Here is a 72089-nt window from a genome sequence, read left to right on the forward strand (position 1 = left end):
TATGATATTGTAGTTTCGAATTTAATTAATAAAAATTCAAATGTCCGCCTATGGATTTTTTGTCAAAAAAGTTGACGTTTTTTAATTCTCTAGTAGTTTTTACGTCAACGTCAACCTGTTTGACAAGTAATCATAGGCGGAATTTTAAATTTTTATTAATTAAATGCGGAACTACAATTTTATATTTATTTCATTTATTCATCAAAATTTGCTTAAACTCAAACAAAATTAGTATGACTGAATAGGTATTTTAAATATCTTTCATACGAGGTATCACTTGCCATAACGTCCCATTTAAAATTATCGGTCACAGTGGCTCTGTAACGTCATCTGTCACTATGACGTCACCTGTCATAACTAGTTAAGAAGCTTACGTCCGTTTATTTTCTCCCTCCAAATTTCACTATTATAGGTATAACCGTTCAAAAGATACGAGGGGGGGTACGGACTTTTGACTAGCACTGTATACACAATAACACGCATTCAATGACCGAAAATCGGGATTCTGTATTCTTGTGACGTAAAGTCAAAAATTGAAGTCTCCCCACCACCGTCGATCTGGGCAACCGTAGTATGTCTAAGAACCGTGAGGTCGTCCTATCTCGATTCCTCTCCTCTCCTCTGTGTAGGTCTCCATAGTAACCACTTTATTAAATTTATTAAACTCCATTTCTTGTCGACTGGTAATCTAATATATTTATTTATGATATAAGTGTCAAAAGTACACGTTTAAGGCACGCACGTGAAAGTTTGCAGAATGAGCGATAGCGAGTTCTGCAATTCACATAAGTGCCTTAAAAATGTACTTTTTAACACGCATATCATACAATATTTTTTCTACAAACGTAATTACAAGACAATATCTACAAAAACTTTTACTTGAACTTGACTGACATTCCATTTTTGTATTTTTTTTGACATTACATCAAAATTGCCTATACGGTCAATACGAATTGCAGTGCCATAAAAATTTTAAAGCACTAGTGCCTTAAAGTAGCATTTTTAACGCTCGTATGGAGTGCTAAAAATTGCATTTTTAACACGGTTGTAGAAAAAATATTTTATTTGGGGTTTCAATGGTTTTAATTTAGCATAATGGTATTAAACAACCCTTTCGTAACAGTATTTATTTTTATATGCCATAGTAGAAACACACACAATTCAATACTAGCGCTTCAAAAACTGTGTTAGACTTCAAGGTAAACAAAACTGTATGTAATTTGAGACGTTAAAAATGTCATACAAAATATAATATGACGTCACAAGGGTTAGCGTAATACATAGAAGATTCTAAATTTGCAATTCTAAATTATTATGAGGTTTTGAGGAGTGAAATTTTGGAAATCTTATTTTTAAACGAAACTGAAAATTATTATGTAATAAAACAAAAATGTGCAAGTTCCCTATTAGTTCTCAAATGAAATTAATCGTTACCGCTTCACAAGTTACTTTACTGAGGAATTGTTTATATGATCTGTAAATTTCATCGTAAATTTAGTTTTACAGTAATTTTTTTTATTTTGCTATAAAATGGCTTTTTTTCAAAATAACTTCATAATTATTAGTGATACCAAATATCCCAAAGTATAAAGGTTTTGCTTTTCTGAATATTTTGCTTTTCTGTAATACAAAAATTGGTTAAGATACGGCTGTTCCAAATTTACATACACTCGCAATTAGTGACTCATTGAAGCCCTTTCAACTACAGCCTTTCAAAAATAAGCACCATGAAACCGATGAAACTTGCAGATCATATATAAACAATAAATAAGTAGAGTAACTTATGAAGCTCTATGATTAATTTCATTTGAGATGCTAATTAGGAGGTTATTTTTAAGATTATTTTTACAAAAATAAGGGATCAACTTTATTTTGAGCGCAATTTGTTTACCTCTGATACTAGAAACTTTTTTAAAAAATATAGCTCTTTTTAGCCACATAACAGTGATGTTCGCATCAGGTTCAAAGCATATACTACCCACATTCGACAGAGTATATTCTTTTTAGTACATGAGTAGTACAAGCATAGCATGTACCACAAAAAACATTCTAAATTTCATATTCTTTGCATATACTTTAAAGAATATTCTCGTACCGAATATACTGAGCACATTCATGTACGTAGTATCTCAGAATATTCGTAAAAGTACTTTCTTGGAATATACCTTCATGGAATATACTTTAAAAGTATGTGCTTAACACATACTTGTACGTGTGTACTTTTAAAATATCTTAAAAAAATATGTACCTACATATGTATAAATAGGAAAGGTAATGTTAGTCTTATAGATTATCAACTTTTTATTTTTATAATAATTAATAAAATTTATATACGTACATAGGTAATATCCCAGATGAATTCATTTCTCAAAATTGGTTTAATTGTAGGTATTGTGAAAAAGTTTAAAAATTAATTTGTATCGATGCATTTTTGCATCGTTGGAATTTAAAATTTGGAAAGAATACACCATCACCAGATCGTAAAAGATCGGAATATTGCAAACGGAAATGACCCTTCTCATTCTTCCTGAATAGGAATTTATAAAGGTTTTATGAAAATGAAAACACAAACAAACACTAAACAGGCACAGGACATAGTGCATAGGCATTATTTTTATTTGTATCCAATCTATGCTTAATGCTGTGTTAGAAGGAAGACGAACGACACAGTATACTAGAAACTAGGACTAGGAACATACATAATACCACTATTTTGTTTGTGGTGCTTGAAAATATTAAATTCATTTTGGTAACTCAATATTACTTAAATAGTAGGTAAGTACAAAATATATAAATTTTAGTTATAGTTTAGTTTCACTAAATATTTTACAAGGTGTCCCAAAAGTAGTGGAACGGTCGAATATTTGGCGAACTAAACATCGGATCGAAAAACTGAAAAATACGTTTTCAATGATTTTCAAAAATCTATCCAATGACACCAAACACCAACCCCCACTACACTCCCTGGAGGTGGGGTGGGGGTAACTTTAAAATCTTAAATGGAAACCCCCAGTTTTTCTTGCAGATTTTAATTCGTTACGTAAAAGTAAGCAACTTTTATTCAAGGCATTTTTTCGAACTGTGGATAGATGGCGCTATAATTGGGAAAAACCATTTATCCTGATACAATAGGTAAATAATTATAGAAACGATCTAATATTTCACGAAATACACTTCCAAATGAGAAACTAAAAAACAGATTTTTAATCTTTTTCGAAAATCTTTTGAATAACACCAAACGTGACCCGCCAACCCACCCCCTGGGGGGGGGGGGGGTGGTGGATAACTTTAAAATCTTAAACAGCAACCCCCACTTTTTATTACAGATTCGGATCCGTCACGAAAAATTAAGCAACATTTATTCGAAACATTTTTTTATTTGTTAATAGATGGCGCTTTAATTGGAAAAATACGATTTATTAGCGCCATCTATCAGAAATTTTAAAAGATGTTTAGAATAAGTGTTGCTTAATTTTTTATGGCGAAACCGAATCTGCAATAAAATGTGGGGATGGCTATTTAAGATTTTAAAGCTATCCCCCACCCCACCTCCAGTGGGTGGGTTGGAGGGTCATGTTTGGTGTTATTCGATAGGTTTTCGAAAAAGATTAAAAATCTGTCTTTTGGTTTCGCATTTGGAAGTGTATTTCGTGAGATATTAGACCGTTTCTATAATTTATCTATGGTATCAGGATAAATCGTTTTTCCCAATTATAGCGCCATCTATCCACAGTTCGAAAAAATTTCTTGAATAAAAGTTGCCTACTTTTACGTAACAAATCCAAATTTGCAAGAAAAACTGGGGATTTCCATTTGAGATTTTAAAGTTACCCCCCATCCCAGCTCCAGGGGGTGTAGTGGGGATTGGTGTTTGGTGTCATTGGATAGATTTTTAAAAATGATTGAACAAACATTTTTCAGTTTTTTGATCCGATGTTTAGTTCGCGAAATATTCGACCGTTCCGCTACTTTTGGGACACCCTATATAATATTTATATTTAGGTACATATTATATTTATAAATTCAGCATATTTATTTTGATATGCACATAATACCTAAATATAATTTAAGTAAGTATATTATACTTACCTATACAGGGTGTTTCAAAAAGGTATGCCATAAATTAAATCACGCATTCCGGGGACAAAAATAAATTGATTGAATCTAACTTACCTTAGTACAAAAGTGTACACAAAAAAAGTTACAGCCCTTTGAAGTTACAAAATGAAAATAGATTTTTTTTTCATATATCGAAATCTCTTAGAGATTTTTCCTTGAAAATGGACGTGTGGCAATCTTATGGAAACAACATCTTAAAAAAAATTAAAGTGAAATTATGCACCCCACAAAAATTTTATGGGGGTTTTGCTCCCTTAAACCCCCCGAACTTTTGTGTACGTTCCAATTAATTCATTATTGTGGTACCGTTAGTTAAAGACAACGTTTTTAAAACTTTTTTGCGCCTTAGTATTTTTTCGATAAGCCAGTGTTTATCGAGATATTTTGAATATTTTTCGAATCCACCACATATTTGTATATGGTTAAGTACCTATCATGGTAATGGTATGATGGTATGAAGGTAAGTTGGATTTAATCAATTTATTTTTGTCCCCGAAATGCATGATTTAATTTATGACATATCTTTTTGAAACACCCTGTATAATATTTAAATAAATAACTAAAATTGTTATGTACCTAATTACTTTAAGTAATATTGTAAAATATACTAATTACATTCTCGTATGCAATTTGAATATCTAAATAAGATAGTTGGTAGCACCTAGGATGAGATTAGGCGATGCTGAAAACATACTTCTGATCAATATGACATTTGCTTGAAATAATCTTAAAAGTATATTCTTCCCACGTACTAAAAATATGTGCAGTAGTATATTATAAGTATATAAATAGAAGGTTTATAGCACTTCCTTGGAACATTCTAAAAAGTATATACTTGGTATATACTGAAAAGAAGTGCGGTAGTACATTCTAAGTATATAAATAGAACGTTTAAGTACTGTAATGTAGTATATACTCAGCATTTGCTCTGCACATTCGTAATGGTAATTACGCATATTCTCAGCATATAATTTTTCTGAAAAGTATATTCTATGAATCTACTGAGAACATGAAATTGTTATGTGGGTAAACACTTTAAAAAAGTTATGAGTATTCCCCGAAAAGTGCTTAATTTTTTGGTTATTTCACGTTGATAAATTCGATTTGGAATTTGACGAATAAGAACCTACTTTTCATTAGATACAACCTACAACTCTGCTTTTACTGGGTCTACGACTTCATATAATAAATATGTCATATATAGAATATGTTTTTTCACTTTTTTACAAGCTGTATTTTATATTTTTTTTGGTTAAATACTTCCTTTTTGAGTTATTTGTGCAAATCCGTCTAAAAACTTACTTTTATTTTTAAAATAAATATATTCACTCGGAAATAATCGAAAAGTATTTACTTGTGATTTCAAGACTATTCAAAAAATTCTATAGTCAATTTATATTTTCAAAATTTTTGCAGAAAAACAAAACAAAAAAAATTAATACAGACATTCAGATTAATACGATAGCGACTGCTGCGTTAAAATTTTGAATATGAACCACCTAAACTAAGCGCTTGTTCTTGGCTAGTTCCAACAAATTTACGCTAGGCGCGCCTCAATACGGTAAAGGGAAGAACATAATGCATGCATAGGTTTTCGCATCTTCACCTATATTCATCAGTCAACGCTATAAGCACAAGCATTTTTGCATACCTAGAAGCACTGGAGCGGTCAAAATAATGAGTATTAGAATTTTCTGTCGCCAGCCGTTTTTGTGTTCTTTTTTATATGAAAAAAAAACTACATTGAGTTAATACCTACTACCTAATAAAAGACATTTAGATAATTTAAGCAAATTATTTAGCAAACAGTTATTTAAGCACAATTTATGGAGAAGAAAAATTTTAAAATTGCTTGTATAAGACTCACAAACAAATGTTTTACATAAAATCAGTAGTATGAATAAAAACGGAGTATAAATTCACGAGTATGTTCTCATGCGGTAGCATCCAAAATCCCGACAGCCAAAATCCCGACACGACAGAATCTCGACAAGCCAAAATCCCGACATGCGACAATCCTCGCTTAAGTAAAAATCCCGACCACAACAGTTTGAATATTTATTGTTTACTTTTCAAATACAGTACCATATGATATATAGAGTATTGAAATTTAAAATTTAATTACTTACTTACTAATAAGTACCTACGGGTACTAACTAATTATTATGTATTTTAAAAGAGAAAATTATTAAACACTTCCTTTTATAATGTAATATACTTACTGAAATGGACGGTTGTAAGTGATTTGATAAATCTTTTATATGAAAATAAACTTGAATTGAGGATTTGATTATAATATTGAACTATATATTGGCAAAAAAAAAAGAATAATAATTTAATTCATGTAGGCAGTGGCGGCCCGTGAGGTAGTGCCATAGAGCCATGGCACTACCTTGCTAACTATGCAGAAACATATTTTTTATCTTCAAAACTTTTTAATTCCTGTTAATTTTTTGTGTGTATTTCTTTTGATCTTCATAAATTATATAAAATATGGCAACTAGGGGCGTAATACAATCCCTGCCACAGCGGAGATTATTCGACAGGAGAATCTCTCCATCGTGCCAAAGTCAGTACTGACACGACTAAACACAGAAAGATTTTACGAACATTCTATTTAAGTGACAGAGAAAGAGCTATATTGGACTATTAGTATACCTTTAAATGTGAATCTCTGTGCCCGGCACGAGGTTGAGTTTCTTTACGTGCTGGTTTGTCGCTTTTATTATGTATATTTTCTGTTAAAAAGTTTTGTATTTATAATTAAACTTTTAGGGCATCATGATCGTGGGTGTAGTGTGTAGTATAAATAATATTTTGATTATTCTCTTAAGTTTAATTTATTTACAAATAAATAATATATATTTACTAATAAATTTTTACAATTTATTAATTGACAATGAAGATTAGTATCTTAAAAATTTTTTTAAGAAATTTAAATTTTTAAGAATATTTTTTTTTTATATTTAAAAAAACTACAAATGTTATAAGGTTTTGTGTAGCTTTCGAGTTAGCTTTAAGAGGTCACGACAAAAAAAAAATTCAGAAAATAGAGGTATATTTAAGGAGCTGGTCAATTTTAGCACCGAATTAGACAACGACTTAAAGGTTCATATTATTCAAAGTACCAGATCTTTCAAAGGTCTACCTTCTCCGGACATTTGTTGCTTCTAATTTATTTATGTCGGAGAAGTTTTCTGCTTATAAGCATCAGTTCTCCGAATCATTTCTTAATGAAACGTGGAGACAATTTTAATTTTTAAACAAAACTCGATTTAAAACTTAATTAGAAGTAGGTACTGTATTGGCGAGACGAATTAAGTACTACCTCTGGGGCTGTTTCGCTATCGGTTTTATTGTAGAGGGAAGGCTTAAAAAGCACATTTGAAGAAACTATTAAACTTTTAAGTATTTTAGTTACCATTCCTATATCAACATCTGAAGCAGAACGCTGTTTTTCGATGTTAAAACATAGTGCTTTAGGTATGCTATCTGCAGAAAAGCATTTTGTAAATTGTATTGATAATTTTAATAATAAAGGCATTGAAAACTTTGCAACCAAAAAATAGAAGAATGAACTTCATATAACGTAAACTTTAAAAGTGACATTACAAAAATTTGTGCACGTGTGTAAATAATGAAATAGTATTATTTTTATAAATTGGTAAATAAAGACTAAATCTTAATAACAAACATCAAGCACTATCAGCAGTAAATGCTGGTGGTAAGTTAAGAGGTTTTTATTATTAATTAATTTACGGAACTGTTTTGATCAATGTTGGACAATTGCTTGGCACCTCAGATCAATAAACATAAGATACATAAGATAAAAGTATCCGCGCATATATTTTTTCAGTTTTTGTTGTAAGTATACTCTTTTTGACAATACCGTGAATCCGTCACTAAAAACTTTGGCGGCTGCCCGAGTTCTGGCACTACCCTCTTAAAGTGGTACGAGCCGCCACTGCATGTAGGTACCTATGTTAGAAATGAAATTTTATTTAGTAAATCAGTTCATATTGCATAATGGATAAATACTTATGTCTAGTAACAAAAAAATAAAAAACAGATGTCCATAAACAAAAAATCAGAAATAAATATAATTATAATATTAATAATGAAACTAATGAAAACGGACAGTTCCTCATAGATTTTGCAAGAGAAAAAAATATGATCATAATGAGCACATATTTCGAAAGAAAAGAAATACACAAGGAAACATGGATATCGCCAGATAGAAAGACCAAAAACCAAATAGATCACGTGCTGATCGAAAAAGAAGAGCAGCAATGTATAAAGAAGATTAGAACATACAGAGGACCAGATGCCGACTCCGACCATTACATGGTGGGTATCAAAATGAAGCAACTGATACCTGAAAACAAAAACAAAATAAAAGAAAAGAAATGTATAAATAAACCAATTCGGTTTGCAACAAAAAAAGAGCAAGAAACATACAGAGAAACAATGGAAAGGGAACTAAAAAAGATACAAATAGAAGAACAAACGGAGAACAACTGGGAAATCATAAAGCAAGTAATGAACAAAGCAGCAAAAGAATGTAATAAACAAGAGATTAAAAAGAGGAAGGAGTGGTTCGACATAGAGTGCCAAAAAGAAATAGAACTAAGACAATCATTAAGGATGGAAATGATCAAGAAAGAAACAACAGAGACGCATAATAGATATATAGAACAAAGACAAAAAGTAATGAGGTTGTTGAGAGAAAAGAAGAGAAAACACTTAGGTAATAAGCTAAAAGAAATAGAAGAGAACTACAGAAATAAAGAAATAAAAAACCTGTATCAAGGTGCCAGAAACGAGAAAAGAGGATACCAGCAAAAACCCATATTCGTTAAAAACAAAGCTGGAGATAATATAAGCGGCGAAGCAGAAATAGTAGAGAGATGGAAAGAGTATTTTGACGAATTACTAAATGGCAAGAATAAGCCAAACCAAAATGAATCCATAGAAGCAGTGACAGAAAATGAACAGTTAGAAGACATAGAAGATAATCCACCGAGCAAAGAACAAATCGAGGAAATAATTAGAAATCTTAAAAACAACAAATGCCCTGGAAGCGATAACATAACAGCAGAGATGATGAAATATGGTGGAAAATTGCTGAATGATTGGATACACAAAATCATAAAAGATATATGGTTAAAAGAACGAATACCAGAGGACTGGAAGGAAGCAACTATCTGCCCATTACATAAAAAAGGCGACAAAACAGAATGCAGTAATTACAGAGGAATAGCTTTACTAAATACCGTATACAAAATCCTAGGAAAATCAATAAAAGACAAACTTGAAAAAGAAGCTGAAAATATAATAGGCGAATATCAGTGCGGATTTAGAAGAGGGAGAAGCACAACGGACCAAGTATTCGTAATCAGAGAATTACAAGCAGAAAGCTATGAACACAACCTACCAACGATAGCACTATTCATCGACTTTCAACAAGCATACGATAGAATAAAGAGGAAGAAATTAAAAGAGGCGCTTGAGGAATTGGGAGTTAGCAGAAAGCTACGTAACATGATACATCTCACTCTGGAGAATACAGAAAACAGAGTCAAAATAAACAATCAATCATCAGAAAAATTTATAGTAAACGAAGGATTAAGACAGGGCGATCCTCTGTCATCTTTACTCTTCAACTTATGCCTAGAAAAAATAACGCGAGAAGCAAAAATCAATAGAGACGGACTCATATATCAAAGAAGACACCAAGTTTTGGCGTTTGCGGATGATGTGGTGTTACTGGCAAGAGGAAAAAAAGAGCTACAGGAGATGGTACAGAGAATAGTAAAAGCAGCGAAGAAAATGGGACTATATATAAATTCAACTAAAACAAAATGTATGGAGTGGACAGATGGTCAGTTTAGGAATGGTCAAAAGTTTAAAGTAGAAGTAGAAGAAGGAACATCATACGAATTCGAAATGGTAGAAAGATTTACATACCTAGGGGCAATAATATCACGTAAACCTATCATTAAAGAAGAAATACAAGCTAGAATAATGGCAGGCAATAGAAGTGTACATGCGCTTAATGTAATGTTGAAAAGCAAGTTTCTATCAAGAAGGGCAAAAGTACAGCTATACAAAACAACCATACAGCCAATAGTAACATACTGCAGTGAGACATGGACAATGACAAAAAATGAACAACATTTACTGGAGATCTGGGAAAGGAAAATACTAAGGAAGATATATGGAGGAAAAATAAGGGACGGTTTATGGATAAGAAGATCAAATGATGAGTTAAAACAATTATACAGCCAACCTAATATAATAGGAGTGATAAAGGCTCAGAGACTTAGATGGCCAGGTCACATTGAAAGGATGCCAAACACGAGGACTCCAAAGAAGGTACTAAACTACACTATAACTTCAAGAAAGAGAAGAGGAAGGCCGAAAAATAGATGGAAGCAAGACGTCGAAAAAGATTTGGAAAGAATGGGGCTAGAGGGCCAAAAAAGAAAAATGAGTGACAGGAAGGAATGGAGGAAAATCACATATCAAGCCAGAGAAGAGCTCAGCACATAAAGAAACGTGAAAATGAAGAAAGAAAAAAAAAACAAACTTGTCAAGCCATGGGCCTCTAAGGCCTTTAGTGCTATTGTATATATATATATATATATATATATACAGGGTGGGGCATTAGTGTGACAAAGTCCAATTACTCGTTTGTCGTAAGAGATACGAAAAAAAGTTATTTAGGTAAAAGTTGGGCCACACATAGTACCATAATTTAAAAATATTTTCAAATATACAGGGTCGTCCGTATTGACAGGGTGACACAAACTTATGTTTTTTTTAATGGAACACCCTGTATATTTTTACATTTTTGGATTCTCCTCGATGTTTCCTTTCTTAAAATATATGGTTTTGTAATATTATACGAGGTAATTTAAAAGTTAATTACATTGTTTTGTTAATTTCGTAGCAAAATCTACACCCTGTAGAATTTTAGTGATTTGACATCAAATTTTTATTTTATGTTCAAACGATTTTTAATATAGTCTACTATTGTTAAACATTAACAGTATAGCGAAATGTTTAATTGTAGTATACAGGGTGGGTCGAAACTCGGAATAAGTATTTTCTGAGTTTTCTTAAATGGAACACCCTGTATTTAAGTATTGTAATGAAATGATATTTTATGGTACTTTTTTATTTCTTAAGCATTCCCTATACCTAAGTGCTTTAATTTGTAAGTTATTCGTGATTCTTTAAGCCAAACATTAATTGTAAGAAAAATTACGTGAAATTTTATTAGGTGGCTGTGAAAATATTTAATCAGAAATAATTTTTGGAAAAGAAAATACATCATAATCTAGTCTGATCCTTAATTTATTACTATTGAATGAAATATCCAAATAAATTCGTGGTTAAGTGTGTTGGTGCGCAAAATATTAATAAAAACATACAATATCCTACCTCGTCGGCGATGACACAATCAATTTCCTTAAAAATTTGACATTATACTATTTTTATAGATCCAGTTGCTTTGTTACCATTACTAATATGTATTTTTCTTATGAGAAACTGACTAATAAGATTTTGGTGCTAGTGGAATATAACAAAAATGTGCTACTAGCAATAAGAATTTTTCATTAGAAATTCCCTGATAGACGACAACTAAGAAGAGAAACGTTTAAAAATATACTAGAACGGTTTCAACGGACTGATCACTTAGATTATGATAAATCTGCTCGAATAAAAACTATTGTAAGTGAAGAAAACAGCAATTATATGTAATCCTTAGTGTCACTGAGGATCTGCATATTAGTACAATCGTTCTTACAATCTAAGTATCTAGTCTGTTGAAACCGTTTTAGTATACTTTCAAAAGTTTCTCTTTTTGGTTGTCGTCTATCAGGGAACTGCTGATGATAAATTTTTATTGCTAGTAGCTCATTTTTGTTATACTCTCCTAGCACAAAGCCATTTTAATCCGTTCCTCATTAGAAAAATTAATATTAGTAATGGTATCAAATCAACTGAAACTATATAAATAGTATAATGTCAAATGCTTAAGCAAATTTTGTGTCATAGCCAACTAGGCAGAATTTTGTATGTTTGATTCATATTTTAAGCACCAACAACCTTAACTACGAATGTATTTGGATATCTCATCCAATCTTAATAAATTAAGAATCAGGCTAGATTATTATGTATTTTTTTTTCGAAAAATTACTTTTGTTTGGATATTTTCACGGCTACCTAATGAAATTTTACGTAATTTTTGTTGCAATTAATGTTTGCTTACAGAATGACGAATTACTTACAAATTAAAGCTCTTAGGTATAGGGAATGCTTAAGAAATAAAAAAGTATCATAAAATATAATTTCATTACAATACTAAAATACCGGGTGTTCCATTTAAGAATACTCAGAAAATACTCATTCCGAGTTTCGACCCACCCTGTATACTAAAATTAAACATTTCGCTATACTATTAATGATTAACAGTAGTAGACTATATTAAAAATCGTTTGAACATAAAATAAAAATTTGATGTCAAATCACTAAAATTCTACAGGGTGTAGATTTTGCTACGAAATTAACAAAAAAACGTAATTAACTTTTAAACTACCTCGTATAATATTACAAAACCATATATTTTAAGAAAGGAAACATCGAGGAGAATCCAAAAATGTAAAAATATGCAGGGTGTTCCATTAAAAAAAACATAAGTTTGTGTCACCCTGTCAATACGGACGACCCTGTATATTTGAAAATATTTTTAAATTATGGTACTATGTGTGGCCCAACTTTTACCTAAATAACTTTTTTTCGTATCTCTTACGACAAACGAGTAATTGGACTTTGTCACACTAATGCCCCACCCTGTATATATATATATATATATATATATATATATATATATATATTAATAATGAAATTATTAAACCAAAACACAGTATTTTTTATTGGATTAAAACTTTTGCCGGGATTCTGGAATGTCGGGATTTTAGCGTGTCGGGATTCTGGCGTTTCGGGATTTTGGCCGTCCGGATTTTGGCTTTCGAGATTTTGGCTGTCGGTATTTTGGGGTAGACCCGTTCTCATGAGTATGAGCATAAATTATAAGTTTATAATCATTATTTGAATTTCATTATCTTAATTTAATCTTCCCATTTTAAATCTTTTTTACATTTGCGTCATTCTTCATCTAAAAATTTTTAAATATCTAAAATAATGATTAACTAAAGAGTAACCGCTTGTAGCACTGGTATGGCGTTTATTCTTAAAATGGGGGCTTATAGTTTCATCTCTATTGGTTCGGATTTCATAATCTTAATTTAATCCCCTTATTTTCAACCTTATCTACAGTTGCGTCATTCTTGATATGAAAACTTTTCTGTACAAAAAAGTATTTTCAAATATTTAGTATGCCGTTTATTCTTTCAGTGATGGCTTTTATTTTCATCCCTATTGGTCCGAATTTGTTTATCTTAATTTAGTCCCCCCATTTTTAACCCTATTTGCAGTTGCGTCATTATTCATCTGAAACAAGGTCTAAAATGGTGCATATTTCTATAAGGACGCAACTACCTTGTAGTGGCTCAGCACATAGTTACAGTTCTGTTGCTTTTGTACAATCTGTATACAGTATTTTAAAAGTTAATTACGCAATAAACAGGAATTGTCAAAATTTTCAGTTTCCTACGTCATTCTTATTCCGGTCCAGCGAAATGATCTTGTCGCAATTATTCTGCTAACTGAAGTAGCAAATTTTGCCTAAAGATTTGACTGCCAGTAACTTCATTATATAGATTCCAAGCAATTGCCAAATTTCATCTTTAAGTTGTCTTCTACTTTCAGCAACTGTATATTATTTTGCAACCATTATTGCAATTCGCCTTGGAAAAGAGGTATTGAGATTTGAGGTACTTAAAGATGATCCCAAACCCTTTTTTTTGTGCATCATAGTTTGTTGAATTCACCCTAACGCATTAAAGTTGAAAGTGACAGAAAAAATCATACCTCCGTGTTTATTATACCTACATAGGTTGTAGGATATTTCCAAATTAAAGTGACTTATACTTATAGATGTATAATTGGTTGGCCATTAAAATACTCTAAATATATAACCAATCCATGATGCGAATAAAGATAATTTGAAACAAAAGTAATATACCGTGACAGTACTTTAAACACGTTTGTGTTTGCCAACGACGTAAATATGCATATTTTATGTCATTGGTATATTCGGACATTGTATAGTGAAATTGTATTGTATATTTATTTATTGTTTCCTTAAAACATTTAAAATATTATTATTCGGGAAAAGATTTATATAAATATTGATATTTATATAAACATAACTATAAATATTCTTGCAACTGTCAGATTTAAATAAAATATCATGCAGTTATTCGCGACACTCTTAAAATCGTGTATGACGTCAAAATGACGCACTAAAAAAAGGGTTTGGGATAAACTGTAGTTTAATAACTAAATGTGAAATTTTATTTGCCTGACTATTATTATTAGAAGATCAACATAAATTGAAGGCCTTATTGCCCCGTAGTATAATAATATTCTTTGGTTGCAAATGTTGTTTATTTATATAACGAAAAATTCATAACCTATTTTCGTATACAAGAATTACGCTACGGATTTAGTATTTTAGTAATTTTAATATTTCTCGGCTGCTAAAATCACACATTTGAAATTTTCAACAGCACTCTCTTCTGGTGACGTACCGGGAACGCGATCTTTACAATCGTTCATAATTAAGTTTACTATCTTTGGATCACCTAGACCCCTCAAAAGATCTTTTTCCATTTCTTCTTCATCAATATCTCCGTTTGGTTTTATGCTCCCCTCCTTTGTTAACCGACATAAAATATGGCTTCCATATTGATCTGCAGTTGCAAGATCTTCAGTTTTTAACCATTCTTCAGAAGCACGGGTAGCGTTGTTAGCTTGACATTCTTTAATTTTCTCGTCTATTTCTTTCAGGTAAGAGTCGCTGAACTCGATCTAAAAATATAATTTAATTTATTTATCATAGACAAAATTAATAGTAATATAAATTTTAAAGTATCTTTTAAAGCATCCTTGGCATCATAAGGTAACTCCGGGCTTATACACAAACTACTTCTTCTTTTTTAGGTGCCGTGTCTGTATTCAGCCATTGGCCGTCATCATGTTTACACTGGACCGTGATAGTGTGATAGGATCAGAACCAACTTCAAATTGAAAGAACTCTACAATGACAGCGATATTGTCCAAGAAATTAAATCACAGCGACTAAGATGTGCAGGCCACGTGCACAGACTTCATAACGAGATACTTGTAAGACTGGTATGCTGCCGTGCTAAGCCCAAAGGCGGGAACTGATTTTTTATCGTAAATGGGATTTTTGTATTTTTATGTAAAATAGGGTATTTAGTATATATTTATAAAGTTTTTGGAGTTGTAGAAGCATTATATTTTAAATAAAATTGCAATTTTGTTAGCGGTATCTACATTTTTCAGTTAAAATACTAAGCCATTTGGCGGCAAATGTTAAATACTCTGGCGTTTTGACGGTATCTGCTACAGTTGCCGTCCATATACCTTAGCATATTGCACTTACCGCTAATCTACTTTCAAGAATGCTACGCCTACATTTAGAAACCGCCAAATCGCCTTAGTATTACAAAGTAAATTCGGCGTTTAATAATTTACTGTAAACTTTACAATAAATTATTGTGTTAGTTAAAAGAGTTGTGTGTGTGTGTTCACAAAGAGGGGATGGCATTAGATAGTTAGTAAAAGAAATAGTTAGCGAGGATGGTAAGAAATTTTCGAGTTTATTATATCTATTGAAATGTATTTTCATTTTTGTTTATAATATTTCAAGAATTAACCAAATTATGTTGTCCTAAACAATATGAATCTGCCCCAAGTGGACGATTTTTTATATCTTGAATTAGGCAGTAAGAGATTTTCATATTTAAAAAATATGTCTTTTTTTAATTAGGTTTTAAAAACTTAATAATATATCCACACGCTGTCCACAAACATTTTTAGAAAAAGAGACTTAAAATAGGTCATAAAATCAAGTAGAGTCGAGTAAGAGTTGTGAACCACGAGGTGATACCACTGAAGACAATATTGTAGAAAGAGAAAAATTTATTGTAAAGCAATTACAAGAGGTGAAAAAAAAGGTGAAGTCGAGTTCGCTCCGCTTCGTTCAGGTATATTTTAGAAGGGTACGAATTGGCTCCCGCATGAATACGGGTAGGCTCTCATATAATCGCGGAAACATTAGATATTTTTGCCAAATCGTGTAATATTTATACTGCTTAGGAAACTTACATAGTGATATAGATTTTTTATAGGAAAATTATACTTTTAGACAAATACTTTTAGAGTTTGTTTTAGTTTAAGATTGGCATATGCGGCAATTTTAACACAAATTATCGGTGTCGGCCGGTATGCGCTCAACCGTTTTGCGCTCTTACCTGAAATCAGCCGGTTTGCGCTCTACACTCTAATTCCCGAAAGTTAAGTTAGGACCGAAGGGTTAGGTCTTCCTCCTTTCCCATAGATATTTCTAGGAAGGTACCTGTTTCTAACAAAAAGAGGAAATTTGAAAGAAGTGACAACGCTGGGTGATATTTTCGACATGTTTAGGTAAAATAAATTTTGTCTATGGGAGCCAATTCGGACTCTACCTTTTTTAGTTCAGGTAAAATTCTTACCATTGGGAGCGAACTCGACCCCGTCCAAAAAAAACTATGTTCAGCCTATACAGGCGCAAGGACCCGTGTTGAGCTGGCCCCCCCCACTTGCAAAAATTAAAAAACAAATAGCCCTGATTTATGAGCTATTTATGAGCTCTCATATTCCGCAAACTAAAAATTTTGAGCTCGTTCCACTGAGCAGGAATTTAATACCCTAGGGGGGGGGGCTGAGTCAGCCCCCCCCCCACTACTTAAAAATAGGAATATTGAATCGGTTTATGCGGCAGAATTACGAGCTATTTATGATCTCTTGAAATTATATAGTTTCGATTTTTGAGCTCATCCCCTTCACCCCCAAACAACCCTTTAATTGATTTAACTTAAGAGAAATATGCTGAGAAAACTTAAAATATATCGTATTGCGGATATAATTCCTATAGCTTATATACTCTAAAAATAAACTATTAAATCAAGGGCATTTCGATTATTGAGCTACAACCCCTTCGCAAGAAAACCACCCTATCTTCCCGGCTTAAGAGAAAGTTGTACTTAAAATGCGTTAAACTAATTATTTGGCGACTACATATCATTTAATAATTTATAAGCTTCCAAATTACGCGCACTTAGATCAGTAAATTGAAATTTATTTTGTATAGTGCAGTCACTGAAGGTAAAAATCAACGATTACCTTCAATTTCGGTGAACCTTCATCGATTTTCACGAAAATTGGTAAGTGGTTAGAGAATACGTCAAGAAACAAAGGTGACATGGTACCATCTTGCGCCTTTACCCTGAGGGTGGATACCGCCCCTTCTCGGGGGTGAAAATTATTTTATAAAAAATAATTGCACAAATCAATAAAAGAACAAATTAAAAGCAAAATTTATTATATAAAGTTAATAAAATAAGTCAATACTTTTTGAGTTATTAAAGATCAAAGATTTTAATTATTTGTGAAAAAAAATGCATGTTTTGAAGAGGTTTTTTGTAAATCACTGAAAAACTGTAAGTTTTTACAAAAAGGTTAATAGTAGTTTAATTCGTATAGCTTATATTCTAAGAATAAACTCTAAAATCACGCGCCCTTCGATTATTGAACTACAACCCCTTCGCAAGAAAACCATCCCATATTCCCGGCTTAAGAGAGGGTTGTACTTAAAATAATTTAAATTAATTATTTGTCGACTATATATTGTTTAATAATTTATGAGCTCGCAAAATATACGCATCTCAATTATTGAATTGCCATTTTCTTTCTATAGTGCAGTCACTGAAGATAAAAATCAACTATAACCTTCGATTTCGGTAAATCTCCATTCATTTTCACGAAAATTCGTGAGCGGATTTTGATACTATCAACTTTTTCTGGATCTTATTTTTGATGGGTATAGTATTATTGATGGGTATAGATATCTTATATGATGGGTAGTACTTTGACAAGTATTTAGTACCTAAGTGTTATAAAATGCATCTTTTTCCCGTTATTTAAGCTTGAACCCTTAGATTTGAACAGTCGCGGAAAAAAATATACATTTAATTACCAATAACTTACTTTAAATTAACATTAAAGGTTTTTCAAGTAAGCAATTTATTATATTTTTTATTAGCTTCATTTTAGTGATGAAAACTTTTTTGTAAAAACTTACAGTTTTTGAGTCATTTATGAAAAATCGCTCTAAAGCATGCATTTTCTTTCCAAAAATTAAAATAGTTGATCTTTAATAACTCAAAAAGTATTGATTTATTTTAATCACATTATATAACAAATTTTGCTTAAAATTTGTCCCTCTCTCGATTTGTGGGGTTATTTTTAATAAAGTAATTTTCACTCCCGAGAAGGGGTGACATATACCCCAGGCTAAAACCCCAAGTTGTTATTGTCAATTCGTGAAAATAAATGGAGATTTACCGAAATCGAAGGTAATAGTTGATTTTTACCTTCAGTGACTGCACTATAGAAAGAAAATGGCAATTCATTAATTGAGATGCGTATATTTTGCAAGCTAATAAATTATTAAACGATATGTAGTCGCCAAATAATCAATTTAAATTATTTTAAGAACAACTCTCTCTTAAGCCGGGAAAATGGGGTCGTTTTCTTGCGAAGGGGTTGTAGCTATATAATCGAAAGGTGCGTGATTTAAGAGTTTATTCTTAGAATATAAGCTATACGAATTAAACTACTATTAACTTTTTTGTAAAAACTTACAGTTTTTCAGTGATTTACAAAAAAACCTCTTCAAAACATGCATTTTTTTCACAAATAATTAAAATCTTTGATCTTTAATAACTTAAAAAGTATTGACTTATTTTATTAACTTTATATAATAAATTTTGCTTTTAATTTGTTCTTTTATTGATTTGTGCAGTTATTTTTTATAAAATAATTTTCACCCCCGAGAAGGGGCGGTATCCACCCTCAGGGTAAAGGCGCAAGGTGGTACCATGTCACCTTTGTTTCTTGACGTATCCTCTAACCACTGACCAATTTTCGTGAAAATCGATGAAGGTTCACCGAACTTGAAGGTAATCGTTGATTTTTACCTTCAGTGACTGCACTATATAAAATAAATTGCAATTTACTGATCTAAATGCGCGTAATTTGGAAGCTTATAAATTATTAAATGATATGTAGTCGCCAAATAATTAGTTTAACGCATTTTAAGTACAACTTTCTCTTAAGCCGGGAAGATAGGGTGGTTTTCTTGCGAAGGGTTTGTAGCTCAATAATCGAAATGCCCTTGATTTAATAGTTTATTCTTAGAGTATATAAGCTATAGGAATTATATCCGCAATACGATATATTTTAAGTTTTCTCAGCATCTTTCTCTTAAGTTAAATCAATTAAAGGGTTGTTTGGGGGTGAAGGGGATGAGCTCAAAAATCGAAACTATATAATTTCAAGAGCTCATAAATAGCTCGTAATTCTGCCGCAAAAACCGATTCAATATTCCTATTTTTAAGTAGTGGGGGGGGGCTGACTCAGCCCCCCCCCCCACTAGGGTATTAAATTCCTGCTCAGTGGAACGAGCTCAAAATTTTTAGTTTGCGGAATATGAGAGCTCATAAATAGCTCATAAATCAGGGCTATTTGTTTTTTAATTTTTGCAAGTGGGGGGGGGGCAGCTCAACACGGGTGGCGCAAGGTTTGTTTCATACTTTGTTTCAAGGTTTGTTTCAGTTTTCTGTATGTTTAAACCCTTTGTTGGTCGTACATGGGATTAGAATTAGCAGTCCCATTGATTGCTTTTTTTTTGTTTAAATACAAGCTAATATCATTGTTTAACTAGATAATGTCTAGTAGTCTAGTTATACAATGCTATTATAGATACGGGATTGTAGATTTGGGATATCTTTATTTAATCTTTTGAGAATTCTTTACGTAAGTTTTATACAAAAATGCTGGTTTTATTCCTTTATAAATTTTCTAAGAATGCGTCAGGTACCTGAATAATAATCCAAAAATTTGTTTGCATATTTTAAAAATCTTATATATCCCATAATTAGGTATTTTTCGGTCTAAAAGACAATGGTCATCATATTTTAATCATAACATATAACTAGTTTGTACAATACAACTAATAAAATGTTAAAATTTGCCCTAATTACTGTAAATTATGGTATTTTCCCAAATATAATATTGTGAAATACCCAATAATATAACAATACATAATAATATTAGGGCAGGTGTCGGCGATCATAAAAATCTTGAAGCTCTATAATAACTCAGGCCTGTCGTAAAATAGCAAACCTTTGTCGCTAAGAAACAAAATAAAAATAGCCGAGAAAGTCAAAAGTATGGTTTACAATCACATTCACAGTTGAAGAATTCTTTAAAACGCTTCAGCAGATGTTTAACCCGGCACCTGCCACGTAGGGTGCTACCAGCACCCCATAACACATTTTTATCAAATATTTGGTATTTCAAGTTTGGTAACGGAGCTGTGCGTCATAGTAGCTTTCTATAATATTATATAGCATAGATGTGTTAGTGTTTGAAGTGGTTATTTAGTGTCATTCTGAACTTATAGCACTAAAATCGAATTGGGGTGTCGTCATCTGGCACTTTAAGTTTTAATTTTTTTTTGTATTTTTGATAAACAGGTCAAATTTACATTTTTTATTGAAATAACTTATTTAAATTATTAATAATAGACCCTATACTCACTAAATCTTAATTTTTTTAGATATTTTACCTGACTTCATTTATTATGGCTTGGTACTTGCTAATTTGCTTATAACACCTTTTTCATTTTATTTTTTAAATTTTATAACATATTAGTGGCTAATAAGTTAATAAAACATGTTTTTTTTATATTCTTGTGTTACTTAACACATTATTTTGTTTTTTAAACAAGTAGATCAGAGAAAATTTTTAAGGGGTGCTGTGAGCAACCCACGTGGCAGTTGGCGCCTTGCAAAGCCACGTGGCAGGTGCCGGGTTAAACATCTATAACAATCTGAACGAATTCTGTTTAGTATAAGTACAGTTCTGCCCAAATTATTAGACGCACTATAAAAGATTTTACAAAAATGTTAATTATGAGGTAATACCATTGTATTGTAATACTAAATAGGTTTTGTATATGTACCAGACACAAATTATATTGTTTGGTGGTCTATTAAATTGTCTATATTGAATCACAAATAGAACATTAATATTAATGAACCAATATGTATTTATTGACTCTTGAAAGAAACAGATATAACTACAACTAAATATTGTCAATTTGTTGTTGTCATATTGAAGCTCAACAAAATAATAACATTTAATAGTACTTTAATTCGTTCAGTTTAATAAACTGTAATACACAGAAAAGCTTTTTATTTCATATCAATCACAACTGTAAACCACATACCGCTAATAGGCTTAGTTTTATAGTAAGTTTCGATAAAACGTTTTAGCGGTATCTACCTCTTTTTATATAAAACTTTGTTTTAAAATATAATTAATGGTTCCCTTAATAAACTGGGGCATATATCCATGCATAAAAACTATTAGCTAGTCCATAAATCCCTTACGGGCCAAAATTTTAGCACTCAATTTTGAAATCGATTTTGCCACCATTTTGTGAAATGTTAGTTACCGCCTTTGGGCCTAGCACGGCAGTATGGGAGGAGATTCCTACAGGCAAAAGACCACTCGGACGTCCCAGAATACGATGGAGAGATAACATCCAAGCAGATCTCCCAAAAATGAACATCCCATTTGACCCTAGGTTGATGGAAGACCGAACAAATTGGAAGAAAGTTGTACAGTCAGCCAGGACCCACATAGGGTTGTAGCGCTACGTGATGATGTGATAGTGTGACTTCAAAACGTAAAAAAAATTCCAATCAAAACAAAGATGAGTCAATTGATTATACACGTGGTTTGTGTAATCATTTGTAATTTTATTTTGTTTTGAAAATCCTGTGGGTTTGATTAATTGGAATAATGGCAAAAAATAATCAATTCAAATTAATGAAATTTTGAACTGTTTTAAAGATATTTTATATAATATTTTAGTACTTACAATATGGGGTGTAAAGTTGTGTTATAGAGGTAGCACCATTTATCGGAACGACCACATCGAGCGTCATAGACGGGAGATGGTTCTTGATAACTGGTCCACATAAGACAACTAACTCTCACTTATGGCTCCACGTGCCACACCCCGGGCAACTGCATTGGTCTGCAGGCTAAACTAAGTCAGGGTAGCCAGATATGGCGAAAACTCCACCGAGCGATTGACGGTATAAGCAATCCCACACTTACTGACCAACGGCTTCGGGGGGAGATGAGTTGGTAAGTGGAAGGGCACTCTTTTGTCCTGGCGCTAAGAAATTGGCACCAAAGGCGAATGAATCAAGTGAATGATCAAAGGCATAAGGATACAGAAGGCAAGGAGAAACCACTGTATTAAAGATCCAATTGGATATCTCTAGTACAATTACCATGGCAATGAGTACTAAAAGAAAAAAAGAAACCGATCATGGGAATCGGAGCCCAAGATCCGGCAGGGGAGGAACAGACAAGGACTCCCAGGTCGTTAACCGGCGAAACCCTTGTCAATCACCGAAACAAGACAAATTAAAATTAACGAAATCAAAGATAGGTACGTGGAATGTCAAAAGCATATATCAGCCGGGTAAAATGCATAACATCCTTCAAGAAATGAGAAGACTTAATATAAATATACTAGGAATAAGCGAAACATGGTGGCCTAACTCAGGATGCTTTTCGACCAAAACCGGTACCTTATATTACTCGGGAAACACTGATAACCAACATAGACGTGGAGTAGCAATTATTGTCAATACAGAGGTCAAAAAGTCAATAGAGGGTTTTGTCACAATCTCAGAAAGAGTGATACTACAAATAAGGACATCACACACGAAACTAAATTTGATCCAAGTATATGCACCAATGACGGATGCAACAGAAGATGAAGTAGAAACATTCTTCCAACTAGGGACTAGGGGAACGTAACGATAGAGGTGATCGTCTAATACAATACTGCCAAGAACAAAATGTAATAATAACAAACACGTTCTTTAAATTACCTTTGAGACGGTTATATACATGGCGCTCACCAGCAGATAAACCGGAAAAAGTGGTAAGAAACGAAATCGATTATATTTATACTGATTAAATAGAGATATCGTAACACCATCAAATCCGTTAAAACATATCCAGGAGCAGATGTCACATGAGAGCATAACCTAATAAGAGCTAATGTCACGCTTAAGCTTAAACGTATTAGAAATCCCCAAAGAACTCCAAATATAGATGTTAGAAAACTGAAAGAAGTTGATATAAAAAACAAACTTCAACAGAAAATATACGAAAACTTTGATAAATTAGATAGTAACACCTACGAGATAAACCATCAATGGGAAACACTAAAAAATTGCCTACTTGTTCCATGCGAAGAGATATTAAAAGAACCGATACGAAAGAGAGACAACTGGATGACCGACGAGATACACGGCATGATGGACCAACGAAGACAATCACAATTACAAAATAATTAACAATGAAATCAGAAAAAAGATAAGAGAGACAAAACAAACTTACTATGAGGAAAAATGTAAAGAGATAGAAGATCTTCAGAACAAATACGATCTATTCAACCTGCATAAAAAGGTCAAAGAAATGGCAGGGCTGCAAAAAAGAAACCACAACACAAGTCTTTTAGACAAAAATGGAAACACTATTATAACGACTGACGAAAAGCTTAAACGATGGAAATAATATATGGAAGAGCTTTTCGACGACGAAAGAGGAACCTAGAAGACATATCTTTCGAAAACAGAGAAACAAGTGTAGAAATTACAAAGAAAGAAATATTGTATGCACTAAAAAACACCAGTAACGGAAAAAGCCCGGGGCCAGATCAACTGCATATTGATATACTTAAAATAATAGAAAATGAGTACATACATGTCCTCTTAAAGCTCTTTAATGAAATTTATCAGTCGGGTGACATACCCAATGAATGGTTGACCTCAACATTTATTTGTCTCGCAAAAAAGAAAAATGCTAGAGAATGCACCGACCACCGCACCATAAGCCTGATGTCTCACACACTTAAAATGTTTTTAAAGATCATTCATAAACGCATTTACCAAACACTTAATATGGATATTGAAGAAACCCAATTTGGATTCCGTAGAGGCGTAGGTACCCGTGAAGCTCTCTTTACATTCAACATACTAATCCAGAGATGCTTGGACGTGAACCAGGATATGTACGTCTGTTTCATAGATTACAACAAGGCTTTCGATAAAGTCCGCCACAAACAGCTAATGGACGTCCTTAAAGCAAAACAATTACAATACAATGACCTTCGAATTATAACAAATCTATATTATAAACAGCAAGCACACATACGCATTAACGAACACATATCAGAAGAGTTCGAAATTAAAAGAGGAGTACGACAGGGGTGTGTACTATCACCACTACTATTCAATGCATACTCTGAAGAAATTATGAAAAGAGCTCTTGAGGGAGAAACAGTAGGAATAAAGGTAAGTGGAACGCCAATTAACAACATTAGATATGCGGACGATACTATCATAATAGCAGACAACCTTAAAAACCTCCAAAAGCTAATGAACCAGATAGTTGAGTATGGAGAAAAATATGGATTATCAATAAACATCAAGAAAACTAAATTTATGAGGATATCAAAAATCCAAAATAATGATGAAAACCTGACAATTAAAAGTAAAACTTTAGAAGAAGTAGAAAACTACAACTATCTTGGCACAATAATTACTCACACAAACGATTATTCCAAAGAAATCAAAGTTCGAATAGAGAAAGCAAGAACAATCTTCAATAAAATGAGAAAGGTAGTTTGTGCAAGAGAACTGAAATTATACTTGAGAGTTAGGCTGGCAAGGTGTTATATTTTCTCAACTCTGCTTTACGGGATAGAAGCATGAACACTTAACGCATCGACTACTAAAAAGTTGGAAGCATTTGAACTGTGGGTGTATAGAAGAATCCTGAAGATATAGGGCAAGAGAAGTGTAGGAAGGAGACGAATCTTGTGGTTGCGTAACTGGAGGGAATGGTACGGATGCACATCAACCGAACTATTCAGAGGAGCACCATCTAAGATCAGAATAGCCATGATGATTGCCAACCTCCGTCGCTTAGATGGCACGTGAAGAAGAGGAACTTACAATATATCAAATGATAATCATTGTTTTTAAACATCAGTCTCTTTCGGAAACTTAAAAAACTAGCAAGTTCTCCTCTATGAGCAGTGGTTACCCAACATATGAGCAGTGGTTAATCTGGTACCCAACACATTACCATTTTGTAAAAATTAAATAACTACAAGCAATATATTCCATTTATAAAAACGAAAATAAAACTTTGCCACAAAAACCACGTGTGCCAGACAGCTGTTTATTTTGTTTGGAAAACTTTTTCAAGGTAGCCAACATTGATTGGACGTCACGACTATCATGGTCCATTTTCTGAATAGTCCAGGGCGCATCTGTTTTGAGATGGACGTTGAAAGGTGACTCAAATTTTTTTGCAGAAATTGTTTGAAAATAAATCAAATATTAATATTTGAGTTATCCTCCCTCTCAAAAAGGTCCGGAACATTGTTTAAATAATCAAAATATCAAAAAATTAAGGAAAAATTCGATTTTTTTCTTCGTTTTTTGATTATAACTTTAAAAGTGTTCATTTCCGAGAAAAGTTATACTGACATAAAAGTTGCATAATTCAATTTCCTACAATATAGAATTGGTTAAAAATTTAAAAAATAGTCACCCTAGTTGCAAAATAGCAATAATTGCGAAAAAATCATACAAAAACAAATATTGGCATTTTACGTTTTTCAACCATTTATGCTACACTTAGGACCTTTATATTTCATCCAAAAAAACTTTATGATACAGTAAAACAAAACTGTAAATTTCATTAAGATCGGTTCAACAGATTTTGCAAAATAAATTTTGCAATCCAGCTTTCGCAAAAAAAAAATTCATTTTTTCAAAATGTTACAGGACTGAAAATAAAGCAGATAGCAAGTTGAATTTTTTTTTTGCTTATAGAGGTATACTGTACCTTTCATTTGCAATTTGCAAAATGAAAATCGATTAATTCCCACGAGGTCAGAAAATTTTTTAAATAAACAATAATTTTTGGTGCGATAATATATTATTTTCTTACTCTATATTTTGTTGTATTTTAATATTTTAATTCCACAAAAATCAAACAAATTTTATTATTGCTTGTGAAATATTGTTTAAACAATTGCATATGTTTAAAAATAATAAACTTTTATTCTCCAAGATAAAAGATATGAACAAAGAAAGTTTTCGCTAAAAAAGTGTTATTTCAAAGGATATAGTATGTGTTTTTATTTTGCAATAAACAAATTTATTTATTTATATCGAAATTTAATAAAAATTAAAATGTATCAATCATTATCAAAGGTCATTGGAATGCCCAATCAGATCAAACTATCCGCTGTCCTGCGCGTAGCACCAATAATTAATGTTTATTTAAAAAAATTCCTGACGCCGTGGTGTTAATCGATTTTAATTTTGCAGAATTGCAAATGAAAGGTACAGTACACTTCTATCCGCAAAAAAAATTTCAACTTGCTATCTGCTTTATTTTCAGTCCTGTAAGATTTTGAAAAAATGAATTTTTTTTTACGAAAGCTGGATGCAAAATAAATTTTGCAAAATCTATTAAACCGATCTTAATGATCGGTTGAAATGAAATTTACAGTATTGTTTTAATGTATCACAAAGTTTTTCTGGGTGCAATATAAAGGTCCTAAGTGTAGCATAAATGGTTGAAAAACGTAAAATGCGAATACTTGTTTTTGTATGGTTTTTTCGCAATTATTGCTATTTTTCAACAAGGGTGACTATTTTTTAAATTTTTAACCAACTCAATATTGTAGGAAATTTAATCATGCAACTTTTATGTTTGTACAACTTTTCTCGAAAATGAATACTTTTAAAGTTATAATCAAAAAACGATGAAAAAAATCGAATTTTTCCTTAATTTTTTGACATTTTGATTATTTAAACAATGTTCCGGACCTTTTTGAGAGGGAGGATAATTCAAATATTATTATTTGATTTATTTTTAAGCAATTTGTGCAAAAAAATTTGACTCACCTTTCAACGTCCAAATGTACTAATATTTTTACAGATGCGCCCTGGTCTAGAAGCCTTTCTCTATCGGTCTAATATTACGCATCCATGAAAGTTTCTTTCGACCAATCCATCTCTTTACCTCCACTTTTCCTTGTATTATAAGGTGAAGCAGATAGTATTTAGGTCCTCGAATTATATGGCCGAAGTATTCTGATATTCTCCTCTTTATGATGCTTATGAGCAGACGTTCTGAATTCATCATTTGAAGAACATCTTCATTGGAAGTGTGCGAAACCCACGATATCTTTAGGATTCGTCGATAGCACTACAATTCGAGTGCTTCTTCGAATGAATATGATTGTATATATTAATAGGAATGCAACGTCCGCAGATAGTGTGCTACTTTTTTTATAAAAAAAAATGGCGCCCGAAAATCATGTTTTTTTTTAATTTTTGCTCTATGACTCCAACGATTTTAACTTTACACCTAAAACACCCAAATAAAAATTCACCGTAATTAAATTCTGCATAGAGACGTGTTTTCCCGATTTACTTTGATGAAAATTTTCCCAGGAAAATGCGATTTTTCCAACAAAAGCTTTAATTTTCAACTCAAACAAGCCTAAATAACTTGGTAATATAAAATCTCTTTTCATATAGATTATAATTCCATAAGCCGATGGAAATTGAATGAACAGTTTAGTAACAATTGAACTGTTAATTAAAAATTTACGGTCGCTATAATAACCAAATAATTATGATACATAAGAATAACTATGATTTTTTTCTAAAAATACCTATCCAATGCACCTTACAGACTTGAAATTGGACTATTTAAGCGGCCTCAGGAATTTTTTAAAATAATAAACAATTCTTTGGCTTATAAACAAATAGAATATCTCGGGAAATATTAAATTAAATTAAATCATGAAAACGGTATTGGAAAAAAAGCGGCAGGGCGCTTCTTGAAAAAGAAAAAACGTCTAATTATGATGAGTGGTTCCTGAGATACGACCGGTCAAAGTTGACCGGCATTTACGGCAAAGATATAACCAATAGGATCATAATTTTTAAAACATCACCTTTTTATTTTTATCCTGTTGCTCCACTCCAATTTTCAAATCTTTAAAATACTCATAACATATATTATTATAATAAAAATTATCGATATTACGAGTGAAAATTGCCAAAAATAGCAAAATTCCAATCAAAAATGAGGTTGGAGAAAATGTAATCTCAAAGTTCAAAATCGGTACATGTTAAATAAATGCATTTTCTCGGCTTCCCATGGAGTAATTTTCTTCATTCTTTTTTTGTTCCCAAGTGACTCGAGTAGAGCCATCTAACTAACGCATTATTGAATGTCAAAGTTGCTTTTGTTCTGTTATAATAAATTAATTTATATATTATAACAAAATTTTTTAATTTGTTTAAATAAAGATTGTTTAAATAATTATACAGCTTTCAAATTAGAATATTTTTGTTTTTAACGTTATAAGGTACACTTGTAGTAAGTTTAAAAAAAAAAGTCTACAACTTCAAAAAATATGTAGTTTTCTTTCCTTATAAAAAAATTAATGTATTATAACAAAACAAAAGCGAGTTTGACATTTAATAATAAGTTAACTAGATGGCTCTACTCGAGTTACGTAGGAGCAAAAAAAGAATGAGCTCCATGGGAAGCCGAGAAAATGCATTTTTTTAACGTGTACCGATTTTGAACATTGAGATTACATTTTCTCCAACTTAATTTTTGATTAGAATTTTGTTATTTTTGGCAATTTTCACTCGTAATATCGATAGTTTTTATTATAATAATATATGTTATATATGAGTATTTTAAAGATATGAAAATTAATGTGGAGAAAGAGGACAAAAATAAAAAGGTGATGGTTCGAAAATTATGATCCTGCTGTTTATATCTTTGCCGTAAATGCCGGTCAATTTTAACCGGTTGTATCTCAGGAACCACTTATCACAATTAAACGTTTTTTTTTAAGAAGCGTCCTGCAATTTTTTTCCCATACCATTTTCATGATTTAATTTAATTTAATATTTCCCGAGAAATTCTATTTGTTTATAAGACAAAAATTGTTTATAATTTTAAAATAATACGGAGACCGAATAAATAGTCTAATTTCAACTCTGTAAAGTGCATTAGATAAGTACAGTGTCTTTTTATACAAAAATGATAGTTATTCTTAAGTATCATAATTATTGTGGTTATTATAGCGACCGTAATTCTTTCATTAACAATTCAATTGTTGCTAAACTGTTTATTTAATTTCCATCGGCTTCTGGAATTATAATCTATACGAAGAGAGATTTTATATTGCCAAGTGGTTTAATTAGTGATAAACAATTATTTATATAAAATTTTAGCAGAAAATAAAAGATTTTGTTGGAAAAACCCGCATTTTTCGGGAAAAATTTTCGTCAAAGTAAATCGGGAAAAACACGTCTCTATGCAGAATTTAATTATGGTGAATTTTTTTGAGTGTTTTTGTGTAAAGTTCAAATCTTGAAAGTTATAGAGCAAAAATTAAAAAAAAACACGATATTCGGGCGCCATTTTGTTTTTTAAAAAAAGTAGCAAACTATATGCGGACTTTGCATACCTATATTATTAATATCTATATAGGGTCATAAGATTCGATTCCAGCATTAAAATTGCTGGTAAATAACTTTTTCTACGAGCGTGCAAAAATGTCTGCTTTCGCGCACGAAATTTAGTTTAGAAAGTTTCACTTTTCCGCACGCGTGTTACTTTTCCGCACGCGTGTTACTTTTTCGCACGCGGTTTTTACTTTTCCGCACGCGTGTTAATTTAGATATGTTAATATGGCCTTAAAGTAATTATAATACATGCAATAAACTAATATTTAGATATTATTTACTAATTTATTTCAAATATATCTTATTGTGTTCCTGTTTTAATGAAATTAACGCGACAATTCGATGAAATAAAATTATTTTGACATAATATTCGAAAGTCAAATCGGTAGACAATAACAGTCGTTTTGAATCATCGTCATGGAAACCAAGATCGTCATCATGCTATAACTAATTATATTGAAAGTTTGGTTTTGACAATATTGTCAAATAATTAATTTGTGTATGTATTTTCATACTAATTAAATTAATTGATTAAGATTTGGTAATTTTTTAAAGACTCTTAGAAAAATTATTGTTCCTAACTCTTGCAGAAGGTCTCTTTTCCGCACTCGACTGCTTGCCGAACTCCCGCTTCGCGTCGTTCGGCAAACTGCAGTCGCGTCCGGAAAAGAATGACTTTCTGCACTTGTTAGGAAAATAACTATTGCCTTGTATTTTGCTAATTAGCCCAGAGTAACATTAAAGTTTCTTGTTTTTTATGTCTATAAAAACAAAAATAAAATACCGTTAAAAGGGGTAAACATGAGTGGCGCGCACAATATTCCAGCTACAAATCAGCAGATATGAATATTACGTGGCGAAAAAATGTATTTTCATTTTGATAGAAAATAAAGTTATAGTTTTATTTTGAAATATAGTAGTACTTATAGTATGGTATAATTAGATCCAGACATCCAAATTGAAAGTTATCCTTCAACACCAAATTGTTCTATATAGTCCACATATTGTTCAGTAAAAAGTCACACCATTTGAAGCGTCGGGTTTGGGGGGGGGAGGCGGGGGAGAAGTTGGTAAATTAAGAGATTTTTACGTTTTTCGTCAATATTTCCAAAACTATGCGGTTTAGCGTGAACAATGTTTTACAAAAAAATCTTCTACACTGAATTTTAAACAAAAAAGGTTCTATGCATAATCCTTCTCAAATGAACGGTTCCAAAGTTACGGAGGTAGTATGGTATAAATGGTCCAAAAAAGGCCTAACCCGTCATCCAAAATAAAAGTTTTCCTCCAACACCAAATTGTTTTATATCGTCCACATATTGTTCAGTAAAAAGTTACACCATTTTGATTGTTGGGTTTGAGGGATGGTGTGGAGGGGAGAAGTCGGCAAATTAGTGGTTTTTTAGGTTTTTCGTCAATATTTCTAAACCTAAGCGGTTTATCGTGAACAATATTCTATACAAAAATGTTCTACATTTAGGGCCGGTTGTTCGAAAGCTAATCAACAATGATCATTATCAAATATTTAGTTACTGTCACCAACTGGCAATGTCAACTTTGTTTGGGTTGCTGAAAACATAATATGAAATTACTTAATCAATTATGTTAATAATTGTTATGTTAATTGATTAACTAATCTCATAATTTTAATCAATTATGTTTTCAGCAACACAATAAAAGTTGACAATGACAGTTTTGGTGACAGTAATTAAATATTTGATAGTGATCATTGTTGATTAGCGTTCGAACAACCGGCCCTAAATTTGAAACGAAAATTTTACTGATGGAAAGATATTCATGCGATATTGTCCATAGAAAGTTCAGATTAGGTTTCTCCATACCAGAGATTTATATGGCATAGGCCTGTAGACGCCTCTTGGTGAGGTTGGAGTTCCTTTAAGGGCTTATCAGTAACATACCACCGACCAATGAAATAGCAAATTGTATTTATTTACAAAATAAAATCCTGTTAAAAAAATTAGTTTCTTCCGTAATAATGTTATAATTTGTTCAAACAGTGTAAAAAATATGGAAAACCTCTACTTTACATTCTCCGTAACTCCGGAACCGTTGATTTTAGAACAATTATGCATAGGATCTTTTTCGTTTCAAATTTGATGTAGAACATTTTTGTATAGAATATTGTTCACGTTACACCGCTTACGTTTAGAAATATTGACGAAAAATCTAAAAAACTTCTAATTTACCGACTTTTGCCCTCCCCACCGTCCAAACTCGACGCTCAAAATAGTGTAACTTTTTACTGGACAATATGTGGACCATACAGAACAATTTGGTGTTGGAGGAAAACTTTAATTTGAGATAACCGGGTTAGGCCTTTTTTGGACCAATTATAATATAATACCTCCTTAACTTTGGAACCGTTCATTTTAGGATAATTATGCGTAGGACCTTTTTTTGTTTAAAATTGAATGTAGAACATTTTTGTATAGAACATTGTTTACGCTAAACAGCATACTTTTAGAAATATTGACGAAAAACGTAAAAAACTCCAAATTTACCGAATTCTCCCCCACCTACCCCCCAAACCCGACGCTCAAAATGGTGTGACTTTTTACTGAACAATATGTGGACCATATACAACAATTTGGTGTTTAAGGATAACTTTCCCTTTGGATGTCTGCATGGGTTGTGCCCGTTTTTTGGATCAACTGTGTCATACTATTATGTAAATATTTAAAAAGTTTATTTTTACTATTAGTATGATAAGATTGATCCAAAAGATGGCATAACCCAGACATCCAAAGTGAAAGTTCTCCTCCAACACCAAATTATTGTTCTATGTGGTCCACATAATGTTCAGAAAAAAGTCACACCATTTTGGGCGTCGGGTTTTGGGGGGTGCGGGGGACAATTCGGTAAATTCGTAGTGTTTTGCGTTTTTCGTCAATATTTCTAAAACTATGCGGTTTAGTATGAACAACCTTCTGCACAAAAATGTTCTACATTAAATTTGAAATAAAATGCATAATCTTTCTAAAATGAACGGTTCCAAAGTTACAGAGGCAGTATAATATAATTGGTCCAAAAAAAGGCCTAACCCAGACATCAAAAATAAAAGTTTTCCCCCAACACCAAATTGTTCTATATGGTTCAGTTAAAAGTTACACCATTTTGACCGTCCGGTTTGGGGGGGGAGATGGGCAGAAATCGGTAAATTAATAGTTTTATTTTAGGTTTTTCGTCAATATTTCTAAAACTATGCTTTTAGCGTATACAATATTCTAAACAAAAATGTTCTACATAAAATTTAAAACAAAAAAGGTCCTGTACATAATTGTCATAAAATTACCGGTTCCAGACTTACGGAGGGTGAAAAGTGTAGGTTTTAAAAAGTTTTTATATTTTTTGGGCAATTGATGATGATTTTGGGTGGTGAGGTTGACGTTTCTTCAAGGGCTTATCACTAACATACCATCGGCCACTGAAATAGCAAATTTGATATATTATTACTTATTACAATTATTTTTCAAAGTAAGTTAGCAATCAAAGTAGCACAGAAAACGACAATAAATATCGTTCCCATACCACCTGATTGACAATAGTTGGGTTATAAAACCCAATCCTGTTAAAGAAAATCAGTAGGAAATTGCCCAAAAAATATAAAAATTATCGAAAACCCCCACTTTTCACCCTCCGTAACTCTGGAACCGTTGATTTTATAACAATTAAAACCTTAGGAATAGGACCATTTTTGTTTTAAATTTTATGTAGAACATTTTTGTATAAAAAATTGTTTACGCTAAAGCATAGTTTTAGAAATATGGACGAAAAACTTAAAAAACTACTAATTTACCGACTTCTCCCCATCTCCCCCCAAACCGGACGCTCAAAATGGTTGTAACTTTTTACTGAACAATATGTGGACCATATAGAACAATTTGGTGTTGGAGAAAAACTTTTACTTTGGATGTTTAGGTTAGGCCTTTTTTGGGGCCAATTATAGGATACTACCTCCGTAACTTTGAAACCGTTCATTTGAAAAAGATTATGCATACGGCCTTTTTTATTTCAAATTTAATATAGACATTTTTGTATAGAATATTGTTTATGCTAAATCGTATAGTTTTAGAAATATTTACGAAAAACCTAAAAAACTACGAATTTACCGATTTCTCCCCCCTCTCCCCCCTCCCCCCAAACCCGACACTCAAAATGGTGTGACTTTTTTCTGAACATTATGTGGACCATAATATAGAACAATTTGGTGTAGGACAGTGTTTCTCAACCTGTGGGGCGCGCCCCCCTATGGGGGCGCGCTTTTAGCAATGGGGGGGCGTGAAAATATAAAAAAAAACACCTAAAACATTGACTAATTTACTAAAATCAAAGCAAAACATAATTCTGACAAACAAAAAAATAAAATACCCATGAACAAGGAGCTATACATAGTTATGAGCACTGAATACTAAATCAACAAGTTTAATGTAAATTAGTGACTTCCTTGGGCCTGTTTTGCAGAGCAAAGCTTATCGAAACAGGGTGTAATATTAGAAATAGACGCTCTCAGTTCTTTCTCTATATTTAGCTGCGATCTATATTTGGTCTTTAAAGCAGCCATCGCGGAAAATCCTGTTTCGCATAGGTAGGATGGTGAAAACGGTAAGAGTATACGGAACGCTCTGGTTTTCAGTGTAGAAAACTCATCATTTACCCCTGCCCAAAATTCAAAGAGGGATCTAATATTAAACTGTTTCTTGATTTCGGCATTTGCTGTGAAGTCTATAAAGGTTTCTTCTTCTACAGTAGTACTCCTTTTCGGGTGTAATTTGAAACGGATTCCCGACCCACTCATAACTATTACGTACATATTAATTGGTCGTCGACAAAAAAGTATCTTTTAAAAATTTTTGTCAGCATTGCTAAATGATTTTCAATGGTTACAAAAACAACTTTCACGTGTTGTTCTTCAACCTGGTAAGTTTTAAAACATTCACTCACATTTTCAAATATTTCTAGGTTTTTTGCTTTAAATTTCTGCTCCACAATTTCAATTTTCTACTATTTATCATTCGTATCAAATATATGTGTATTGGCCCCTTGAAGTTGTAAGTTCAAAATATTTAGTTTCTCGAATATATCAACCAAGTAACTCAATTTCATCAAAAATAAACCATCGTGAAACATCTTGGCTTGCGGCCTCTTTTCTTCTTTTAGAAAATTGGCGATTTCATGTCATATTTCAAAACACGTTGTAAAAATTTCCCACGTAATAACCATCTTGCCTCACAATAAAATAATAATGCTGAATGTACCGCATCCATGTCTTTGCAAAGTACAGAATAGATTCTAGTTTTCAAAGGTCTCATTTTTATGTAGATAGTTAACTATTGTTACAACCGTAGTTAGCACAATATTCAAGCCAGAGCTTCTCTGTTGATCATACAGTGTCTCTATTTTTGCTTCATTTATATAATCATTTAACATAGCAAATAATGCAAGAGACTTTGCTATCAATTCTATTGGCTTGCAGAAAAGTAGTTCTAATACTGTTCTACCATCACAAAATCGAACGTAGGCAATAAAATGAGCATATTTATTGCTACTGTTGCCTCATCAAGCTGAATCGAAAACAGCTTTTCACGCAACTTCCTGATTACCTGATCCTGTACATATTCAGCTATATCACCAATTCGGCGGGCAACAGTATCATTTGATAGAGGTATAAACTCCAATTTTTTAGCAACAGTGGATCCAAACACAGTTTCTACAATTTTGATTGTAGTTGGTAATATAAGATCTTCACCAATAGTGTTAGGCTTTTTAGATCTGGCTATTTAATATCAGACTTTATAAGAGGCAAGTAAAACTATTTCATTCACAGTAAAAGTTTTTATTAAAAGTAATTTTTGCTTTTCACGCCATTTTAATTTTAACTCGAAGAATTCTCGGGGTTTGTTAATGTATTCACTATGAATCATGAAGCGTTTCCCAATGTCTTTTTAGTTTATTAGGTTTCATGCTGCTCAAAGTATATTATTATTGCATAGATATATTGTTATTGAACGAGGGGGGGCGGCGGTGAAAATAATTATGGAAAATTGGGGCGCAAATGGTAAAACGTTGAGAAACGCTGGTGTAGGAGGATAACTTTCACTTTGGATGTCTGGGTTTGGGTCTAGTTATACCATACTACATTAGTTATATAATTGATTTAATTTCACTTTATTTTAGTGTTTAGCTTGAAATGTAATTCATATGATTCATATGAGAAAGAACACATCGATTGAGAAGTCTATATGATTCTGTTCAGGACTGTATTTTAGACCAGTTAGGTGACGATTTAGCTGATTATAGTGATGCTGATGAAGCAGAAATAATAAATCAAACAGAAATCTATAGCGATTGACACTATATAGATTATTGCAGAAGATATTTCGCAGGTAGGTATGCTTCTTTTCATGAGCATTTTTAAGTGCGTCACAAATGATAGAAAAAAAGGTAAGTCCGTGATAATACACATTTATGACATTCATTCTAACATGACATTTTAGTTAAATCTGACAGTTGTCACATTTTATTTGCAATTTGGCATAAAAGCAAATCAATTTTATTTATTGCATTTATAAAATGGTATTTTCGTTGATTTGTATAGTCTTATAAATTGTACAGATTATATTCGTAGATATATTATAAAATTAGTAAATAATTATTTTGCGATTATAGCGCCATCTATGAACAACTAGAATAAATATTATAAATGTCACCGACGAAATGTAATCACCGACGTGCGTTTTTTTCTGTCACATACAATTTAATGCGTTAAAAAGAAATCGAAAAACTGTGACGCACTGAAAGATCCTCATGAGAAAAAGATACAGAATATCACCAATAAGAATGTCAATTATCATGTGCAGCCACCAATTGAACTTTCCCTTGATGTTTCATTGCAACTAATTACAGTGAACTCTCTCTATAACGAACACGTTGTTTCGCTTATAACGAGGTACGCTAGATGTCCCACGAAATTCCTATTAAACTATAAGACCTCTATAACGAGGCATAATTGGTTATAACAAGGAAAAATGAAATCTAAGAATATGTTTTTTTACCTGCTTTTAGCGAAGTAATGGCTACAAATAAATACCCCAACTGCTTGTATATAGAAATTCCCAACATATGTGTTATTATCGAGGCCAGTGGTGTAATAAACACTACCTGCAATAAACTTCTTTCTGTTTATCAATCGACCGATATTGAATACATATTGCAGGAAAGTTACAATTTACGATGGTACGAATTTTCATTGTTCAGGTCGACCATCGACACCTAATAAACTATGTAAGAGGCATCAAAACATTTCAATATTATTGTTGTCTGATATAGCGAGATCCGCTTATAATGAGGTAATTAGTCCGCCATTTCAATTCCCTTTAGAGAGGGAGGCTATGTATTAATTAACAAAAATCTAATTTTTACAAGGAAATGTCATAGGAAATTTGTGGATATTTCCACAAATTGTAAGTACCTCGTCTACCCTTCCACTATTTCAAAAGACAGGATAAAATAGGTATAATATCCCCCAGTCTATTAAGGATGCCAAGTAAAAAAATATATAATCAACTCACCAGTTGTACGGGTTTGAAATTGACAGCAGTCAATGTAATAATAGTAATATACAAAAATAACGAATTCATTTTTGACAAGAAGAGACTAGAAGCTTCGTTATAATGTGCAGTAATAAGTAATATGCAGCCTTTATAGTTTTAAAATATAATTAGAAGTTAAATAATTATATTTTTCAAAATAAAGACGTTCTTCGTTAGTAAACAATTTATGATGTTTCATATCATAATTGGTCTTTTTAAAAATAAAATATTAGTTATTAGCACTTTAATTATTGAAGCTTAATGACTTTAAAACAAACAAAGATTCCAGTGGAATAAATAGTATGTTATAATAGTAAATAATTACTTTAAAGACTAACGCTAAGGACACATTATTTATACGTGTCAACACGGCACGTCAGAATACGACATATCAGATAGGCCGGACACATATCTGTGTTGCAAAACGTGTGTTATGCTGACATTTTGATTTTCAAACTAGTGAAGTAGTACTTACAATATAATGGAGCACCTAAAATAAGAGATGGATTGGTTAGATGAAGAAAAGGAAATGGTAGATAGCTGTTTCTGCGGCATTGCTTATGCTACGAAATGAATGCAGGGAGTACTGGGTTCATCCAATAAACGAACGTAGACACGAATTTGGTGAATATCATGTTCTGCTAATTATTCCTCCATATTTAACGTATAAAATGTACTTATAAAATATGTAAACAAACTCCCGGCGCTGTCTTGATGTTTTATGTAACTCTCTGACGAAAATTTAACCACGTTAGATATTGAAAACACGCGTTAACACGTGTAGTGTTAACACGCATTAATACGTGTCACAGAAATATCTTTTACGTTATTTTGAATAGATGTACACATATTATTGTGATTTGTCGTCAGAAACCGACAACACGCTTTAAAACATCTTAACGCGTGTTTTCAATATCTAACGCGGTTAGATTTTCGTCAGAGTGTGACAGTGTGTTAAAACATAAAGACAGCGCCGGGAGTTTGTTTGCATATTTTATAAGTACATTTTATACGTTTAAATATGGAGGAACAATTAGCACAAGATGATATTCACCAAATTCGTGTCTACGTTCGTTTATTTTATGAACCCAGTACTCTGTGCATTCATATCGTAGCATAAACAATGCCGCAGAAACAGCTACCATTTCCTCTTCTTCATCTAGCCAATCCATCTCTTCTTGTAGGTGCTCCATTTTATTGTAAGTACTATTTCACTAGTTTAAGAACATCAAAATGTCAGCATAACACACGTTTTGCAACACAGATAATGTGTCCGGCCTATCTGATATGTCGCATTCTGACGTGCCGTGTTGACACGTGTTAACACGGCACGTATTAATAATGTGTGCTTATAGTCTGGGCTGATTATCGGAGAATAGGCCATTTTTGGGAAAAGTTATTTACAGCAATTTTATTGCTGGAATCGAATCTTATGATTTTATATATTAATAATATAGATATGCAAAGTCCGCAGATAGTGTGCTACTTTTTTATAAACAAAATGGCGCCCGAAAATCGTGTTTTTTTCAATTTTTGCTCTATAACTCCAAAGATTTTAACTTTAGACCAAAAACACTCAAATAAAAATTCACCGCAATTAAATTCTGCATAGAGACGTGTTTTTTCCGATTTACTTCGACTAAAACTTTCCCCGGAAAAAGCGGGTTTTTCCAACAAAATCTTTAATTTTCAACTAGACGTTTTGATAAGTAGTTGTTAATCAATAATTAAATAACTTGGTAACGTAAAAGCCCTTTCCGTATGTATTATAATTACAGAAGCCGATGGAAATTGAATGAACAGTTTAGCAACAATTGAAATGTTAATTAAAAATTTACGGTCGCTATAATAACGACAATAATTATGAAACATAAGAATAACTATGATTTTTTCATAAAAATACACTATACCTATCTAATGTACTTTACAGAATTGAAATTGGAGTATCTAAGCGGCCTCAGGAATATTTTAAAATTATAAACAATTTTTTGGCTTATAAACAAATCGAATATCTCGGGAAATATTAAACCAAATTAAATCGTGAAAACGGTATTCGAAAGACAGTGGCAGGACGCTTCTTTTAAAAGAAAAAATGTTTAAATATGATGAGTGGTTCCTAAGATACAACCGGTCAAAGTTGACCAAAATTTACGGCAAAGATATAAAGAATAGGATCATAATTTTCAAACCATCACCTTTTTATTTTTGTCCTCTTTCTCCTCACCAATTCTCGTATGTTTAAAATGCTCATAACATATATTATTATAATAAAAACTATCGATAATACGTGTGAAAATTGCCAAAAATAGCAAAATTCCAGTCAAAAATTAGGTTGGAGAAAATGTAACCCTCAAAGTTCAAAATCGGTATACGTTAAAAAAATGCATTTTCTCGGCTTCCCATGGAGCACTTTCCTTCATTCTTTTTTTGTTCCCAAGTAACTCGAGTAGAGCCATCATACTAATGCATTATTAAATGTCAAACTTGCTTTTGTTTTGTTATAATAAATTAATTTATTTATTATAACACAATATTTTAATTTGTTTACATAAAAATTGTTTAAATAATTATACAGCTTTCAAATGAGAATATCTATGTTTTTAACTTTAAAAGGTACACTTTTAGTGAGTTTATCTAAAAAAAAGCCTACAACTGGAAAAAATATGTAATTTTCTGTTCTTATAAATAAATTAATCTATTATAACAAAACAAAAGCAAGTTTGACATTTAATAATGCGTTAGTTCGATGGCTCTACTCGAGTTATTAGGGAACAAAAAAAGAATGAAGGAAATTGCTCCATGGGAAGCCGAGAAAATGCATTTTGTTAACGTATACCGATTTTGAACTTTGAGGGTTACATTTTCTCCAACCTAATTTTTGATTGGAGTTTTGCTATTTTTGGCAATTTTCACACGTATTATCGATAGTTTTTATTATAATAATATATGTTATTTTAAAGATATGAAAATTGGTGTGAAGAAAGAGAACAAAAATAAAAAGGTGATGGTTTGAAAATTATGATCCTATTCTTTATATCTTTGCCGTAAATTCCGGTCAACTTTGACCGGTTGTATCTCAAGAACCACTCGTCATAATTAAACATTTTTTCTTTTAAAAGAAGCATCCTGCCGCTGTCTTTCGAATACCGTTTTCACAATTTAATTTAGTTTAATATTTCCCGAGATATTCTATTTGTTTATGAGCCAAAAAATTGTTTATAATTTTAAAATATTCCTGAGGCTGCTTAAATAGTCCAATTTCAATTCTGTAAAGTACATTAGATTGGTATAGTGTCTTTTTATAAAAAATCATAGTTATTCTTATGCATCAAAATTGTTGTCGTTATTATAGCGACCGTAAATTTTTAATTAACATTTTAATTGCTGCTAAACTGTTCATTCAATTTCCATAGACTTCTGGAATTATAGTATATACGGAAAGGGCTTTTACGTTACCAAGTTATTTTATTATTGATTAACAACTACTTATCTAAAAGTTTAGTTGAAAATTAAAGATTTTGTTGGAAAAACCCGCTTTTTCCGGGGAAAGTTTTCGTCGCAGTAAATCGGAAAGAACACGTCTCTATGCAGAATTTAATTGCGGCGAATTTTTATTTGGGTGTTTCTTGTCTAAAGTTAAAAACTTTTATAGTTATAGAGCAAAAATTGAAAAAAAAACACGATTTTCGGGCGCCATTTTGTTTATAAAAAAAGTAGCACACTATCTGCGGACTTTGCATATCTATATTATTAATACATACAATAATAAGATTCGATTCCAGCAATAAAATTGCTGGTAAATAACTTTTCCTTGTATTTTGCTAATTAGCCCAGAGTATTAGCTTAGACATCGAACAAGTATACGCTGTGAGCTCGTACGTAGAGGGGATATTTACAAATTCGCGAGCGCCAGTAGTGGCAAGTCTGTAAACGTTTACCGGAAATTTGACATAAATGTCAAAGTGATTAATTTAAAATTAAAATTAAAAACATTAATTATAAAAAATATTAGTTGGTCAAAGCTGTGGTATATATTTTTACCTTAAATATGCTTACGTTTTAAATACTGAATTTAAGTTTTTTTTAATGTTCCGTAATATGTAATTGTAATTTAATCTAAAAATCTTAGCGCCATCTACACGATAATTGTGTAAGTATCCGAAGTAAGAAATTCATATTTTATCAATAGAACGTCAAAATGATTAGCAAAATCTTAAAAAAATCGATTACAATTTAATTACTTTTTTGCGTTATAAATGTTAAGCGATAACAATTAAATAATAAATTTAAAAATTACCGGTGAAAGTTGAATTAGTAATCCGCTAGGAGCGCCACCAGCGAAGCTCAGAGCGTATATGCCAAATATGTAACAAAACAATCAATAATGAGAAACTAATATTTTTTCAAAGGTTATTTTTTAATGATTTTAACTTCCAATTGTATAGTAAGATTTTTCATCGCGTGTTTAATTCGGTCCAATCAGATTGTTATTACATCGGGATTATTCTACCTAGATTAGTATACTGGGAATATTTTTAGGTAGATTTCTTCTGTTTAATTACAACGAATTTCCTAGTTTTGGCAACTGTCACATTTTAAGAAAATGAACCATAATAAACTTTTAGTTCTGCATTTAATGTCAAATTGTCACGATGACAACACAAATCGACAAATTTTAAGCACTCGATTGTACTTCGGTAAGATTATTTCGTGAATATAACTGTATTTATAAATAATATTATCTAATATTTTATTTATACCCTTCTCTGAATATTGTTTATATTGATATATTTCTCTGATAGATGAGAAAGAAGGTCTATTCAGGAGAAGAATAGTAGAAAAAATATGTTGGAATATGAAAGCAAGCCCTAGTACAATTTAGAGAAAAATGGCCAGCAGTATTAGAGATACTGCTATTGAAATACTTGGGAAAACGTCAAAAAAATAGTTTGAGGAGAAAGAAACTTGGTGGTGGTCAAACGAAGTACAAGGAAGAATAAAAGAGAAGAGAAAATTATATAAAAGTGGCAAGAAACCAGATCCGACACAGATCTTCAAAACCATAATATGGTGGCGAAAAAGGAAGCGAAAGTAGCAGTAGCAAAAGCCAAAGCAGAAGCGTATTCAAACCTATACGATCAACTTGATACAGCAAAGAAAGCAAAAGATTTGAATCAGATTAGATGTATCCGAGATGAAAATAATAAAATACTAGTTCACGAAAGGGATGTCAAAAAGAGATGGAGAAAGTACTTTGGCAGCTTATTAAATGAAGAATTTGACAGACAGCCTGTAGAGTCAACGGATACAGTAGCAGCAATGGTCATCAAAATAACAAACGAGGAAGTGGCTCAAGCGCTTCAAAAAATAAAGAAAGGAAAAGCGGTAGGACCAGAAAATATTCCTGGGAAAGTATGGAGAGCATTGGGAGAGACAGGAACAAGGTGGCTAGCAGGTCTATTTAATAGAATTATGGAAGTTGGACAAATGCCAGACGAATGGAGAAGCAGTATACTGGTACCTGTTTACAAAAACATGCTACTGAACAAAACAGTCCAACTTTTTTGCAACCACATTTAGCGCTACATCCCTTTTTACAGTTGCAAAGAATTGTGTTCAGGAGTTTTTCCGGCACAGGTGGGAGTAAAGTTTGAATTGGTTCTAATGAGCTGTCGTCTAAGTTCCATCTCCAGTCTTTTGGATCTCGCTGATAACCAACCCACACTTGAACTTGGTAATATGCACGAAAAATATGTTGATGAGCAGCCACTGAGGTTGGAGGAAGACAAGGTAATTGCACTTGTTTTTATTTCGAGTATTTTTAAAGAAAGATGCATATCGAAACTTATCTTAGCACGTAGTTTTTTAGGCACTCCATACATAGAGAGAAGAAAGCTAATTCCGTTGGAAATAACTTCTTGTGGAGTTGAATTAGTTTTTTAAGACCTTTAGCACATTTAATTAAAATTAGGTTTAACACGTATATTCACTCCGGAGTAACACTTAAGAGTAATTAATACCTCGAGGCTGTCATCTACCTGAAGAATTTTCAGGAAATAACGGTGTAATTTGCATAATGTAATTTTTAGATTTCATTTATGATGATGGTATTTTAAACAATCCTGCCGATTTTCAGCTTGATGGTAATTATTGTAACCTCACTCCTATTTTTGAGTCTAACTAGACCGATCTATTGTGTGTTGTCAAAGTTTGTTGTATGGCTAGGCCTTCGTTATAATTTTCTTCTGCCCATTTCAATATGTGCATGGTTCCCTCCAGTTTTCCTTTTCCAGAATTTTGATATCTCTCATGAGCTGGTCCTCCTATCTCTTTCCGGGTCTTCCCCTCGGTCTTGCAGTCTCTGGTTTCGATCTGGTAATCTTCTTATTCAGTAAGTCGTTTTTCCTTCTCTCTACGTGTCCCAGCCATCTCAGTCGCTGTGTTTTAATAAATCTAACTAGGTCTTCTCCCTTCATTATGTCTATTAGTTCATGGTTTATTCATCTTCTCATTTCTCCGTTGTCCATTTTTATCGGGCCCATAGTCCGTCTGAGGATTTTCCTTTCGAATATTCTCAATTTTTCTTCGTCTTTTTCCGTGAGACACATTGTCAAGGTGCGTACGTAACTACTGGTCTGATTGCAACTCTTTATATTTTCAGCTTTGTATTTCTGGATAAGTCCTTGTCCTTCATTAGCATATGATATTTACGTTTTGTTGCCTGCTAGTATTCGCTCCGTTACTTCTTCACTTCTCTTATTTTAGCCATTCACTATTACTCAAAATATGACCAAACATTTAAATTGTTGAACTCGTTCAAAAATTTAGTTTTCTATTTTTATTTCTCTCGTTCTGTTATCTTCTCTTCTAGAGCAGAGTAGATATTTTGTTTTTCCTTCGTTAATTTGTAGACCTCTTTTCCGTGCTTCCTTTGTTACTGCTTCTTTTAATCTTTCCTAGTCTCTTCCCATAAGTAAGAATAAATAAGATAAGTTAGTAAGAATAAAGAAGAAAATAATGCCCCAATTTTTTTCTTAAACTTGTTTCCATTCGGCAATAGTCACTCGAACCCTCCGAGCGCTCGTGTCTATTGCCAGGCAACAAATTTTCGAAAAAATGCCGCATTATTCTCAATTCATTTTCACTCTCTTGTGATATTAATGTGGGAAATATAAAATAAACGCTTTATTATTAACGACTTCAATTTTAGATGAAAAACTGCAAAAATAGAATTTTAATCCCCAGACAACGATAGTTTTCGCCAGTGACGCACAACCCCTACATACTGTTACGTCAGTTTTGTAGATTGATCCTACATAGAAAAAGACCCTTGACGTGAAAAAAGAAGTAGTCACGTACGAGAATGTTTTAGACGTCATGGACTGAAATATCTGGTGACGTGTGGAATGTCATAAAATATATACAGAGTGGGCAAAAGAAAACAGTCCACCTCGATATTTGGCAGTATTTATTAGATTTTAAGGAAATGAAGAAGCAGGTCGATTTTTGATCTAAGGGGGACGCATTTTTACTGTTAATACATCTGTCACTTGTCAAACTCCTCCCTTCCATTTCTCCCACCACTTATTTTTAAATACGGAATAGGGACCGTGTGCTACTTCTTTTGAAAGGTTATTCAATTCTCTATTCAGTAATATTAACATTGACATAATTATTTATACAGGGTGTCTAAGAAAAATTATTTTGGATTAAATTAATTGACACAAAAAGAAGCATGTATGCAACTTTTTTAACTCAAAACACATTCTACTACTGACAGAAAACAGAGAAAAGTGTTTATTTGACAAATATTGTTTTTCGCTTAAATTTAATATTCAACCTGCCAACAGGCAGATGGGTGGCAGCTTGAACATTAAAATTAAGCGAAAAGCAATGTTTAGTTATCAAAAAACATTTTTTTATGTTTTGTGATAGCAGTAGAATGTATTTTGAATTAAATAAATTACATACATTTTTCTTTTTGTGTCAATTAATTCAATCAAAATATTTTTTTCTTGGACACCCTGTATAAATAATTATGTTAATGTTTATATTACTGAATAGAGAATTAAATAACCTTTTAAATGAGCTAGCACACGACTGCTATTCCGTATTTAAAAATAAGGGGTGGGGAAAGTGGAAAGTTGACAAATGACAAATGTCATTGTCATTCTCTTTGCCTTATCCCTATGCGGGGTCAGCTTCCCTAATTTCATTTCTCCACACAATTCTATCTTGGGTCATATCAATGTTAATCCCCTTTACCAACATGTCCTGCCTTATCTCCTCCCCCAGGTTTTCTTTGGTCTTCCTCTCCTACTCCTTCCAGGAATCTGCACTTCAGCTATTCTTCGTATTGAGTGATTAACGTCTCGACGTTGAACATGACCAAACCATCTTAACCTATGCTCTCTCATTTTGGCATCAATTGGTGCCACACCTAGACTTCCCCTAATATACTCATTTCTAATTTTATCTTTCTTTTTCACTCCACTCATACATCTAAGCATTCTCATTTCCGCCACATGCATTCGTTGTTCCTCTTTCTTTTTCACTGTCCAACATTCAGTTCCGTACATCATAGCCGGTCTTATGGCTGTTTTATAGAATTTTCCCTTCAGCTTCATTGGAAATTTTCTGTCAAACAACACACCACTCGCTTCTTTCCACTTCATCCATCCAGCCCTAATTCTACTGCATGCATCTACATCTATTTCTCCATTACTCTGTAATACCGATTCTAGGTACTTAAAACTATTGCTTTTCACAATCATTTCACCATCCAAAGATACCATTTTATTTGTAGTAGCTCCATCTTTAAATGAACATTCCAAATACTCTGTTTTTGTCCTACTAAGTTTTAAACCTTTTTCCTCCAGAGCTTGTCTCCACTGTTCCAGTTTTTTCTAAGTCTCTTTCACTATTTCCTACTAACACGACATCATCAGCATACATTAAACACCATGGAATGTTACCCTGTAGTTTCGCTGTTATCTGGTCCAAAACAAATGAGAATAAATACGGACTAAGCACAGAGCCTTGGTGCAATCCTACTTTCACATGTAATTTATCAGTCGCTCCCACACCTGTCCTAACACTAGTCGTTACTCCCTCATACATATCCCTCACAATCTTTACATATTCACCAGGGACTCCTTTCTTATTGAGTGCCCACCACAGAATCTCTCGAGGAACTCTATCATATGCTTTCTCAAGATCAATGAATACCATATGAGCGTTTGTTTCTTTACTCCTGTATTTTTCCATCAACTGCCTTATAATGAAAATTGCATCTGTTTTTGATCTACCCTGCATAAATCCAAATTGATTCTCAGATATTTCGGTCTCTTCACGTATCCGTCTATCAATTACTATTTCCCGTATTTTCATGGTGTGGCTAAGCAGTTTTATAGCCCTGTAGTTTGTACATTGTTGTATATCTCCCTTGTTTTTGTAAACAGGTACCAGTATACTGCTTCTCCATTCGTCTGGCATTTGTCCGACTTCCATAATTCTATTAAATAGACCTGCTAGTCACCTTGTTCCTGTCTCTCCCAATGCTCTCCATACTTCCCCAGGAATATCATCTGGTCCTACCGCTTTTCCTTTCTTTATTTTTTGAAGCGCTTGAGCCACCTCCTCGTTGGTTATTTTGGTGACCATTGCTGCTACTGTCTCCGTTGACTCTACAGGCTGTCTGTCAAATTCTTTATTTAATAAGCTCTCAAAGTACTTTCTCCATCTCTTTTTGACATCCCCTTCGTGCACTAGTATTTTATTATTTTCATCTCGGGTACATCTAATCTGATTAAAATGTTTTGCTTTCTTTGCTCTCTGTTTGGCTATTTTATATATCTTCGTTGCGCCTTCCCTATTATCAAGTTGATCGTATAGGTTTGAATACGCTTCTGCTTTGGCTTTTGCTACTGCTACTTTCGCTTCCTTTTTCGTCACCATATAATTTTGAAGATCTTTGTCAGATCTGGTTTCTTGCCACTTTTTATATAATTTTCTCTTCTCTTTTATTTTTCCTTGTACTTCGTTTGACCACCACCAAGTCTCTTTATCCTCAAACTTTTTTCCTGACGTTTTTCCAAGTATTTCAATAGCAGTCTCTCTAATACTACTGGCCATTTTTCTCCAGATTGTATGAGGGCTTCCTTTCATGTTCCAACATATTTTTTCTACCATTTTTCTCCTGAATAGACCTTTCTCATCTTTCAGCAGCCACCACTTGATTTTTTGTGGTCCTCTCCGATATTTTTGTTTAGTTTCGCTTTTTACTTCGATGTCCAGAACAAGCAGCTTATGTTGTTGGCTTACTGTCTCACTAACGATTACCTTGCAGTCCTTTCATTCACGTATGTCATCTTTCCTTGTCATGAAGTAGTCTATTTGGGATTGATGTTGTCCACTTTTGTAGGTAATAAGTTGAGTTTCTCTCTTTTTAAAGAATGTGTTAACAATCGCCATATCCAATGCTGTTGCTAATTCAAGCATGTCATCTCCAGCTTCATTTCTAGTTCCAAAGCCTAATCCCCCATATATTGTTTCATATCCTATCTTGGTTTGGTCCACATATGCATTGAAATCACCTCCTAAACCGGGGCATTCACGTTCCGATTTTTGGTCCAACTAGTGGTCCGACTAGAGAGAGAGAGAGAGAGTGATACGTTGGATCTAAAATCAGACCGTGAGTGGGTGGTGGTACCACTAGTAAGACCACTAGTGGGACCACTAGTGGTCCAACTAAGAAAGTTGGAGCGTGAATGCCGATGTTGGATGTTGGATTAAAAATTTCCACTACACTGCTCATTTTCATAGTAGATTTTTTCGTGAACGGATTAACAGATTTCGCTATTTTTTTTATTATCTTAGATATTTGCTTTTTTGTACTTATACCGGGTGGAGGAAAAGAAATGTTTTTCTTATGTTAAGTGTGAAACACCCTGTAGGGAGGACGAGGTACAATAATGAGTATGCATCGGAATCGTATTATAGTCTTATATTTTGTGAATATTTTGTTTTTTGAATCTCCCTGATATCTTTAGCTTTCTAAAGATAAAGAAACTAACAAAGAAAATAGGTTTTTACGCCTTAACATGTATTTTAACTGAAACAAAACTAAATTAACACTAAAAAATAACAGTTAACAAAACTTTAAAAACAGAAAGGCACATAACGTAAACGATTGTCGATCAGGTAAGCGGTATGCACAGCACAACATAAGAGAGACGAGATTGTTTAATGGAGGCTCTATGATGTTTTGGGGTGGAATTTCCCTGAAAGTAATACGGATTCGGTGTCTACCTGGAGGCTCTTTAAATATCAAGAGTTACATTACACATATTCTTTTTCTTTGAACACTATTTTTCTTTCGCACTATATATAGGAAATAATGTCGTCTTAGTGGTATGATAAGACATGACCTCCTCACGTATCGCAGTCGTCAGTTAAAACATATATTAAAAAGTAAAACCGTCTAGTTTCTTTGTTATTAAAGGTATCAGAAAAATTAAAAAAATAAATGGTTCACAAAAGATGAGACTACAACATAGTATTGATGCATAACCACCATTTTACCTCTTCCTCCCTAAAGGAAGTCTCAAACTTTTGTTTCGGTTAAAACACAAGTTAACATACAAAACCTTATATTTTCTTTGTTTCTAAAGATATCAGGCAGATTCAAAAAAAGTTTTCACCAAACATAAGACTATAATACGATCCCGATGCATACTCGTTATTGTACCTCGTCCTTCCTAAGGGTGTTTCAAACTTAACATAAGAAAAACATTTTCCTCTACCCAGTATAAGTACAAAAAAGAAGTTTGAGTAAATCTTTCCATAACTGTGTTAATATTATTCGTCCGCTATAACTTTTCCCATGCGTCACGATTCATTTACAAACAAATTAAGTTAGAACATAAAGTGAAACGAACGTCGATGTGTATATACATTTTGTATACTGTATACTATGTATAGGTACTATACTGCACACATTGGCGTACGTTTGACTTTATGTTTTGACTTAATTTGTTTTAATATGAATCGTGACGCATGGGAAAAGTTATAGCGAAACAATACTAAAGAAATATCTAAAATAGTAAAAAAAGCTAGCAGGATCCGTTAATCCGTTCACGAAAAAGTAAGCTGTGTAAATTAGCATAAATTTTCTATATCCCTAACTTATGCCTCGCATTATATTACGTATGGGATGTCTACAAGTTTCTTTACGCAAACATTCCTAGTTTGCAAATATTTAATACAAAATAAACTTTCACAAAAATTACCCTAATTAAAATACACAATTCTTCATTATCTACTTTTTGTTGGGACCAATCATTTTCCTTTCTGTAGACCAGTTTCTTACTAATCGGAAGTTATTTTCTTTTGACATCGTATGCAAATTTACTATTTGAATTGGGAATAAGCCGCGATATTAGTTATACTTTAAATTTATTTGATGTTTCGACTTCCACTTCGGAATATTTTGATAACGATTTGAGAAGTAGAAGTCGAAACGTCAAACAAATTTAATTTCTAACTAATATTGTGATTTATTCCCAATTAAGATAGTAAATTTGCTACGAGACCGCACTGTAACTAGTATTTCGTCCGTGTATACAGTTTGCTTACAACATCAGCTACAAACAAAATCTCAATTGGTACATCACTGAGCAAATATCCCTAGGTTCGCAAATAAATAATAGAAAATAACTTTTAATGGCACGAAAAATTGCTACTATTAACCCTTAAACGCCCAAGGGTGGGTAAAAAATGTCCACCTAATGCGTATTCCTTTGTAACATATTTATTACCTGTTTAAAAATTTTAAAAATATTATTTATTGTTAAAAAGACAGCCCTTTATCGAATGTTAATTTGGTTCTACCGATATTTTTGAAAATAAAAGTAGCATCTCGAGTTAAATATGGGTGGGCATAAAAAGTACACCCTTGGTAAAACTTGTTACTAAAGGTTTCTATATAATTTCTCGTTGGTAAGAAGATAATCGATATAATTATCGACGTATAATTACATAATCTACATAATTATCCGCCAATGAGGAGGTTGAAAGGAAGAATGTGGAGAAAATCGACAAATCTAAATTACTGGCTTTTACTGGTGTGTTAATTTTGATGTAAATTGTAATTTTGTTGTAAGGGTTGTAAATTGTTTATATTAATATTTTAGAAGATGCAGTGTTTATTAAGCATAAGATTCTTAAGTTTAATCCATTTTCAACAACTCTCAATAAATATATTAGCTATGTTCGAGGTGGACATTTTTTACCCACCCTTGGGCGTACATGGAACCTAAAAAAGTTTGGGCGTTTAAGGGTTAAAAATACACGATACACCCACACACAGCAAAGTAAATCCCAGCTCCAGTTTAGAACAAATTTTTATTTCTTTCTAAAATAGAATATAACTGCCCTACATCTTAAAAAGTAAAAATTACAAGAGTCGTAAAAATTAATTAGTTGTTAATTATGAAACCTCAACTCATGTACCCAATTTTTAAAAACACAAATCCTCCGAATTATATTTTGCATAGACTTTACTCGATACATTTTTGGCTGAGCAGTGTACACCACCGTGAAAACAGGTGACTTAAAGGGAAGCCTGAAGTTGGAGGCTAGTTGGCCCGCTTTAAGGTGGTATGACACAATGTTAAAATTTATATAGTTTTTAGGTACAGTTACCGTCCCTATTTCAAAACCAATCTTCAACTTAGGGTTATGTACGTGAACTGTAGACTTTCTATTTTAATAGTATCTAGTTAAAATTTCCAAAGAACGTAGTATATTTTTTATAACTGTACTTAAAGGAGTCCATGTCATAACTTACTTAGTAACTTGTTGTAAAAATTCGTTTTGCATAATAATTTTTGAACTTCGGTAGAAAATAACTATCAGAAACCATTAACTACGCAAAAAGCTTTATTTTAAACAAAATTACATTGTCCGTACTGCCATAATTTTTAAATTAACTGTACCTAAAGGTAAAAATTATTGTTAAAAGCTGCAATCTGGGGATTTTGTTCATATTACAGCATTAAGTTGGCATTTTTCTTGTGATAAAATAGTTCCGCTGTCACTTGGAGAAGATGAGTTCACGTGTCATTTAGTAGATGGCAGCAGTGATGTATTAAATGGCGACAGATGCGCGTTTGCCGGATTTTAAGAAAATCTGCAAACAATTGAAAACGAGTTTTGTAACCACGGAAATACGATGAATCACGCGGTTTTGTTTAGAAAAGTGGCCCCACCCCCTCTCAGTACACATTTTGGGCCTTGTTTGACTTTCAATCATGATTGTATAACGTCTCAGTGCCTTAGCAATACAAATATACATATTTTATGCTTGAAACCGTGACGTTATACAAATGGTTGAAAGTTAAACGAGGCTCAAAATGTCTTAAAGTGTTTACTGGGGGATTATACTAGTTTTGACATAATACATAGATAACCTAAGGTCTAGTATGTTATGTGGGGCGTATCTAAAAACAATTTCAGTTTTGTTCACTTTCTAGCAAATTTAATTTTTATAATACCGCAAATAATGCATTGTTCGGATACAATTAGCTTTTTGTAAAGACGATGACATCGACATTTTTACACACATTACACATGCCAATGGCCATTTAACCTTCAACATAAATAAAACAAAAATAGACACTGGTGAGCAAAACTCAAAAACCTGCCAGACAATTGAAAATAAAAAACCAATTCAACACGTAGAATAATATATATACCTTGGAACAGTCGTCAACTCGAAATGGGATCAAAAAACCGAAATATATTCAGAGTATAACCAGAACCAGAGCTACATTTAACATGAGAAATATATTCAATCATTGCGACATATCTGTCCCACTAAAAATATGGCTGCTAAATTGCTATGTATTTCCAGTCTTGTTGTATGGAGCAGAGCTGGACAATAACGGAAACATTATCGAAAAGGCTAGATGTATTCGAAATGTGGGTGTACCGACGTATCCTCAAAATATTCTGGACGACTCACACCACCAACGAATAGGTATTGCGCCGAATGGGAAAAAAAAAAGAAATATCTTTCACAATTAATAATTGAAAACGTGAACACCTTGGTCATATATTATGAGACATGATAAATACCGTATACTGCAGCTGATAATATAGGGTAAAATAGAGAGTAAACGTGGACCCGGAAGAAGAAGACACTCATGGCTTCAAAACTTACGCCAATGGTTTGGACTAACATCGATCGAGTTATAGACACGCTGTAAACAAAATTAAAATTGCTATGATGATAGCCAACTTCCACAACGGACAAGGCACATGAAGAACAAGAATTAGAAATGAGATGAAAATGTAAAATTTTCCGAGGAAAAAAACTTCCCGTGTTGACATTCCAACATACAAATCAATGGTATCACCCTTCAGAGCTCCCAAAGCTTCATATACCTGGGCACAGAGCTAAACAGTCAGCTAGATCACTCAAAAAATTAGAAGACGCATTGAAATAGCAAGATCTGGCTTCATGAACATGCTTAAAATGCTCTGTAACCCCAAGCTATCAGTCACAATAAGATTGAAACACTAAAGTGTTATGTGTGGTCTCTATTACTATATGGCTGTGAGACCTGGACATTAAAACAGTATGATGTCAACAAACTGAATTCATTCGAAATGTCGATGTACCGCCGAATGCTAAGAATAAGCTGGACCACCAAAACTACAAATGAAGAAGTACTGGAAATAATGAACACACGTCCTCATCTGGTCAATACAATCAAAATTTGAAAGACGTCATATCTAGGACACATAATGCGCCATAGGGAATTTGAGTAGCTTCAGGTAATATTAGAAGGAAAAATCGAAGGTAAAAGGGGTATAGGAAGAAAGAAAAAATCTTGGCTCAGAAACATCAGAGATTGAACCCACACAGCAGGGAATGACTTAATTCATCAAGCCCAGAACAGAGAGAAATTTGCCATATTGATCGCCAACCTCAATAGAGAAGGCACTTAGGAGGAGGAGGACAACGCAAGAGACCCTAAGAGGTAGTTTCCTGTCACGATTAAACCCCGATTAGCTAACCAGGACATAAAATACTGGTCCTAAGGCTCAAAGATAGATAGAAAGTAACTTGTGAAGTGGTTACGATTGATTTGATTTAAGATGATAATTGGGGGTGATTTTCCCGAGGTTTTTGACCAAAAAAAAGGGACCAACTATATTTTGAGCATTTGCTTAGTTTATTGATGCTACAAACTAAAAAAAAAAAAAAAACAAAAATAAATATTTTTTAAACACTTTAAAAAAGTTTTGAGTTTTCCCCAAAAAAGTGCATCATTTTTTGGTTATTTCACGTTGAAATATTCACTTTGAAATTTGGCGGATATGAAACTATTTTTTATTAGCTACAACTTTATTTCAACTGGGTCCATAGAGTTCATAATATATAGACCTGGATCCCGCGTACCTAAAAAAAGTTGATTAATAGCAAGCTGAAAATTTGTTAATAGCTTAACGGTGTCTAGTCGGACAAACTTTGATGTATGGTAACACTGAAATAGGGAAAGTTTTATTTGTGGAACAGCTTAAAAATTTGGAACGTAAAACTACGTGGGACTACGAAAACGTGCCATGTATTTTGTCGAACAGAACTTGATTGTTAGCATTGATTTGTTAGAATTTCATTAAACTTTCATGTAAAAATCAGACTGATGTTTATCACCAACTGTGCATTTTAATGAGTGGAACACGAAGAACATGTCAAATGACAGTAATCAAGTCGGTTGTTTAGCAGTCTGATGTTTGCATGAGAGTTTAATGAAAGGGTAACAAATCAATTGGACGTTCTGTCCAACAAAATACCTGGGACGTTTTCGTAACCCCCTGTTACGAAGTTCCCCTGTTCCAATATTCCCTCCCGTACATCAAAGTTTGTCCGACTAGACACCGTTAAACTATTAACAAATTTTCAGCTTGCTATTAATCAAGTTTTTTTGGTACGCGCGATTCAGGTCTAATACACCATTTTTTTATAATTTTTTAGAAGCTACATATTTTTGCTAAGAATGTTTTTTTCGGATAAAATACTTATTTTTTGAGTTATTTGTAAAAGCCGCCTAAAAGCGTGTTTTTTACTCGCAAATAACTCGAATATTAATTTAGTGAAAAAATCCTATAGAACAAAAGTTTCTTAGAATTAATCAGTTTATCCATTTTCAGACTTATTTTGAACATATATTTTTTCACCCCCCAGATGGAACAAAACTCACCCTCAGGGCAAAATCTTACATCGGCACACTATCACTTTTCTTGGTTGACATGTTACCTATCTGTATGCCAAATTTCATGTTAATCCAAGCGATTATTTAAAATTCAGAGCAAAAAGTGTGATTTAATGTATATATTTACTACATACTTGTATTTCAAACAATTGCAAATTTCTTTATCAGTTTAAAATAAAAATTTTTGACCAGGTAAAGAATTAATAATTGTCACAAAATTACAAATCACATTATTACAAATATAATCTAAATACAATAAGTGATAAAATTTTTCCAAATGAAACGTTTTGTATCTATTAGCATTGTTTAAAAAAAGATAAAAATTTGTCTAGTTATACAATGCTATCTATTAATAGTAAGAATTTACCATTTCCAGGTAAAGAATAATTAAACACCCTCATCACTGTGAATACAATACAAGTACGATTGAAAGCGAACAGTACCGATCGATCGGTAACGATCATAAGTTCTATTTAATACGTGGCAACAACGCCGTCGTTAATAGAATTAAAATTCGTCGTTATTAAAATGTTCGAATATATATACGTGCTGCCATCTACTGAAAGAATTGTTAAACGTTTAGTTCCTATGATCACCAACCATTTTGACTGTGGCGTTTACATACCCCCTTAAGCGGGCCATTCATGATCCGATTTGTGGTCCTTCTAGTGGGACCACTAGTGGTCTTACTAGTTGGATGTTCCGCACCATTCACGATCCAACTTTTTATCCAACTAGCCTTTAACTTCAGGCTTCCCCTTTCAGTCACCTGTTTTCACGGTGGTGTACACTGCTCAGCCAAAAATATATCGAGTAAAGTCTATGCAAAATATAATTCGGAGGATTTGTGTTTTTAAAAATTGGGTACATGAGTTGGTTGAGGTTTCATAATTAAGCATGCCATAAGTTTCGTTTGTCTAGCATTTATCTAGGGCTGATATGAACTAATTAATTTTTACGAATCTTTTAATTTTTACGACTTTTTAAGATGTAGGGTAGTTATATTCTAGTTAGAAAGAAATAAAAACTTCTTCTAAACTGGAGCTGGGATTTACTTTGCTGTGTGTTGGTGTATCGTGTATTTTTAATAGTAGCAATTTTTAGAAGATGAAACATCAAATAAATTTAAAGTATAACTAATATCGCGGCTTATTTTCAATTCAAATAGTAAATTTGCATGGGATGCCAAAAGAAAATAGTTTCAGATTAATAAGAAACTGGTCTTTATTTACTGAAAAGAAAATGATTGATCCCAACAAAAAGTAGATAATGAAGAATACTGTATTTTAAAAAGGGTAATTTTTGTAAAGGTTTATTTTCTATTAAATATTTGCAAACTAGGAATGTTTGCGTAAAGAAACTTGTAGACATCCCATACGTAATATATCTACTGCGAGGCATAAGTTAGGGATATAGAAAATTTATGCTCATTTTCATAATTGATTTTTTCGTGAACGGATTAACGGGTCTTGCTATTTCTTTTCACTATTTTAGATATTTCTTTAGTATTAACACAGTTGTGCAAAGATTTACTCAAACTTCTTTTTTGTACTTATACCGGGTGGAGGAAAAGAAATGTTTTTCTTATGTTAAGTTTGAAACACCCTGTAGGGAGGACGAGGTAGAATAATGAGTATGCATCAGAATCGTATTATAGTCTTATGTTTTGTAAACATTTTATTTTTTGAATGTGCCTGATATCTTTAGAAACAAAGAAAATAGACGGCTTTGTAGTTTATCATGTGATTTAACCGAAACAAAAGTTTGAGACACCCTTTAGGGAGGAAAAGGTAAAATGGTGGTTATGCATCGATACTATGTTGTAGTCTGATCTTTTGTGAACCATTTATTTTTAATTTCTCTGATATCTTTAATAACAAATAAACTAGACGGTTTTACTTTTTAACGTTTACTTTTTAAAGTGTTTTAACTGATGACTGCAATACGTGAGGAGGTCATGTCTTGCAAAGTCATGTGCTAAAGAAAAACAGTGTTCAAAGAAAAATAATATGTGTAATGTACCTCTCGATATTTAAAGAGCCTCCAGGTAGACACCGAATCCGTATTACTTTCAGGGAAATTCTACCCCAAAACATCATATAGCCTCCATTAAACAATCTCGTCTCTCCTATGTTATGCTGTGCATACCGCTTACCTTATCGACAATCGTTTACGTTATGTGCCTTTCTGTTTTTAAAGTTTTGTTAACTGTTATTTTTTACTGTTAATTTAGTTTTGTTTCAGTTAAAATACATGCTAAGGCGTAAAACCACCTATTTTCTTTGTTAGTTTCTTTATCTTTAGAAAGCTAAATATATCATGCAGTGAGATTCAAAAAACAAAATGTTCACAAAACATAAGACTACAAACTTAACATAAGAAAAATATTACTTTTCTTCCACCCGGTATAAGTACAAAAAAGAAATTTAATTAAATCTTTGCACAACTGCAAATATCTAAGATAATAAAAAAAAAAAATAGCGAAATCTGTTAATCCGTTCACGAAAAGATCTACTATGAAAATGAGCAGTGTAGTGGAAATTTTTAATCCAACATCGGCATTCACGCTCCAACTTTCTTAGTTGGACCACTAGTGGTCCCACTAGTGGTCTTACTAGTGGTACCACCACCCACTCACAGTCTGATTTTAGATCCAACGTATCACTCTCTCTCTCTAGTCGGACAACTAGTTGGACCAAAAATCGGAACGTGAATGCCCCGGTTAACGTTCTCCTCTGCTGGAATATCACTCAGTACGTCTCGTAATTGATCATAGAAAGCTCTTCTTTTATTCTCACCCAGACCTGTTTGGGTCACATTTGTCATTGACAAATGACAAATGTATGTACCGTAAAAGTGTGTCCCTCTTAGGTCAAAAATCGACTTGTGTCGTCATTTTCTTAAAATCTAATAAATACATACTGCCAAATATTGAGGTGGACTGTTTTCGTTGGCCCACTGTATAAGCATATTTTATGTGCTTGACATTTTAGAAAGCAGTAGTTATGTAGTTTATGTTTGTCAGTTAAGGCGGTTTCTCACTTGTCAGTTTCGCTGACGCACTCTAACAGATTCAGTGATGCTGAACAAATAATGAACATGAGAACACCTTTTCATTTTAAATGATCAGTACATTCATACTTTTAGTTAAAGCAAAGAATACTCCATCCAACTCCATTGGATGGAGTATTCTTTGGTTAAAGTGAAAGCCAGTTCTACTTTTATCATTATTGACTGATCATGGTCGCATAATGAATAGAAACTGAAGCGCGAGAACATACATTTTCGTGATTTGTTCAATGTGGAAGTTTTGAAAGCAATTTAGGAGCAATTTTTTGCAGAATCTCTTGAAATTTGTCTCGTTCTTAAGTGGTTTGTATATGAATCACCATCTTTCAAAGCTAATTCTTTCAAAGGCAAAGTTTTTCAATCCTAATAGCGGCATTAATAATAATGAAAAATATTAAAAATGTTACTAAAAGATTTTAAATTGAAAACGTATTGGTCCATTCCCCTGGTGACACCTCTAAGGGTAAGCACAGAACAAGTAAGTCACGGTGGAGGTGTAGGTCGCGGTGGATGCTACTAGTTAAGTCGCGGTCGATGTCGACAGCACATAGCAAGGAGATCACCTGCGCTGTCAGTCGAGCTAGAACCATTATCAATTGGCTTTAAATAATAAGATCCTCCTTCGTGTTTAAAAAATTTACTGAATTTAATTACTTTAGAAATTCAAAAATAAACTGAATACAAAAAAGGGATTATATAAAAAGTATCAACTCATATCATCCTTGTAGGCCGCGCAGTAGACATCCATGTAAAACAAACTCAAAAGCATCGATGTAAACCTCCTGGATGGCATCGCGCTAAACCTCCATTGCGACTTACCTGCTCTGTTCGCTTCCATTCATTACAATGTGTTTGTTTTACATGGATGTCGACATCGACCGCGACCGACACATACAGCTCCACCGAGACTTACTTGTTCTGTGCTTACCCCAAGGCTTCTTCAATATGCAAGCCAGATGGATGCTGCAGTGAAGACAAAAGGGAAGGAATTCTATACTATGCAATTCACAACCCCCGTCTGCAGCTTGGTAAAGTTGTTGGTAAAGATGTTGGTCACTTAGAGCAGTGTTTCCCAAAGTGTGGGTCGCGACCCCCTGGGGGGTCGCAATGAGGTACTAGGGGGTCGCCGGAAATTTCCAAAATAAGACAAAAACACTACTTTGTTAAATCATGTATTTTTATTTTAATAAAGCCGTTAATAAAAATTAACAATTAATTATCAAACGAAACATAAAACTAAATATTAAAAGTCCTTAAAAGTAAAAGAAAAAAATAAAGTCAAATATTACAATGTTAATGAGACCCATGCGCCTGTTTTTTTGAAACTAGTCTTTCAAATCTAGGCTGTGTATTTGAGACACACACAATTATATCGTTTTCAAGTACGAGACGATTTCTCACTTTTGTTTTAATGGCAGTCATAGACGATAAACTTAACTCACATAAATATGATGTTACAAATGGACCAAACATTTTACAGCTTCATTCGCCAACTGAGGGTATTCCTGCATCTTTTTGGTCCAAAATTCGTCCGGGTTCTGGGAAAAAAATTGGAGCTTCAACATTCCATCACTTGATATTTCAATAAGTTGTTCTTTCATGTTTATTGGTATTTTAGCATGTTGAAAGGAATCGGCTAAAAACGGATTCAGTATCCATCTGCAACTATCGTAACTGTTTTGAATTTCTTCGGGGAAATAATCACAGAGCTGTTGTTTTAAATTAAGCAAAGTAACTTGCATGCCTGAATAAACTTGCTCAAAATTTGTAGCACTGTAACATACATTTTCTATAATTTCCTGAACGCACTGGAATGAATCGAGCTGCTTTTTGCCAAGTGAAGTTGACCATAAATCGATTTTTCTTATAAACCTCTTAATTTTATCTGTGGCTGTAATTATATTAATGTCGCGACCTTGCAAATTACTGTTCAAAATATTTAACTGTTCGAATATATCAGCAAGGAAACCTAGTTTCAAAAGCCAAATAGGATCGGAAAATTGATTTTCATATGGGGACTTCTCATCTTTCAAATACATTAAAAGCTCTGCTCTTAAGTCAAATACTCTTTTTAAGACGTTGCCCCTTGAAAGCCACCTTACTTCGGTGTGATAAAGAAGATTTTGAAATGTAGCACCCATGTCTTCGCAGATTTTTCGAAAAATACGTGTCTGTAAAGCTTTTCCTTTAATGGAATTTACAACTTTAATGATGGATTTCATAACACAGTCCATTTCAGGAGGTAAAGCTTTTGACGCTAGAGCTTCTCGATGTAAAAAACAATGTCTCCATGTGGCATTAGGCATTATTTCTTGTAATCTGACGACAAGACCAGATTGATGTCCTGTCATAGCTTTAGCGCCATCTGTACATATAGCAATACATTTTCCCCAGTCAATAACATATTTACTTGTGCGTTTCACAAAACTGTCGAATAAACATTTTCCAGTGGTATTGGTCTCCAATAGGGAACAAAATAAAATATCTTCTTGAATGCCATTATTTGTATCATGATTAATTATTTATATGGAAAATAAGCCACAATTAAAATGAAAAAAATAATTTTATTAACGTTTCGACGCCCAAATCGGGTGCCGTTGTCAAAATACAAAATATTACTAAAATAAACTAAAGTGTTGTTGCTAAGCAAAAAAATTCTTCTAATAATTTATTTAATCTCACTCATTTATATATATTTATATATATATTTATATATATATCGAAACGTTAATAAAATTATTTTTTTCATTTTTTTCATTTTAATTGTGGCTTATTTCCCATATAAATAATTAATCATAAAAATGCCACAAGGAAATAGCTTCAGAACAACATATTTGTATCATATCGTACAAACGTAATAAATTAGGCACAGTTAGATATATCCGTGGATTCGTCCATTTGAAGAGAGAAGTACGTGTATTTATTAAGATTTTCCACAACTTGCCCTTGAATATATTCTGCCATATCACTAATTCTTCTTTGGATAGCATTATTTGACAGAGGTATTGTTTTTAACTTTGCAGACTCTTTTTCACCAATCACTATATGTACCATTTCAACAGCTGCTGGCAAAATCAGATTTTCAGCAATTGTGTGCGGATTACTAGTTTTGGCAACGCGATAAGCAACTTTATAACTTGCTAATAATGCTTTTTCGTTAGTAGTGGTTGCCAATTGAAAAGTATCTTGCTATTTGTGAAGGACGTTCAGCTTTCTTTCAAAGAATTCTACGGGTTTGTCCTTTTTATCTGGATGTTTGCTATTTAAATGTCGAAGTAACTTTGATGGCGTCATGCTTTCGTTTGACAATACTTCTCCACAAATAACACATTGTGGTTTATTGGAAATAATGGTAAAACCATCTTTAAGATATTCATCACTGTAAAGTATGTTTTTCTTTTTATTACTGCCACTTTCAGACGTAGATGGTTCTGCACTTCTTTTTAAAAACTTATCCATAATTTGTAATTTATCGTAGACGTAAATACGTAAACGGGAATACGTAAGTCGCAAAATATTTACTCATTACTTAATACTGCTGCATTTGCCATAACGTGCTGTTTCGAACTGAGGTCTCATTGCACATCGCCGCTTATATAAAGCCAAAAGGAGGCTACGAGAACGTTCCAGAGTGCCATCTAGTAGCGAAGTAAGGAGTAGAGCCTTCGCGAATATCATGGAAAAGTATTGCGATGTAGACACAAAGATGTCGCGGTGTACAATGTGCAGTCGACTTTTTATTATTTATTTTTATTGTAAATGCTAGTCTGGCAGAAGTACTACTAGTGTACTAGTGGGACAGATCGCAATTATTAAAATAATTGTTGAATTTTTTTAATGCATTTAGTTTGAATTTAAACAGTAAAGTAAAATAAAATTTGAGAAACCATCAGTTGTAAATTAGGCACGCTATTTTTGTCGCTATTTTGGTTTGGGTGATGAGTAGGGGGTCGTGAACAATTTTTTTAACAAAAAGGGGTCGCGCTTTAGATAAGTTTGGGAAACACTGACTTAGAGTATGGAGCAGCAGGCCTACGTCTCTCCGATGAGACTCCAATAAGAGTCGAAAATCGTCGATTCAGAGTGCTGGACTGCGCTCCGTATTCTGAGTGGAAAATAAGATTGTTTTGCCTTCGCATTGCAACTGAATAAAAATGGTATACATATTTATTTTTCTAATTTTTTCAATATACATTGCACTAGCAACCCATATATTTCTGCGAAATATTCAGGACCTGCCCCAACATCTACGACGTTTTCTTTTCTTTCGATTCACTGGAATATTCTGTAATTAATTTACTAATCATTGTAAACATACTTCCCGAACAGCTGGTTTCAATTTTTTTTAAACATTTTCATTACCACGATATAAAATGCTTGGACTAACTGATGAATGAATGGAGCAAAACATGAAACGTGTGAATGCAATGATCACTTTTTATTTTTCATTATTAATCAATCAGCCAGACTGCGTTAGCAAAACTGACAAGTGAGAACCCGCGTTTAGTAAAAGTATTGTATTATCGTTGGAGTTTGAATAAAGATATTTAGAAGTGTAACATTCGCGACAGCGGTGGAATAAGAAGAAATTAAGCAATTGTTAAACGGTGAATACGAGATCTGGGCCTTGATTTTTGACCCTTCGCTTCGTTACTGAACGTATGCGCTACATATACTAAACAGATACGAAGCGAACACGTTCGATAACGAAGCGAAGGGTCAAAAATCGAGACCCTGGTGAAGTTGGTAAAGAAATGGATGCGTCCGGGCCGCCTGCATGGTTTTTAAAAATGGAAGAGCTGAAAGAGAAACGTAGACCAGAGGGCGGGCCAGGACCGCCCCCGTTACCTGACATTGTCTGTACAACAAAGCTGTCTGCAAAACTCTAGTTTTTCACTAAGTACCACAAAACTGAAACTATTAAAAACTGTCAAAATTAATCATTCTTTGGGACGAACTCCAAAAAACGAACACGACTTTGTCAGTTATTTTGACGTATATGTTATAAAAAATAACATTTTTACCCTTCTTTTACAGAAATAAAATAATGATATACCCTATTCCACGAACATACGCCTGTTTATGATTATTCGACAACGAATATTTTACTGTGCAAAATAAGAAGAACGAAAGTAAATTGCAAATTACGTTTTTGTTTATTGGAATAATTATTAGCGCCATTTACTTTCGTACTTCTTATGTTGCACAGTAAAATATTTGTTGTCGAAGTAATCCAAAAAGCGTATGTTCGTGGAATGGCTTATATCAAGTATATACAGATATAAGATGAAATTTTATCACAATAGATAATTGTGTGATTTTACATACCTGAGTTTTTATAGCGTAACAGCAATTGGCTGATAATGTTGATATTTCCTTTTTGTATTTACTTAATACATACTTCCAATATTTCTGTCGATGATATTAACGTTATATTCCATTGGAGATAAGTAATTTATTTGCCTCCCTGTCTAATAAGGCAGTCAATGAGGGTATTTGGCTCCGAATTCCATCCTACTTCATCGATTTACATGATATTTTCACAGTAAGTAGGGAATAGCTCAAGAAACAAAGTCTACCCTATGCCGATGTGTGCTTTTATAATGGGGGTGGTTCCCACCCCTTCTCGTGGGTGAAAAATGTTTTGGTTAAAATAGCCACGAAAGAGGCTCCAAAACCTAATTTTGTGCAAAAACTGTTCTATAATTATTTTTTGAAAACTCAATACTTATTCGTGGTTGAAAATTGGCCATTTTCATTGAAAAATGACACCTTTTCGGACGGATTTATGCGAATACCTTAAAAACTATGCATGTAACAAAAAAACTATATAAAATGTTTCTGTAGGTTATAAAAAACAAAGAGATTCGTTCCTTCATAAAACTTCTAGTTAAAAGACAAGGAGGGATATGGTAGCTAAGAAGAGTTGTTTGTTTTTTGCTGCATGCTCAAATAGGTGTATTCAACTTGAAATAACAGAGGAACTGTCGATTTTAGGTGTATTAAGGCGGAGGCAGATATCCGCGCCGCAAACTCCGCGCCGTGTGAGCGCCGCGCGTTCGTGGCGCGGTTATTGTTCGTTAAAATTTTTCATTTTGACGAACCAGAGGAAACTTACGAACGTTTAGTAATTCTAGATAATCATGTCTGTGTCCTGTACTTCTACTACATCTTATTTTGTTATTATTCTGAAACTATTTTCTTGTGTTATCTTATGCAATTTACTATTTTATGTGGAATAAGCCACAGTTTGCGAACATTTCGGGAACTACCTTTTTCGCTTCCCGGCGACACAATTATAATGGCAGGGGAGCCCAAGCGGGGATTTTTGGAGTTACTCTAGCGCGTCAGATTATCATATGGGGAGAAACGTTGTACCCTGCAGATGTACCTCCACCATCTATTGCCATTTTACCGTTAGATCTCAGATATTTTTATCAAAAATGTATCGCAAAGAATTTTTATCACTGGATGGCTTTCCACTATGTTAATGTGATAAACCTATTGCTTATTGTTTTTTTTTAATTGTAAAAATAGATTGCAGTAAATAAAGGATGTTTAAAAAAAATAAAATGTCACCCCAGAGCCCAAGTATATACCTGCGCTATGAATAATTTAAAGAAAGAATTATCTAAATATAATATAGGAAACTATTTTATTTATGCGATATTTTCTAATATATCTAATACAGTCGAACCCGCTTATTGGAATAGTCTTTGTGCAAGGCAAAAATATTCTTATAACCGGGATATTCTAATAACCGATCATTGGTGGCTAGTCGAAATAAGTGTTACCGAATATACGTAATAACATTATTTACATACTATGCCAATGTGTAGTTTTACATACTATGCCAATATGTAGTTTTATTACATACTATGCCAATATGTATATCATATAATATGTACCTACATAATCAGTGTATGTAAATGGTTTTAGGTCTTTTTACGTCAGTAATACAGTAGTGTAACTAGTACTTATCTATGTATGTGTTAAATACCAAATTACATTACATGTATGTGAATGAATACATTAGGTAATTAATATGAAATGTATGCAATAGTTAGATATGTAAATATTTTCTTATTAAAATGCATATATAACAAAATTACTTTTTTTTCTTGAGAAATTATTGGTAATTATAGCTTTTTCGTTGTTAATCCGTGTGGTCATCCTTAATCCATTGGTTGAATAGAAGTTTTACTGGCGTCAAGAAATGGATTGTTACATTTTTGTTCTTTTCTCTTCTTTTCGAATTTAACAAAGCCATAATTCACATCTTGCAAACAAGTAGGTACTCTCTGAGTGAATTCTAAATAAACTGCTTCTAACAATTTTATAACAGGCAACAGTGCCTTTGTGTAGACCAATAAAAATTATTTTATGACCCATGCATTTGTCGGCCATGCTAAAGATCGAATTGGTATTCGTAACAAAGTAATAAATACTTATTACCCTAATAATATCTAATCCAGCACTAAAGGCCGTTGACGACAAACTATAATACCAAACATAATTTAAATTTTTAGTAAATTGTAAAAAAAAATATTCTTTGACCTGCAAAATATGCTAATAAGCGGTATTATCTAGTTAGATCCTATTCCAATAAACAGATAAATTTATTAAGGAGTAAATGGAAATGTTTCGGGAACTTGAATTTATATTCCATAAACCGGGATATTCCTATAACAGGGATTCTAATAAGAGGGTTCGACTGTACATACAAAACATAGGTACCGCAATATTCCCTTAATCCAGTAACTATGAATAGCATATGCATTTAGAAAAAAACCCACAAATATGCTGCATGTTTATGCACATGCATTTTGCATATTATGCAGGCTCTAACTATATCTTAGAAAAACTTTTTAATTATATGAAACTTTTTTTACCTTCTAGAAATTTAACGAGTTCTAGTTATATTTTGGAATTTTTGATTGTTTCATTTTCAGACGATTGAAATTGCATGATGAGATTGTTTTCTTGTTTAGGTGAATACTCTGAAAATAAGTTAGTTTTTCAGCAGCATTCATCACTATCTATTCAAAGCGTCCATAGAAAATTCTGAATTTTTTAAGATATTATACCAATGAAATTTCAACTTAGGATAACCAATTGCGAATATAATTTTCTCAAAGATAGCACACTTGGAAGTACTCACAATAAACACAGTCTTCTCCTTGCAGAACATCGAAGGTTGTAGCGAGAAGTTTCAAGACGTTACAGTACTCCTCTAAGTACAGCAACTCAGTTTCTTTAAAGTCTTTTATATCAAGCCTTTGAAAAAGAGACGGTAGCGTTTCTTTTTCACTTAAAATTTGCGAAACTGAGTCATAATAGGAGTTCCATCTTGTTACAACTGGATAACTTTTGACCAATGGACTGATACTGAAAAGGGCGTTTTTGCGTGTTGCTATTAATTTGCTCTCCCACATGCGGCGACAAGTTTAGACTTGCAAAAGGTACTCGGAAAATGAACTCGTATAATAAACGCGGGTACCGGGTATTTTACCCATATGCTACGGGTACGAGTACCGAGTACTTTATTGAAAATGTACTCGGGTACCGGGTACTGAGTAACCAAAATGTACTCAGAGTACAAAATTCGGGTACCTGTACCCGGTTATTGCCCAGCTCTGACAGCTGACAATGCAAATTTATTATTTTTTTTGTTCTATCATACACGGAATACTTAGCAAACAATTATATGTTCTGTGCTTGTGAATTGAGTTATTGATTTCTAGGGAAAATTGAAGCTCCCCTCTAGGGATTTCCAGAAATTTCATATGGTAACCCTGTACCTAGAAGCACTGGAGTCAAAATAACGGGTATTAGAATTTTCTGTCGCCAGCCGTTTTTGTATTCTTTTTTATATGAAAAAAACCTATATTGAGTTAATACCTACTATCTAATAAAAGAGATTTATTTAATTTAAACAAATTATTTATGCAAACAGTTGTTTAAGCACAATTTATGGAGTAGCAAAATTTTACAATTACTTGTATAAGACTCACACACAAATGTTTCACATATAATAAGTGGTATGAATAAAAACGGAGTATAAACTCACGAGTATGTTCTCATGAGTCTGAGCATAAAATATAAGTTTATACTCTATTTCGTATGAATAAAAATATGTCGATGTAATAAGTTCCTACTCAGTACATAAGAGTAGATGAAGTATATACTCCAACATTTGGAGTATAAACTACATTCTTATTTTTATTCATACGAGCCATTATGACAAACAACATGTTTTATTTTTGCTACATTTCCCTCTTTGGCATTGCCTACGTTTTTTATTCTATTCCTTTGTTGTATCCATTGGATTTGTATCCATTGCATCCGTAGTCATATATCGCCGATCAGGAATAAGACTGGTGTAACTGCAAAAGGCCAAATTTCTGAGAAGAACAAAAAAACGATTTTTAAATATTTAAAATAGGGATTAAATGAGAAGTAATCGTCCAGGAGCATCGGTATGGCGTTTATTCTTACAACGCTGGCTTTTATTTTTATACCTCTTGTATTGTAAATATGTATTTAAAATACTGATTAACTAAAGAGTAACTACTTGTAGCATCGGTAAGGCGTTTATTCTTACAGCGATGGCTTTTAGTTTCATCTCTATTGGTTCGAATTTCATTATCTTAATTTAATCCCCTTATTTTCAACCTTATCTACAGTTGCGTCATTCTTGATATGAAATTTTTTCTGTACAAAAAAATTATTTTCAAATATTTAGTATGCCGTTTATTCTTTCAGCGATGGCTTTTATTTTCATCCCTATTGGTCCGAATTTCTTTATCTTCATTTAGTCGCCCATTTTCAACCATATTTACAGTTGCGTCATTATTCATCTGAAACAAGGTCTAAAATGGTGCGTATTTCTATAAGGACGCAACTACCCTGTAGTGGCTCAGCACATAGTTACAGGTCTGTTGCTTTTGTATCATCTGTATACGCTGTGAGCTCGTACGTAGAGGGGATATTTACACAAATTCGCGAGCGCCAGTAGTGACAAGTCTGTAAACCTTTACCGGAAATTTGACATAAATGTCAAAGTGATTAATTTAAAATTAAATTAAAAATTAATTAAGTTTTTTTAATGTTCCGTAATATGTAATTAATAATCTTAGCGCCATCTACAAGATAATTGTGAAAGTATCCGAAGTAAGAAATTCATATTTTATTAAGAGAACGTCCAAATGTTTAGCAAAATCTTAAAAAAAACCGATTAAAATTTAATTACTTTTTTGCGTTGTAAATATTAAGCGATAACAATTATAATAATACATTTAAAAATTACCGGTGAAAGTTGAATTAATAGTCCGCTAGGAGCGACACCAGCGAAGCTCAGAGCGTATACAGTATTTTCGAAGTTAATTACGCAATAAACAGGAATTTTCAAAATTTTCAGTTACGTCGTTCTTATTCCGGACCGGCGATATGATCTTGTCGAAATTCTTCTGCTAACTGAAGTAGCAAATTTTGCCTAAAGATTTGACTGCCAGTAACTTCATTATATAAATTCCAACGATTTGCCAAATTTCACCTTTAAGTTGCTTTCTACCTTCAGCAAGTGTACATTATTTTGCAACCATTATTGCAAATCACCTTGGAAAATAGGTATTGAGATTTGAGGTACTTTTCTTTTTCTTTGGAGTTGTATGAATACGGGCCCTTCAAGGCTCATTCGCCGATTCACCAATTTTGCTCATTTATTTTACAATATCTTTTCCTATACCTATCTACTTAACATTTTTTTATCCTACTTATTCTGCATACTTTATAAGGAATGACCACTGGTCAGTGGAAATACCACATCAGGCAAAAACGCAGGTTTACTTATACAGTGAGCACGTAAAGGTTGGAATAAATTCATTTTCTCAAGAACGGACGGTTTTTGAAAAAAATCCCGAAACAGGTCAATTTTTATTTTTAAATTACGACTTTTTGGCATATATCGATACATTTTTGGCAAAGTAACGTAAGTGACATTTTTTAAAATCATGTTTTTCCATTAAAATAACGCTATTATTGTTCATAAAGCACTTCCAAAGTGTAGTAAGCCTATACATATATTATGTTTAAAGTAATTCTAGGCTTACTACACTTTGGCAGTACTTTATAAACAATAATAGTGTTAGTTTAATGGAAAAACATGATTTTTGCCAAAAATATCACTTACGTTACTTTGCCAAAAATGTATCGATATATTATACTAGTGACGTCACCCGTCTGGGCGTGATGACGTCATCGATGATTTTTTTAAATAAGAATAGTGGTGTTATGATAGCTCATTTGACAGGTAATTCGTAATATAAACATTAACATAATTATTTATATAGGGTGACTAAAAAAATTTTTTTTAATTAAATTTATTGACATAAAAAGAAGAATGTGTTTAATTTATTTAATTCAAAATACATTTGACTGCTATCAGAAAACAGAAAAAAAATGGTTTTTGGTAAATAAATGCTGTTTTTTGCTTACATTCAATATTAAAGCAGCCACCCACCAGCCTCGTGACAATTTGAACATTTAATTTATGCCAATATCAATGATTATTTTTCAAATATTCATTTTTTCTGTTTTCTGAGAGCAGTAAAATGTATTTTGAATTAAATAAATTACATATATTCTTCTTTTTATGTCAATAAATTTAATCCAAAAAAAATTTTTTTGGACAGCCTGTATAAATAAATATGTTAATGTTTATATTACTGAATAGAGAATTTAATTACCTTTCAAATGAGCTATCACACGACCGCTATTCTCATTTAAAAAAATCATCGATGACGTCATCACGCCCAGATGGGTGACGTCACTAGTATGATATATATGCCAAAAAGTCGTAATTTAAAAATAAAAATTGATTTGTTTCGGGATTTTTTTCCAAAGTCGTCCATTCTCGAGAAAATGAATTTATTCCAACCTTTACGTGCTCACTGTATAATAGATTTTAATTTCGATCTTTACGTTAGTTAGTTTATAATATGAGTTTTATATTTTTAGTTTGTTCTATAAATAATTGCATTAATTCTGTATTATTAATTTGTAATAATATATATATTAAATTTATTGGGTGTGTTATATTTTCCAACTGTATAATTTACTTATAAACATATTTATATTTGTTTGTATTAGAGAGCAATTTAAACTCATATGTTCAGCATCACCTATTTCTCCACATTGACAATATGGATTGTCTCTTAAATGAATTTTATGTAGATATATCGGAATCAATGCATGGTTAAATCTTAAACGGCATATTTGTCTCACTGCGTATTTTGGAAGAGTTGTCATTGCAAACCATGGTCTTGATGATATTATACATTGAATTTCTTTATAGTACATACTTTTTTAATTTCCTCAACTTCTTTGCTCCAGATTATTTTATATACATTATTGCTAATATTTTTAATTTCTTCAGGTGTACATTTGTAGTCAATATATGTCCCTTCTTTTAATGCCTGCTTAGCTAAGGAATCCACGAGTTCATTACCCATAATTCCGCTGTGTCCTTTGACCCACAATAACCGTATTTTTTTTTAATCTGTATTTAATTTGTTAATATTTTTGATTATTTCCAAAATAATATAATTTACTTTGGAAGTTACCTTCAGGTGCTTTATTTTTGACAAAGCGCTTTTACTGTCACTTATTATAACAATTTCTGAATTTGTGATAATATGTTGACAATACTTCAAGGCTTCTAGTATTCCTATTAACTCCGCCGAATATATGTTTGTGTTTTTATTTAATTTTACCATTTTTTATACTTAACTTGTGGATCATATATTGCACAGGCTGTTCCCTCCTTGTTTTTTGATGCGTCGGTGTAAATTTGATATGGATTTGGTACTAATTCTTTTATATCTGTTTCAAACATTAGATTTCTTATTTGATTTGGATATTTCGAATAACCTCGAAGGAAATTTATATCTATTTTCATCGTTTCTTCAAATTTATAGGTATAGCTTAGGTTTATTGATGTAGTGTGAATATTTTCCTTGTACTTAGCCAATTGTCTATAGCATTCTGCAATACAAGGTGATTTCTTTTTTTGCCAGTATTTATTCATTAAATCTTGTATTGACAATCGATGAATTTTTTCAATTATATTGGATTTTTTATGAAGTAATTTAATTAAAAATTGACTGCCTAGTTTGATCTTCTTATTGTCATAGGCATTTCAGAACACTCTATAAATAAAATATTTATTGGAGTAGACTTTAGAGAGCCAAAACACAGTCTTAAACATTTGTTCACAACGACTTCAATTTTTTGTAGAAAACAGTTGGCTGCGTCCGCATAAAATACTGATCCATAATCTATTATTGCTCTTATTTAAGCTCTATAGATCAAAAGAGAGAGATTGGGATCTGCTCCCCATGTGGAATGTGAAACTGCTCGTAAGATATTTACTCCTTTTTCTGTTTTCCTAATCATATTTTCTATTTGTTCTTTCCATAGAAGTTTTTGATCCAAAATGACACCGAGGTGTTTTACAGATTTTTGTACCGGAAAATTTATATTATTTAATTTTATTTCTACTGGGACATTTTTCCTTTGTCTAGTAAATATACAGGCTTGAGTTTTATCTTTAGATAATGTAAGTCCATTTTTAAATGCCCAGTTACTAATTGTTATGTAGTTATCATTGATATTTTTGATTCCTTGATTAATTTCAGTTTGATCTTGATAAATTACCACATCGTCTGCAAATTGTATAATTTTTGAAAATTTTGCAGTTTTTTCTAAATAATGTGTATATATTATAAGGTACAATACTGGACTTAGTATGCCTCCTTGTGGTAATCCATCTCTAGTAATTTGAGGTCCTAACAGGTTATTGTTAATGTTTAGGAATATTTTTCTGTGGGAATACATCTTCATTATTTTTTTATTAAAACTTTCCGGAAGACCAATTAGTGACATTTTGTTATATAGAATAATACTAACATTGACATCATCGTATGCTCCTTCTATGTCCATAAATAAAGCTGTAACAGACTTATTTTCAGTAAAACTAAGTTTAATATCTGTTACTAGATGACCTATGTTTT

The 72089-nt window shown here is 32.5% G+C and overlaps 1 protein-coding gene and 1 long non-coding RNA gene across 2 annotated transcripts; one reads left to right on the top strand and one right to left on the bottom strand.

Moving 5' to 3' along the window:
• The first annotated feature begins 1634 nt into the window (after positions 1–1634).
• On the top strand, positions 1635–15604 carry LOC126890400 (uncharacterized). Its single transcript, XR_007700307.1, has 2 exons — positions 1635–2775; positions 15253–15604. It is a non-coding gene; the product is annotated as an uncharacterized LOC126890400 (long non-coding RNA).
• Positions 14676–37783, bottom strand: LOC126890396 (uncharacterized). The gene is made up of 2 exons (XM_050659296.1): positions 37646–37783; positions 14676–15120 (listed from the first exon to the last, which is right to left on the bottom strand). The coding sequence occupies exons 1-2, from the start codon at positions 37712–37714 to the stop codon at positions 14773–14775; spliced, it is 417 nt and encodes a 138-aa protein (XP_050515253.1). The 5' UTR covers positions 37715–37783; the 3' UTR covers positions 14676–14772.
• Between the last annotated feature and the right edge of the window lie 34306 nt (positions 37784–72089).

The sequence above is a fragment of the Diabrotica virgifera genome, chromosome 8, assembly GCF_917563875.1.
Source record: "Diabrotica virgifera virgifera chromosome 8, PGI_DIABVI_V3a".
Lineage (NCBI taxonomy): Eukaryota > Metazoa > Arthropoda > Insecta > Coleoptera > Chrysomelidae > Diabrotica > Diabrotica virgifera.

Excerpts from the sequence above, each read along its gene's own strand:
- LOC126890396 (XM_050659296.1), bottom strand. The coding sequence starts at position 37,714 with ATGAATTCGTTATTTTTGTATATTACTATTATTACATTGACTGCTGTC. Across the intron at positions 15,121-37,645 it reads ATTTCAAACCCGTACAACTG|ATCGAGTTCAGCGACTCTTA; the intron begins GTGAGTTGATTA and ends TTATATTTTTAG.